At 33.8% G+C, this 72,089-nt stretch overlaps 6 protein-coding genes and 2 pseudogenes across 7 annotated transcripts; 4 read left to right on the top strand and 4 right to left on the bottom strand.

Annotated features, from left to right (window-relative positions):
- The first annotated feature begins 907 nt into the window (after nt 1-907).
- LOC133878952 (ACT domain-containing protein ACR11-like) lies at nt 908-10,535 on the top strand (annotated as a pseudogene).
- Nucleotides 10,536-28,170: 17,635 nt separating this feature from the next.
- LOC133878951 (rust resistance kinase Lr10-like) lies at nt 28,171-29,950 on the bottom strand. Its single transcript, XM_062317512.1, has 3 exons — nt 29,845-29,950; nt 29,341-29,367; nt 28,171-29,261 (listed from the first exon to the last, which is right to left on the bottom strand). Exons 1-3 carry the CDS (start codon nt 29,948-29,950, stop codon nt 28,171-28,173), a joined length of 1,224 nt encoding a protein of 407 aa, XP_062173496.1.
- A 672-nt stretch (nt 29,951-30,622) lies between these two features.
- LOC133880709 (rust resistance kinase Lr10-like) lies at nt 30,623-33,732 on the top strand. Of its 2 annotated transcripts, none has more exons than XM_062319705.1 (6): nt 30,623-30,915; nt 31,484-31,516; nt 31,619-31,657; nt 31,902-31,991; nt 32,217-32,261; nt 32,522-33,732. In XM_062319705.1, exons 1-6 carry the CDS (start codon nt 30,642-30,644, stop codon nt 33,637-33,639), a joined length of 1,599 nt encoding a protein of 532 aa, XP_062175689.1. In that variant the 5' UTR covers nt 30,623-30,641; the 3' UTR covers nt 33,640-33,732. The 2 variants fall into 2 exon arrangements, with proteins under 2 accessions (XP_062175689.1, XP_062175688.1); XM_062319704.1 differs by having other exon boundaries at nt 30,623-31,311.
- Nucleotides 33,733-35,734: 2,002 nt separating this feature from the next.
- LOC133878950 (uncharacterized) lies at nt 35,735-38,935 on the bottom strand. The gene is made up of 7 exons (XM_062317511.1): nt 38,381-38,935; nt 37,750-38,293; nt 37,536-37,651; nt 37,049-37,345; nt 36,768-36,923; nt 36,353-36,567; nt 35,735-36,113 (listed from the first exon to the last, which is right to left on the bottom strand). The coding sequence occupies exons 1-7, from the start codon at nt 38,933-38,935 to the stop codon at nt 35,735-35,737; spliced, it is 2,262 nt and encodes a 753-aa protein (XP_062173495.1).
- Nucleotides 38,936-45,119: 6,184 nt separating this feature from the next.
- LOC133880712 (protein JINGUBANG-like) lies at nt 45,120-48,823 on the bottom strand. The gene is made up of 2 exons (XM_062319707.1): nt 48,166-48,823; nt 45,120-46,024 (listed from the first exon to the last, which is right to left on the bottom strand). The coding sequence occupies exons 1-2, from the start codon at nt 48,733-48,735 to the stop codon at nt 45,311-45,313; spliced, it is 1,284 nt and encodes a 427-aa protein (XP_062175691.1). The 5' UTR covers nt 48,736-48,823; the 3' UTR covers nt 45,120-45,310.
- An 8,498-nt stretch (nt 48,824-57,321) lies between these two features.
- LOC133878949 (rust resistance kinase Lr10-like) lies at nt 57,322-60,251 on the bottom strand (annotated as a pseudogene).
- Nucleotides 60,252-60,774: 523 nt separating this feature from the next.
- Nucleotides 60,775-61,497, top strand: LOC133878948 (uncharacterized). The gene has a single exon (XM_062317510.1). It carries the CDS (start codon nt 60,775-60,777, stop codon nt 61,495-61,497), a length of 723 nt encoding a protein of 240 aa, XP_062173494.1.
- Nucleotides 61,498-63,601: 2,104 nt separating this feature from the next.
- Nucleotides 63,602-70,716, top strand: LOC133880713 (rust resistance kinase Lr10-like). The gene is made up of 2 exons (XM_062319708.1): nt 63,602-63,640; nt 69,490-70,716. Exons 1-2 carry the CDS (start codon nt 63,625-63,627, stop codon nt 70,599-70,601), a joined length of 1,128 nt encoding a protein of 375 aa, XP_062175692.1. The 5' UTR covers nt 63,602-63,624; the 3' UTR covers nt 70,602-70,716.
- Nucleotides 70,717-72,089: the final 1,373 nt, after the last annotated feature.

The raw sequence follows: 72,089 nt of genomic DNA, 5'->3' as shown, positions 1-72,089 counted from the left end.
AAAAACGGGTCGTCACAGCTAATGGTATCAGAGCAGTTAGTCCTAGGGTTGGTTAGAAAAGCGGAAAGCGGAAAGCGGAAACTTAAGGTTACGTCAGAGTCAAATAATAACAAAAGAGCCATAGGAAATCTTAAAAGCTTTAACAAAGATAGAAAATTAAAATGTAGTACTCCATATGCATTACATAGATTTTGTAATGCATATTATTTGATTTACGTATAGTTAGTTTACCTCTCACTTTCACATTGTAGGTTAACTTTAATGTGATCGTGTAGAGTATATCGCTTAGATAAGAAACGGTTTAGAATAAGCTTCTTAGGTGCATTGCATGGGTATGGTGATGCATGAAATCTTTTTACGTAGTATTGTCTTTGGGGCATTTCATTGTACAGACAAGTAATGCCGCCAAGACAAGTAGTGTCGATACGCAATGAGGAAGAGGATTCCTCAATGATTGATTGAGGTAAGAGTGATTTTAGGCGCCTCTACCTCCTCCTCTCCTCTATCAAGGAAATTGTTCGTTAGTAGTGGTTTTAGGTATTCCTCATTGATGGACCTTTGACCACAAATCATCTGAGTAAAAAATTGATCGAAGCCATTGGGAGCTCATGCTTCCTCACTGCCGAAGAAGCAACTTATTGGTTGTGGCTCTAAGTTCTTTGGATAAGAAGATGCCTCTGCGAGCCGCTTCGGTGTCACGCTGTGCACCAATTGTGGGAAGCCACGCTTTGGTGTATGTGTCATGTTGAATCACGGGTATGCTTTCGATGTAGTAGATTTGGCCACCTTATAAAGCTATGTCCCTCGTTAGCTGCTTTGACTCAAGCAACTCTTGCGTTGCCCAGTGTAGTGTGTGGGGTGCTATACTTGGATGTATATCGAGAAAGATCTAAGGCATATTGTAAATATGGTTGAGAAGACCATTCCACGAGTAGTCGCCAACTTGTCGCCGCCAAAGTCGAATACCTTTAGCGGGCAATTATCAACCAAGACAGTTTTCTCAAGTAAGGTGTGCCCACTCACACCGAGCAATGCTGAAGTCCGTCCAACCATCGCAAATGTTGTTAATGCTACCATAGGTATTATACCTATATGTTGTAGCATTGTGTACATTTGACTTATTGGAGTTTTATCCATTCATATGTCTCACTATGCATTGTTACATGCATAATGGGCACCAAACCTTTAAAATTAATGTGCGTGACCATTTCTATTGGTGACGTATTTGTCAACAGTAAATATGGAAGTCATTGCCTTAGCACTATATGGATGATGACATTGTTAACTCTAGTGTTTGATATGATGAGTTACAGTGTCTAACTCATTTAGTTTGATATGTTAAGTAGTTCACCCTTGTCTTATTTGTATTGTAACCTATGCAAATTGAGCATTCAACCCTTAGATTAGAACTTATGTGTGGCCACTCATATAGATGACGCCTTCGCTTATAAGGAGCATGTGAACAAGTGTGCCATAGGTATTAGAGAAAAGACTCTGCCAGCAAAGCTAGCAGTGTTATGTGTGTAGAGTTCTAATGTTAGCATACTTAGCTTTAACATGTAATGTGTTGAGTTTTAATGCCATGCATATAGGATATCGGTGTTCGACATGCTAAACAATAAAGCTTATCATGTTGAACTACGATGTTAACTCGTTGGGGCTTTGGTGTTAATTTGGTACGGATTGACGATCAAGAAGTAGAAGTGAACGTAGATAATCACGAATGGGAGGTTGTATTCCTACCCCATTGTATAGAGAGTCCGAACTTTGTGGGTCTCTTTTGTGAGTTACTCCGCTATCTCTCTTCGACAATGATGAATGCCTGAGAGTATACACTTGTGTGTTAGGCTTATGCCTAAGCCAAGCTCATGTCGAGTCCAAGTTGAGAACATTAGGATAGTGTAGATGTTTCCACTTTAGTCGCAAGTCTATGCGAGGATGCATAAATTATCGTGTACTAAACCGAGTGACAATTAATCGGGAGTATTCCTTATTGAGAACTGACAACTTGTTCAGTCAACTCTAAGGAGCCTCGGTATTCTTGGGGATTGACTTTCTTCCGAGATGCCATTGACTTTTGGTACGAAAGGTAATGTGCCAAAGTCAGCGATCCATATATGGTATGACCATTATGAATTTTTGGTGATGCCATTTGGATTGGCAAATACACCGTTGGAATTTATGGACTTGATGAATAAAGCGTTCCATGGATACCTTGACGTCTGAGTAGCTGAGTGTACCAACGACACTTTATTTTATTCGACTAGTCGTGTCGAGTATGGAAGACATTTGGTATCAGTGTTAGAAGTGTTTAGTAAAAGAGATTCTTCTCCAAGCTCATGAGGAGTGAGCTGTGATTAAAGAAGTGTCATTCTTGGTTTATGTAATGAATGAAAATAGACACGTAGTCAACACAAGAGGACAAGAATACACTGTCGCACATGCGCTTAAACTACCCGTTGAGATTGTTGGGTATGTGGCTTGCACAGATACATCACAATAGTTGGGGATACACCCTTGTGTAATAACAAGTATATAACGTATGCTACTTGTCAACTGTATATCATGAGTAACGTCGTTCTCCTCATGGTTCGGAGTTGGTAACCGTTGTTGATGTCCTACTATTTTGTGGACAATGCCTTGATGGTGTTGTACATGTGGAACACACACACTTAACACCTTAGTCTTGATGCACTCCGGTGTTGAGAGACGGAGACATGAGGTAACGTTGATGGCTTGTTGTGTTAGGAGATCTTGATGGCAAGATGTCCTGACGTGCAACTTAAGTCACTGTCACAGCTAAAGCACTATGTGCAAAATCTCGTGATGGCGAGATTGACCTAAAGTGTATTCAAAATGCTAGCTCAATGTACCCTCCACAAGCAGACGACTTATCCGAGAAATTTATTTAGACACTTGAAGATACACCTAAGTTGTGCGTATGGAAATTTATAAAGTTGGTTATGATACTTGCCATTGGTTGTGACTTAGTTTACGACTACTGATGTAGTACCACACGTAACATAATATGGACACGAACATGGAACGCCATTTCATTTGGCATGAAGTTGGTGTGAAATGATCAGTGAGCTTTGAAGTGGTGCATGATTCTAGGGAAGATTGTGCTCGTTCAAAGTGGATAAACATCGCCGCAAATCTTGTGAAATGCAATGTGTCACCAATGCGAAACATCTAACGCTTTGAGCAATATGAGTGTGCTCAATTCCGGATATATTGAGTCGTCCTTAGTGCAAAACGTATGTCCATCACATAATTGGTCATGATATCTCCTAATTTTAGCACATTTATGACATTTTCTCGTATTTCTCCGTTGCGAATGTTTTTGTGACCCTTTACTTGTGGTGCGCTTCTCCATGTTCAATAGAAATTGACATGTGAAAGGTTGCAAAGCGAGCGATGGTTTGTTGGAAAACACAAAACTCGTTTCGTTAGCTCGAACTCTGTGGTGAAATTACGATGTGAGGAGGCCGCAGGTGGGTCTAATCGTTAAATGTGGGAGTGATCCCTCATTTTACCGAAAGAAAATGCGAGCATAATTGTTATGTCATACAATTTTCGCGTAAGTACCCAAAGTAAAACGTATACTTGCATGAGTGTTTCAAATATAGAATGCATGCTCGTATGTGTGTAAAACGGTTTAATGTTCAAATTTCGAGGACGAAATTTTTATAAGGAGGGAGGGATGTAATGTCCGAAAAATTATTTAATAATTAAAGTATGAATTTGAGTAAATAATTGATTAAACTTAATTAAGTGTATTTAAAATGCAAGATAATATTTAAAAAAAAAAAGACCAAAGTTTATAAAATAGGGTTATCATGATTAAATAAAAATAGGTTTATTTAGTGTGGTAAAATAAAACAAAGTGTTTTATTTTTATCCTATGAACTTGTAAATATTATTCAAGAAAATAAAATACAGAAGAATGTTGTTAGTCCAAATAATGAAAAATAGAAACCAAGTAAAAGAAAAGATTAAAGGGAAAAGAAATTAGAAAAGAAATGTAAAACAAAATTAATTATAAAAGAAATTAATTAATTAATTAGAAAATAAGATAAAAATAGAAATTAGAAAATAAAATAAAAAAGGGAAAAGAAGATTAAGAAAAGAAAAGTTAAAAGAATATAAAAAAAAAAAAAAGAAAAAAAAAAGAGAGAGAGACATAATGGTTTAGATTTTGAGTTAAATCTTATCTTGCATTTTAATTTTGAGTTACTAAAAATGCAAGATAAAGTGTGTACTTACGCGATAATTAAGTGTATTTAAAATGCAAGATAAATTTGAGTAAACTTAATTTTAATTTAAAATGCAAGATAATTAAGTGTATTTTCTTTTAGATTTTGAGTTAAATCTTGAAATGTGAAGTTTAATTTTGTTAATTCATTAGGATTTGCACGGTTTAGAGCCTCCCTTACACTTTTCTAGTATTGGATTTCGTTTGGGCAAGTTTTGGTAAGTTTCCTAAAATCCTAACTTTTGGGTATTTAATTTTAATTGAGTTTTTATGTAGAGTTAATGTTATTGGGTTAATAATATTATGATTGTGGTAGCGTTTTGGTGATTTTGGTATAAGATTGGAAACTCTAATTTGAAGGGTTAAATTAATTTAGGGTTTTTAAGTGTTTAAAACCTATATTGTTAATTTGTGAATTAATTACGATTATAATGATAATTAATCCCCAAATTAGTTTTGGGTTTTATAAAAAAAATAGGTATTTATGAGAATAGGTTCTAATGTTAGTAAAAAATAAATAGTTATGAGTATTTAGTTTAAATAGTATTTGTGAGGTTAACCCTAAGATTTTCTTATGGGTTAATGTTATTTTAAATACACTAGTATTTTATGTAAAAGTTTAATAAATATAATTCAAGGATTAATATTATTGAGAAAATGTTAGTGAGAAATAATTTAGAGATTAGTGAATATAATTTTAGGGCTAATATTAGTATAAGTATTAGTGAAAATAATTTACGGGTTTGTAAAATTAATTACGGGTTAGTAATTAATATTATGAGTAGATAATTAAATGGTAATTTTAATATTTAACCCTTAGTAAATACTTTGGGTTAGTATTGTTTGAGTTATAGTTAGTGTATAGGATTTATGGGTAGATGTTTGGAACCCTTAAAATATTATTGGGTTTTCCATGGGTTAGCTCTTGAGCAATTTAAGAGCTAAATGTGAGTCCAATATTAGAAGTTGTCAATAATGTGCAATGTATTGTTTTTACAGTAATGCATTGCATGGTGGTGTCTAGGAGACCTAGTGCGTAATATTCGCGCAGCCAAGGTGAGTATTCTACTCACTGAGAAGTATTATTTTCATATATGATGAATTGAAAAATATATATATTGTTTTACAAACCTGGACCAACTGTATTTTGATTATGATCTGTTTTGGATGATTTAAATACTTTTGAGTATATTGAAATTATGATGATGTTTTGAAGTATAAATATGATATGTGATTTTAGAGTGAGTATAAGTTGGAAATTTAAGTTGTGCAAATTATTTACAAAATGATATGTTGGACTGTTTATATTTTATAAAGAAAGCATGTGTTTGATTATGTAATTAACTGTATATTATTTTAAGGCATGACGCATAAGTATATGAACGCTAAACGTGCATCAAAGTGAGGTTCATAGCCCACGGGAAATAATCCATGGGTTAGATTCCCATGAGGTGCCTTCTTGGGTTAGATTCCCTTGAGGTACTAGTACTTTCTTGGGTTAGATTCCCTTGAAGTATTCACGAGGTACTTGCTTGGGTTAGATTCCCATGAGGTGCCTGCTTGGGTTAGATTCCCTTGAGGTACTAGTGCTTGCTTGGGTTAGATTCCCTTGAAGCATTATGATTGGGTTAGATTCCCAAGACATAGAACAATTAGCATGAGCATGCATAGCATTGTTTTTATGAGTGATGTTTTTATATTATTTGTAGTTTTACTAGACGTATTAGTATGCATAAGAGTCTCAATAGAAAAGAGCTTATGTATATTATTATCGAATAGTTGCATGATTTAAATGCTATTGGTTTCTAAGTGTCACTGCATCAAAAGTATTATAGTAGGTGAGGAGGTATGTAGTTATTCCAGCAATGGAACTTCTGCGTATATGCTCAGCTGCGTAGTACGTTTTAAATGTTTTCTATTAGCCGGTGTTTGCTATATCAGCTATGGGGGTTTTCAAACAAAAGCTTATAAAATTGGTAGCTGTTATAGTGTACGCATGACTAGAAATGAAAAGTTGGTTCTTTGCGAAAACTCAGTGAATAGTATACCTCTGAGGTCTTAGTGTATTTATTTATGCTAAGGCGGTAGGCTCATAATTCCACCTGTACGGATGCGGCAACCCCCGCAACTGTGCAGACATTGATGCTTTGGTTGCAGGTTCTGTGGATATAGATATTGACTCGTCCACCTAGCGTATGGGATATTATGATTGGAGCACATCGCGACAGTCATAAGTCACGGACTCATAGGTAGTCCGCATTTTGGGTATTTTATCTATGGCTCGTGTCCTACGTGGCACATGTATTTGTTGAGCCTATATTTTAGAATGTAATTAGTGTAATGTGTTATATAAGCCTTAAATAGATAGACTTGTAAATGGCTCTTGTTTTAATTAACTGTTGTATAATAGATGTATTTCCGCTTATGATATGTGTTTCGCTGCACATTGATTATTATATTCCGCTGTTAAATGTAACTCTGATTATCATGTGCATGTTATAGGACATGTACCATATGTTGGCTGAGCGACATGTTGTCGTGCCACTGTGAAGATCCGTTTGTACGATTTCAAAAAAAAAAAAAAAAAAAAAAAAAAAGAAACGGGTTGTCACAGTGCATGACACTTTCTTTGACAAAAAAATGGGGGTGTGCGCACGGGACACGGAATTTAAGCCGTTTTAGTGCCATCTTAGCATTAAAACGACTCAAAATAAATTTTTTTAAAAAAAATTATTATTTTTTTGAGTTGTTTTAAGGACCTTAAAATGATTCTAAGTAAAAAAAAAAATTAAAAAAATACCTGATATAGCAAAAATAAAATAAAAGCACAGCAAAATAAAACAAATCTTGTAATGTCGGTAAGTGTAACAGCACAGCAAAATAAAACAGAGTAAATCAAAACTTGGTGAAATCATTTCATTAGAATAAATGATGGCATAATGAAATCATCATACTTAGCATCTGGGTTGTCCAACATCTACTTACACTTGGGCATGGCATTGTTGCGATTATTTTTGTTAAGTTTCTGTGAGTTTTTGTTAGATGGTTATCTTCAGTCACTACAATCACTCCACAAGCATCATCAATTACTGCTCTGGAGGTAAACAATTTTTGATCTATGTGATAGGGGGTTTTGCATATTAAGTAGCTTACTTCTCTAATTTCTTTTGGTTTTTGAATTTGGGGAATTGGGTGGCAAACAGGATGCAAGTCCTAGTGATAGTGATACCATCCCAACTCCTGTAGTTGTTATTAACCAAGACTCTGATCCAAGTGCAACTATTGTGGAGATAACTTTTGGGGATCGGCTTGGAGCTCTTCTCGATACTGTATGAAGCCAGTTACTTCTTCCTTTAGTTTATTGAGCATGAGAAATTTTCTGATTCTTTATGATTTATTAGAATATGTTGGCTAGTGGACATTAAGCATCAGCAAATGGGTTGCAGATGAATGCACTTAAAAATCTTGGACTCAATGTTGTTAAGGCCAATGTTTTTTTGGATTCTTCTGGGAAGCACAAGTTTGCCATCACTAGAGCGTAAGTTATATTATGCCTTACATGTACATATGAACTTCAGTCCTTGTATACATTACTATTTACTCTGCTTTTATACTGTCTTGACAGCTGCCAAATTTGCAATTGATGCTAGTGATTTTTTTCTCTTCTTTTTTATTTTCTGGTCACTCGATTGAAAGTTCAGATTTCTGTTGTCCTTGAAAAAGACACTTATATGTTTTCTGGAGTGATCTTTCTTACAATTGCTGGTATTTGAGTCACAAATTTGACAATCCCTTGAACTAATGCAAACACCTAAAAACAAAAAGAGAACCGGTGACATTTGTTCCTGGATAAGAAAACAGCTAGTCGTTTCTGATATGGTTGGAAATCGTTTCCTAGATAACTCTGAAAACCTTAAAAATTTGACATGTGACTCATTCCTTGTTGTAATTAGTTCTTTTTGTCACTGTTTTATATGGATTTTGATTTATTTGTTGGTGGAGTTTGTTTGCAGTAACACTGGTCGAAAAGTAGAAGATCCAGAGTTGCTTGAGGCAATTCGCTTAACAATTATAAATAACCTGATTGAGTATCACCCGGTATTTCATCTTTAAATCTTCTTTTGTTTTTTGTAATGTTCGTATTTAGATAACACCTGGTAGAGCCACTTCTAGGAGTTACGCACTTTCTTTATAACCTTCATCAACACGTTCCAGGAATCAAGCGGCCAATTAGCAATGGGAGTAGCCTTTGGAGTAATGCCACCAAAACAACAGGTTCAAATCTTTCTATTGTTATATTTTCATTTTTGAAGTTTAAATCTGGTTGGAGTTTGTGTGGTGGAGCACTTTTTGTTGCAAAGTTAACTATCTGGGATAAATCTGTCACATTTAGAATATTATTCATAAAAAAATATGTTTGTGTTATCTTATTCATAAAAAAATAATAATAATAATAATAATAATAAATAAATGTTTGTGTTACCTTCCATTTCATGAATGTGGGACAAACCAGTGGCTTGAGGTCTCTTCTTGTGTGTGCATGTGCACTCTGCGTGTGCTTGTCTTTGTGCACACTGTTAATATGCATGCACAATTGAGCGTGAAAATGTGCACTTGCAACTGATTTTGATGATGCCGTAGTTTTCAGTTTGCCATAGTGACCATTGCCTTCGCCCATCATACTCATGGTAGAAATGTTCTTTTTCAAGAAGTGATTGATAGAACTGCTGCGACTGGAAGTGGAAGCACCCTATCGCCCCCCCCCCCCCCCCCCCCCCGGCAACTGGTCCCTTGCTAGAAAAATAAATATAGCTAAAATAAAGAAGAAACTGCATGAGTAAAATACTTTTCTGCACTTCTTTTTATGCTCCGTTTGTATAACATAATGCAGTGGCTTGAGACTTCTTAAGGAGTATTATGTCAAATTCCCAAAATGCTGATTTACTATCATATTGAGTTGCTTGGTGTCATGTAATGATATTTTTTCACTAATTAAGGTGTGGAACATGGTGGAAGTAAGATAGTATTGTCCAATTGGCTTTGTTTTCATATCTTATGAGGGATATATATTGTGTCAATGCATCCTGATAGATTTATGGGTGCACAAAATATATGTCGATTAATTGTTGAAGGCCCCCACTTTTGTCCCAATTCAGATATGCCGTGTTGTTATTTCTCAGGTTGATGGGGATATAACAACTCATGTAAAGGTCTATAGTGATGGCCCTGACCAGAGGTAATGCATGTATCAGTTTTGTTTACTCATGTGATTAACTCCTGCAACCCAACAACAGTTGCTCCAATGACAATTGTTGAGGCTGCAGCTCCACACCCACATTAGCAATTATCTGCTAAGCATGAATCATGACATCTTGACATGAGAATTCAGCTGGCAAAAAATAAAATTCCCTGTTGCATTTGCCTCCCCTGGCCTCGCCACAATGTTATTTGTGCAGTTTACTACTTGTGGAGACAGCTGATCGCCCTGGATTATTGGTGGATCTCGTGAAGAACATCACCGACATCAACGATTGAGTTAAATCAAGAGAATTTGACACAAAGGTAATAATTTTTCACTCACTGTCTACCGGTTTTTGTTTTTATTTTTTCTTTTCTTTTCCTCTTTTGTTTTTGGGACCTAGGGTTTGTTAGCTAAGGCAAAGTTTCATGTTAGTTAGAGGGATAAAGCCATAAGCAAGCCTCTCCAGCAGGTAATCCAGCATTCTGGCAATGCTAAAATATTAGAATTGTTTTCAAAATTATCAGGTGAATTTTAAAAAACTAATTAAGGACATAGCCTGTATACTACTATACTTGCCTCTCCAAACCTCAAGGATAAATCTAATCCTCTCGTTTCCTTTCCCTACTAAATTCATAATGATAATATCAGATTGAGTTGTGCCGAGCTTGCACCCTGTAGCTCTTTTGTTGCAATACTGATGTAGAATTTACTCCACCCAATTTGGCAGGTTCTTGCTAATAGCTTGCGATATTTTTTGAGGCGCCCGACAACGGAGGAGGCGAGTTTTTGATTCGTTTAGAAGACCAAATCCCCAGACAATATATTCAAGGGATTTTGGCATTGTCAGTTAACAACCTTAGGGGAACTGTAGGATGTTGTCATTTCCACATTTTAAGGGATATACATACAGAATAGTAAAAAAAAAAAAAACAACAATTCAAAATTTGGTAAATTTGCAGCTAAAATAGAGATGTAAAACGATAACACTTTGTTATAGTGATAGCATTATAATAACCCTTTGTGCTTTTATGCATTTGCTGATTATGTCTCCCAGAAAAAAAAGGAAGATTAGTATTTGTAAATCTCAAATGCTATGGCTTTCTGAACTTTTAAATTGGGTAAGAGTAACTTGATTTCAATTCTTGTTGACCTTGCAAAACTGCCCGAGCAATGAAAGTCAATGAATGTGCATGGCCAACTTTGGCTTTTCTTCTCAAACAAAAATGGAATAGATCCACTTTATGGACCGTCTTTTGCCAAATCTATCGAATTAGGCATGCTTATAATCTGTGCCCAATTGTTGCATCCCTTTTTTCAATAACTTCCAATTTTCAAACTATACTATAAAATACCCTATTTTACTTCAATGAAATCAAGGGTACGCTATAATTTTCACTTCAATTTGGTTTATTTTCGTGTAATTTTCAGGAAAATAAAATGCATGTTTTGTTTATTAAAGAAATTACGAAGTGCATGAAATACCTACTAAAGTCAAAATAAGGTAGGGTATCAGAGCAAATGATATGTTTGGGGAAGGGGGAAGCGATATATTTTTAGCTTGAAAAAATGTGCTCACCGAGCGTAGCTAGTGACCGCTGCGCGCGCATTGAAAAGAGATTTCCAAATTGGGGTCATATGTGTGATTTCGACACTTGTAGCAAAAGTTATGACTGACTTATGGTCATGAGGGGGATTCTTTTGAGCGAAAATGGTTTGATTAAACGTATTAAGTCTGCCACATGTCAAATGGGGAAGAAACATTCAACATAATCGAATAAACACAAATTTCGATCGAATGAAAATAGTTCAATCGAACGAATTTAGAATCTCCGTGTGTCCGATGGGAAGAAATGTACGATGTAATCGAATAAACACGTAACGAATTGAACAAACATTTGTGTTTATTCGAACCAAAATGAGTTTGCCCAACCAAAAATCAAATCTCCATGTGTCAATCATCGTGTGGGGTTTGGTGGGGATGAGACATTGCATGACATCATTAAATGCAAATTAGATCAAACGAAAGTTGCATCTCCACATGTCACTTGACCTGTGAGGTAAGGTGAGACTCGACGTTGTCTAACTACATTAATGCCAAATTTGATCGAAAGAAAATAAATTTGGTCGAATGAAATGAACATTAATTGGACAAAAAGAGTCTATTTAAAGAACGTAAAAGAATGAAAAATAATATTTGTTCATAGTGAACCAGAGAGGGTTTTAAACTTTTTCCTTGAGTGTTAAACCAAAAGATTGAGTGTTTGTGTGAGGGTTTGTTATACGGAGGACTTTCAGGCAGGATTTTTGAAGAGTTGCTTCGAGGATGGGCATTTTTAAGACATAACTCCTTATATAATATAGTTGTAGTAGTGATCAAATAAATGATATAGACAATGATGTTAATATGTTAGGATTGTTAACATGCTAGAATGAACTACTGGCTTAGAAAATGAATATTGACACTTAGCACCTGGCCCCGGCCCCGGCCCCTTTCAAACTAACAGTACTTCATTGTAAGTTGCATCCTCTATTAGTTTTTGGCATTAAAATGGACAAAGAATCGCACGCATGAAGCACATGTGCTAATTTTTTACATGAAATACTCAAATTAGCCAAAAAAATTTTTTAAAAAAAAAAAAAAAAAAAACCACTCTATTAGCCTTCCTTTTGTCTTTTGTCTTTTTCTTCTTCTCTTCTTCTTTCTTTTTCTATATGCGTAATTTGGGCATTTCATGTAAACAAAATTAGCATGTGTGCGTTACGCATGCCATTTCCCATCAATTTTAAGTGTATTTTCTCAAAAGGGTATCAGTTTAAGGGAATATTACTTTTTTTAAAGTTTGAAGGTGTCTTTACAAAAGGGTATCAATTTAAGGGAATTAAGTGTATTTTCTCAATTTTCTTTGTTTCCAAGGATATTTTTGGAATAAATGTATTTGCTTAACAAGTTGTTTCATCATGATTTATTAATGAAAGTCATAAAGTCCTACTTAAAGAAAAAAAAAATGATTTAGGCCAAAATTGATTTGGGCCTCATGTAAGAAGGCTCATGTCGGATTGAGAATTTTTTTTAGCTTTTAAGACCAAAAAACTAGTCCCTAGAGGATTAAGCCTTAGTTTCTATTTTTATCTTTGGATAATGCTAAAAAAATATCAGTTAAACATGGGTTACTCACCCCCCTCTCATATGGAGGGGAACTCACCAGTGTTTAACTAGTGTGTTTCTAACGCGCCCTTTATCTTTTAGCTCATTGAGTTTACTGTGGTTACCAAATCACTTGTTCAATCTGCTTTCAAATAAATTGCTTTAATCTTTTTATGGAGTTCTAATAAAATTAGAAATCTTTCCCTTTACACAAAAAAATAAAAAATAAAAAAAAAGGCAAAAAAGAGAAAAACAAAATTATAAAGAGGGCACTACCACTACCACTTCCACATACTAAATATAATTAGCTGCCACCTTATTAACAGAAAGGGTGGCTGTGCAAGCCACCCCACAACTAATATGACTCGCATGGCCACCCCTAAATATTGGGCATGGCTCGCGCAACCACCCCATAACAGGGGTAGCTTGCACAGCCACACCTTTAACTACCCAAGTCACCTTCTAAATTTTGGATTTTTTCTACTTTTTTTTTTTTCTTCTTTTAGAAAAGGGTAGAGCTGAAATTTTATATAAACTCAGTAGAAAAAGATTGACAAAATCAGTACAAAATTGGACAAAATGATCGATTTCATAATGAGAACAAAACTTAAGGAATTAAAAAAATAGAAACTTAACAAGTGATTTGATCAATGGCGGAGCCATGATTTTGATTTAGGAAGGTCAATTTTTTATTTTAAATATTAAAAAAAGAATATATATATATAAATATTAAAAAATGATTAACAATATGAAAAAATATTACTAAAAAATCAAATAAACAATTTAACAAAATCATTTTTGTTCTCTAGCTATAATTTGAAGTAATTACAATTATATATTTCAAACAATTAAAACACGCAACAAAAACTATATATATATTCATCAATAATTAATTTAAAAAATGTGTCTAAATATAAAAGTTTAATCGATGTAAAAATTTAATTACATACACTTTTCAATTTTTTCTTTTTAAAAGTTGGTTTCCAAAGTGATGACTCAATTTGACAAAAGAGAGTTAGAAAAAACAAAAGAAAAAGTTGGCCTTTGACCATTTTAAACAAATACCCAAAGTCCAGCGAACGCAAAACACAAAAACAGCAAACAAACGCCAAGCTCCAAACGGTGTCGTGTGCGTTAAGTTTAAACGAAAGCAAGGACATAAGTTAAACGATGCGTTTCGCAACCTTAATAGTTAAACATTAAAAAAAAAAAAAAAAAAAAAAAAAAAAAAAAAAAAAAAAAAGAAAAGAAAAGAAAGAAAGAGAAAAAGAACAAAGCTAAACGGTGCGTTTCTTTAAAAATTAAAAGATGGTCTTCAACCTTCAGCCTGCTGACCTAATTACAGTGATAAAAAAAAAAAAAAAAAAAAAACAAAACAAAACAAAAACAAAAAATGGCAAAAGTTGTGAATCACAATCCTCTTCAAAAATATTTGCCCTTTGATAGATGTATGAAGATGGGCAATTAAGACATCTGAAAATTTTTTGTAGGAGTGTAAGGATAGTTTTTGGGAGGTGAGGGGGCATTTGACCCCTCTTGACCCACTCTCCCTCTGCCCCTGGATTTGATAAACATTCAAAACTAAGTCATTTAATAAGTTTTTCACAATGCTTAATGTGATATGAAGTTACCAATAAATAAAGAGTTATGTTTGAAATTACATTTTTATTTTATAATGTTAATGTGAAAGTTTCAATAAACTCTTAAATTAATTTTGATTTTTTTTTTCTTTTTTGTAAAAAACAGCTTGATCACGAGTCATTTGGGACAGCCATGTTAAAATTATATAACAATTAAGAGATTAAAAAAAAAAAAATGTAATTTATAGCATTTCTTGATAAATGTAGTACTGGTGAGTGCGACCGTATTTGCTAGATAACATAATATTGACCATGTCAGAAGGGTCTATGCCCTTTTTCTTTTAAACGTAATTTTTTTTTTGTTCCACTTTAGCCAATATTTTTCTTTTTCCTTCATTTTCTTTCTTTATTTATTTAATATATATATATATATATAACAACGAGGGAAAAGGAGAAGGGAAGCTCTTTATTTCCCTTAATTGCTCACTATGTATTTGTAATTTTTTTTATTATTATTTTTTTATTTTTTAGAGAAAAATACATATACTTCCTAAAACTGCCACTCAATTGTCAATATTTTCCAAATTACCAATTGTGTCAATATTCCAAAAAACTACTAAAAAAATGTCAATGTTCCCTAAGACCAACAAAAAGACAAAAATAACCTTAATTTTTTTTTCAATAAGACAAAAATGTCCTTATAAATTAAAAAAAAAATACTAAAACTAAAAAGAAAATACGACAATTAAAAAGATTGAAAATTTAAAAAAAATTAACAAAAATTTAAAAAACAGAATTTTATTTCTTTATTTTTTTTAAACAAAGCAACTCAGATTGGGCTTCGGCTTCACATCAGGTTGGCGATTGTAGACGTTGAAATTCAAGTACTATAAGAGAACTTACTAACTTACTAGATTTCGTATTTGGGTTGGCTTTGAACTAGAGGAGATAGGAATCCACTCTTCTAGGTAGAATGCATTTGCATTATGATTTTGCAAAAAAAAAAAAAAAAAAGGTTCAATTTTAAACTAAATCACAAAAGATGTATTAATTGTTTGAGAATGTGTTTTTAAAAAATTGCGATTTGAAAAATATAGAAAAATCCACGTTTTCAAATCGAAGGTAAGGAGGTGCGTTTTTAAAAACGTACTATTTTAAAGGCTAAACTGTAATTTTAGAGGCGAAACTACATTTCTATCAAACTCTTAACTGCAGTTTTACAAATTACGTTTTCAAATCGAACTTTTTAAAAACGTAAATCCAAATAAACCCTTACACTTTTTTTTTCTTTTCTTTTAATTGTAGATATTAAGATGAGGATAAGTATTCAATGCTCATTTAAATACAAGAAGAATAGTAATGATTTAGAAAAAGTGTTAATTACATCTGTGCTATTTGTTCAAAACTATTATTCATGTACCAATTAAAGTTTCTTAGAATTGCTTATAAAACACAATTTTACCTAGAAAGAAATCAATAAAAAAACTTGGTAGCCTTATAATTGATAAACTCTATGCAGACTTTACTCATCTTTTTAATATGAAACTAAGATTTTGCAAGCACTTTATTTGCCAAGTAGACACATGTATTTTGTAGGAGCTGAAAATTTGTATTAATATGACGTATATGATATTCTTTTTATTATTAACATTCTATTGTATAATTTGTATTGACTTATTGGTTTTATAATTTTTGTTTTTCTTCCATTAAGTAAATTCATTACCTTTCGTTTTGTTTATTTAATTTGAGTACATTTTATAGAACTCATTATTGTAAATAATAATAATAATAATAATAATAAACAAACTGAATAAAAATAAAATAAAATAGTCGTGTTTTACCAAAAATAAGTGGCATTTTTTAAAATGTTGTTATTTAAAAAAAAAAAATATATCAGCATTTTATAAAAATAATATATGGTCTTTAGATTTTTTTAGATTTTTTTTTTTTTAGTGCCTATATTTCCTATATCCAAACTACATTTTTATTTCACAGATATCTCATAATGCGGACGTAACGGTCCTAATTAACCATTGAATTTTTTGTTTTTAAAATAATGATTAGTTTAAGAGTTGGTTGATACTACTGTGTCAATAATGTTGGGTAAAAATGTAGTAAATATCATTTCTTAGTTTAATATTATGAAGCTTTTGGAATTGAGATAAAGGTAAAAGTAATCATTTTTAATTTCCGAGTAGAGTACGTAACTCAGGTTAGTGTCTGTCTTGATTTCATAAGGGTAGTCAAGTTTAAGAATAAAATATTAATACTATAAATTAATTTTTAAATCATGTCTTGCAGAGGAAAAAAAACAATAATACATCATTGAGAAATTTCAAATCAATTAATTAATTTATGTATTCTTGTCCTTTTGTTTCTTTTTATGGAGAAATAATTGGGTCTTTCTTTTTTAGAAAATTCTCCACCTTATCAAAGTCGTTGCTCAGGTCATCGATCGTCGAAGTCTTTGCTAGTTTATGAATAGTAAATCACCGGCAGGTCATCAATCATCGAAGTCTTGATTTCATTAAATCAACATCAATGGAGACTTTGAGCATTCACGAGTCATTTATATATATATATATATATAGAATATCTGGGCCAAATCCTTTGTTAAGTGCTTGCTTTTACGAAGGTGCATGCAACAATACTCGGGTGACTTTCTGCTATGATTGATCTCATTGGTGTTGCTTTTTCATATATATAAGAGGCCAAATCCCTACTTAATTAATATTATCTTGAATCAACAAAGCACTAGTAGGTGGGACTTCGTATGTTTCATGCCATTTGATGTACCTTTAGACTAAGACTATTTGGTTTTCTCTAAGTTATAAAATTATGCTGGGCCAAATCCCTACTTAATTAATATTATCTTGAATCAACAAATTAAAGCACTAGTAGGTGGGACTTCGTATGTTTCATGCCATTTGATGTACCTTTAGACTAAGACTATTTGGTTTTCTCTAAGTTATAAAATTATGCTGGGCCAAATCCCTACTTAATTAATATTATCTTGAATCAACAAAGCACTAGTAGGTGGGACTTCGTATGTTTCATGCCATTTGATGTACCTTTAGACTAAGACTGTTTGGTTTTCTCTAAGATTATAAAATTATGCTGGGCCAAATCCCTACTTAATTAATATTATCTTGAATCAACAAAGCACTAGTAGGTGGGACTTTGTATGTTTCATGCCATTTGATGTACCTTTAGACTAAGACTATTTGGTTTTCTCCAAGATTATAAAATTATGCTGTTTGAATTTCTATAAATTTGAGGGAAAATTTCACTTACAACTCCTGATCTTTCATTACTTTTGAAATAAGGTACTATCCAAACTTAAAAAAAATGTCAATTTAGGGTATCAATCTTTCAATTTTTTTATTTTATTTTTTATTTATTTATTTTATTTTAAATTTCAACCATCCATTAGAATTTTTTGTTAAATCCTATCAAAATTTCTAAAATACCACTGTGTTTTGTTTTTAAAAAAATTATAATTTTTTTTTAAAGATTAAAGCATGAGTATTTTTGCAAATTTAATTAAATTCGGACTAACACTTAAATCCTTGCAATTTTTTTTTTCTTAAAAGAAAAAGAATGGATATTTTGAGAATTTTGATAGGATTTAATGAAAAACTTTAACGGAGTGTTGAAATTGAAAAAAAAAATTGAAAGATGAATACCCTATATTAACACTTTTTAAAGTTTGTGTACCTTATTTCAAAAGTGATGAAAGATCAGGGTTATAAGTGAAGTTCTTTCTAAATTTGAATAGTGTAAAAGAGAAGGGTTTGAGATCTATTTGTCCGGACAACCTAATTGAATAATGAATTTGAAAAATTATTTTATTCTTTAATCTTTTTCTTTTCTAAATATTGTTGATGACTATAAGAATTGAAACGAATGTGCACTTACCAGTGCTTTGCTTTAGTGTTTTCTTTTCTACTTTTATTAGTCCCACTTACTAGTGTTTTCTTTCCTTTTTTCGTCTGCTCCCACTCGCTAGTTGATTGAAGCAAAATGAAGTATAAATGTATGTTATGGCCGTCTAATTCTAGTGCATCAGTTTTTTTTTTTTTTTTTTTTTTTTTTTTTTTTTTTTTTTTTTCTATATATTTCGATTGGAGATCAAAAAAAGACACTCAGACAAGTGATTTTCTATACTTTTTGCCTCAATTTCTTAATATGGGGAGAAGCAGAAAGCTGTTGAAATATTTGGTGCAAGACAGAGCAAGATAAAGAATTATGTGGGCTCTTGGTAGGTGTCACCTTATGTTCAAGATTTGGTTTGAATTTAATAACACAGCCGAAAGGAGTTTGTAATAATCTCTTAAGTCCACTGAGCTTAAAATATAAATTGAAATGAGTTTATAATGTTTGTTCAAGACACGTCTAATTTTCATTAACCACTTCTCTTTTACGAAGATTTGGATTGCCAATTTGGACAAAGTTATGAAAGTTGAAACCATCACGAAACATTGTGTCGCTAGGACTTTTTCCTGTAAACATCTACGACACAAATATTCCATAGCTATCAACATCTCCTTTTGTGTTGATGCCACACCACCTATTCCATACCATGCAATTCTTATATTTCATATGCGCAATTAACATGATAGTGATTTTTAATAACCGTTCAATACACAATTAAAAATATTTGAGATTTAATATTTTGAAGTTACATATTTTATTTAATCTTAAAAAATAATTGGAAAATATTTACTTATAACTGGTGAACTTTTGCAATTAAATACTCAAACTTTAAAAAGTGTCAATTTAGGATATTCATCTTTCAATTTTTTCCAATTTCAACTCTCTTTTAGAATTTTCCGTTAAATCCTGTCAGAATTTTCAAAATACCCATATTCTTTTTTAGTTAAAAAAAAATAAAATTGTAAGGATTTAGGTGCTAGATAGAATTCAACAGAATTTACGAAAATGTCCATACCTGAACCTTTGAAAATTTTGAATTTTTTTTTTTTAATTTAGATAGTAACAAAAAATTATTAATGTGACATAAAAGTGAAAAAAGTTGGAATATTTTGATGTTGATTGTTATGGAAAAATGTGAAAAATTAGAAAAATAAATAAATAAATAAATCAAAGGCTCCACTCTATTCTGGTAATGCACTTGCCAAACAATTAACGTCTTATTTTCTTAATAGCCCACAATTGAGATTGGGCTTCAGCCTGATGTCAGGTTGGCGATTGTGGACGTTGAAATTCAAGTAGTATAAGAGAACTCACTAACTTACTAGATTTCGCATTTGGGTTAGCTTTGAACTAGAGGAGATAGGAATGCACCAGATTGGAGGAGATAGGATTCTACTCTTCTATGTAGAGTGTGTTTGCATTGCGATTTTGCAGAAAAAGTTCAATTTTAAACTAAATTGTAGATGTATCGTTTGAGAATATGTTTTTGAAAAATTGCGATTTGACAAATATAGAAAAATCTGCGTTTTCAAATCGGAGGTAAGGGGGTGCCTTTTTAAAAATGTACGATTTTAAAAGTTAAACTGCAATTTTAGAGGCCAAATTGCATTTTTATCAAACGCTTAATTGCGGTTTTACAAATCATGTTTCAAATCGGACTTTTTGAAATCGTAAACTCAAATAGACCCTTACACTTTCTTCTTTTTCTTTTAATTGCAGATATTATGATGAGGATAATTATTCGATGCTAATTTAGATACTAGAAGGACAGTAGTGATCTAGAAAAAGTGTTAATTACATCTGTGCTATCTCTTCAAAACAATTATTCATGTTGCAATTAAAGTTCCCTAGAATTGCTTATAAAGCACATTCTTACCTAAAAAGGAATCAATAAAAAACTTATCACTCGTGAGTAGCTTTATAATTGATCAACTCTATGCTGACTTTACTCATCTTTTTAATATGAGACTGAGATTTTGCAGCACTTTATTTGCCAGGTAGACAGTACTTGTATTTTGTAGAAGCTGAACATTTGTATTAATATGACGTATATGATATTCTTTTTATTATTAACATTCTATTGTATAATTTGTATTGACTAATTGGTTTTATAATTTTTGTTTTTTATACCATTAAGTAAATTCATTAACTTTCGTTTTGTTTATTTAATTTGAGTACATTTTATAGAACTCATTTTTGTTTTAAAAAAAAAGAATAATAATAAACAAACTGGATAAAAATAAAATAAAATAGTAGTGTTTTACCAAAAATAAGTGGCATTTTTTAAGATGTTTTAAAAAAAAAAATAGCAGCATTTTAAAAAACATTGTGATGATGCAGGATGAGAAAATAATATATGGCCTTTAGATTTATTTAGATTTTGTTGATTCTTTTTTTTTTTTTGAGTGTGCATATTTTCTAGCTATATCCAATTAAACTACATTTTTATTTTACAATGCTAACGAAACGGTCCTAATTAACCATTGAATTTTTTATTTTTAAAGTAATGATTAGTCTAAGAGTTGATTGATATTGTTATGTCAGTAATATAAGTTAAAAATGTAGTAGATATCATCTCTCAGTTTAATATATATTATGAAGGATTTGGAATTGAGATAAAGGTAAGATTAACTCAATTTTTTTTTATAGCATTTCTCAGTTTATTATTATGAAAGTTTTGGAATTGAGATAGAGGTAAGAGTAACACAATTTTTATTTTTATTTTTAATTTGTTTTACAAGTAGAGTAACTCAAACTATTGTCTGTCTTGATTTCATAAGGATAGTCAAGTTTAAGAAGAAAATATTAAACTATAAATTAATTTTTAAATCATGTCTTGCAGACGAAGAAAAACAATAATACATCATTGAGAAATTTCAAATCGATTAATTAATTTATGTATTCCTGTACTTTTGTTTTCTTTTATGGATAAATAATTGGGTCTTTCTTTTTTAGTAAATTCTCCACTTTATCGAAGTCGTTGCTCAGGTCATCGATCGTCGAAGTCTTTGCTAGTTTATGAATAGTAAGTCACCGGCAGGATATCGCCATCAAGATTATGTGGAAAGACTAAATCAACGCCAATGGAGACTTTGAGCACTCACGAGTCATTTCCCCACCTTTTTTAGACCAAAGAACACGGCATGGAAGAACAATGAGTCCTCAAAATATATATATAAATGCTTTGTTAAGTGCTTGCTTTTATGAAGGTGCATGCAACCATATTCCGGTTACTTTCTGCTATGGTCTCATTGGTGTTGCTTTTTCGGGGCTTCACGTTTTGGCCAACCACAATGTTTTTTTCTTCTCAATATATATATATAAAATATAAAAAGAGAGTGGGGTGAAGAAATTTCATTGCTTTCCCTTTCCTTACTGGCCCTGCTTGTCCCCCCAGTGGATCGGAGGGCCATTGAATCTATTAATAGCACGTACAGTTTGGATGTTCAAGATTTGATTTGAATTTAATAACACAGCCGAAAGGAGTTTGTAATAATTTCTCGAGTCCACTGAGCTTAAATTATAAATTGAAATGAGTTTATATTAATGTTTGTTCAAGACATAAAGCTCTCTACTTTCAAAATACCCGGCCATGTCTTCTTCATCTCTTTCATCGAAGCAGAGTGCCCACTATCATTCCACTAAATTTGATTCCTATTTCTAACTAAAGGAGAAATGATGACTTATTTTTCAAAGTCTTCCACAGATGTGGAATCATTTGGTTTGTCGTCCAATTGATCCCACAGTTGATCCTGTTGTAGGTTTTTTTAATTTTTTAATTTTTTTAAAAGCAACTCATTCATTGAAATTCATCTTTGTCTTCCACTGCCTTAATATTATTCTGATAATTGTAGTTGTAGCCATCTTCTTCTTCTGTTTCCACGACTAATTTTCATTAATTATACGTCTCTTTTAAGAAGATTTGGATTGCCAATTTGGACAAAGTTTTCTTGCAATGCCATATTAACAAAGTTATGAAAGTTGAAACCATCACAAAACATTGTGTCACTAGGTCTTTTTCCTGTGAACATTTACGACACAAATATTCCATAGCTATAGACATCTCCTTTTGTGTTGAAGCAACACCACCTATTCCATACCATGCAATTTTTATATTTCATATGCGCAATTAACATGATAATGATTTTTAATAACTGTTCAATACACAATTAAAAATATTTGAAATTTCATATTTTGAAGATACATATTTTATTTAATCTTAAAAAATAATCGGAAAATATTTACTTATAACCCGTGATCTTTTGCAATTAAGTACTCAAACTTTAAAAAATGTTAATTTAGGATATCCATCTTTCATTTTGTTTTTTTCAATTTCAACTCTCTTTTAGAATTTTCTATTATATTCTGTCAAAATTTTCAAAATACCCATCTTCTCTTTTAGGAAAAAAAAAAAAGAAAAAAAAAAATTGTAAGGATCTAGGTGTTGGATAGAATTCAACAGAATTTATAAAAATGTCCATACTTGAACGTTTGAAAATTTTAACAATTTTTTTTCTTTTATTTAGATATTAACAAAAAATTATTGATCTGACATAAAAAGTGAAAAAAGTTGAAATGCTTTGATGTTGATTTTTATTGAAAAATGTGAAAAAGTAGAAAAAAAAAAAAAAAAACTCCTTATTTTCTTAATAGCCCACAACTGAGATTGGGCTTCGCCCTGACGTCACGTTGGCGATTGTGGACGTTGAAATTCAAGTAGTACAAGAAAACTCATTAACTTATTAGATTTCGCATTTGGGTTGGCTTTGGACTAGAGGAGATAGGAATGCACTGGATTGGAGGAGATAGGAATCCACTCTTCTACGTAGAGTGTGTTTGCATTGTGATTTTCCAGAAAAAAAATTCAATTTTAAACTAAATCGTAGAAGATGTATTGTTTAAAAATGTATTTTTGAAAAATTGCGATTTGACAAATGTAGAAAAATCTGCGCTTTTCAAATCGGAGGTAAAGGGGTGCGTTTTTAAAAATGTACGATTTTAAAGGTTAAACTGCAATTTTAGAGGCCAAATTGCATTTTTTATCAAACGCTTACTTGCGGTTTTACAAATCACGTTTCAAATCGGACTTTTTAAAATCGTAAACTCAAACAGACCCTTACACTTTTTTCTTCTTCTTTTAATTGCAGATATTTTGATGAGGATAATTATTCGATGCTAATTTAGATAGTGGAAGGATAGTAATGATCTGAAAAAAATGTTAATTACATCTGTGCTATTTCTTCAAAACAATTATTCATGTTGCAATTAAAGTTCCTTAGAATTGCTTATAATGCACAATCTTATCTAAAAAGGAATTAATAAAAAACATAGCACTCGTGACTAGATTTATAATTATATTGATCAACTCTATGCTGACTTTACTCATCTTTTTAATATGAGACTAAGATTTTGTAAGCACTTTATTTGCTAGGTAGACAGTACTTGTATTTTGTAGAACCTGAACATTTGTATTAATATGACGTATATGATATTCTTTTTATTATTAACATTCTATTGTATAATTTGTATTGACTAATTGGTTTTATAATTTTTTTTTCTACCATTAAGTAAATTCATTACCTTTCTTTTTGTTTATTTAATTTGAGTACATTTTATAGAACTCATTTTTGTTTTAAAAAAAAAAGAATAACAATAAACAAACAGGATAACAATAAAATAAAATAGTAGTGTTTTACCAAAAATAAGTGCCATTTTTTAAGATATTATTTAAAAAAAAAAAAAAAAAAATAGCTGCATTTTATAAAAAATTGTGATGCAGGATGAGAAAATAATATATGGTCTTTAGATTTATTTAGATTTTATTGATTCTATTTTTTTTTTTTTTTTAGTGTGCTTATTTTCTAGCTATATCCAATTAAATTACATTTTTATTTCACTGATATTTCACAATGCTAACGAAACGGTCCTGATTAACCATTGAATATTTTATTTTTAAAAAAATGATTAGTCTAAGAGTTAATTGATACTGTTATGTCAATAATATAAGGTAAAAATGTAGTAGATATCATTTCTCAGTTTAATATATATTATGAAGGTTTTGGAATTGAGATAAAGGTAAGATTAACTCAATTTTTTTTTTTTTTATAGCATTTCTCCGTTTATTATTATGAAAGTTTTGGAATTGAGATAGAGGTAAGAGTAACACATTTTTTGTTTTTTTTACAAGTAGAGGAACTCAAATTATTGTCTGTCTTGATTTCATAAGGATAGTTAAGTTTAAGAAGAAAATATTAAACTTTAAATTAATTTTTAAATCATGTCTTGCGGCAGAGGAAGAAAAACAATAATACATCATTGAGAAATTTCAAATGGATTAATTAATTTATGTATTCTTGTCCTTTTGTTTCTTTTTATGGATAAATAATTGGGTCTTTCTTAATTTCTTATAAAATTCTCCACCTTATCGAAGTCGTTGCTCAGGTCATCGATTGTCGAAGTCTTTGCTAGTTTATGAATGGCAAGTCACCGGTAGGATATCGCCGTCAAGATTATGTGGGAAGACTAAATCAGCGTCAATGGAGAGTTTTGAGCACTCATGAGTCATTTCCCCACCTTTTTTCAAACCAAAGAACACGGCATGATCTGTTCCCTATTTTATATATTACAATGAGTCCTCAAAAAAAAAATATATATATATATATATATATATATATATACAATACGCAGGCCAAATGTTTTGTTAAGTACTTGCTTTTACAATAGTGCATGCAACAATATTTAGGTGACTTTCTGCTATCATCTCATTGGTGTTGCTTTTTCAGGGCTTCACGTTTTGGCCAACCACAATGTTTTTTTTTTTTGAGAGGCGTTCGGAGAGACGGGGACGAATTTGTTGAGTTATAGGCGTGCATCGTTCCCAATGATAATGCTGGAAAGAAGTAGTATATCCTCCATTCGATCACAATATTTTTTTTAAAAATAAAAAATAAAATAAAATAAAATTTTAGTTTTTTTAGATTTAATATTTCCAATTTTTTCTTCTTTTTTTTTTTTGAATTTTTTCTATTTTTTTTTAATTGAAAAATGACACTTGGCAGGGGTATTTAAGGGATATTTCGTAAAAAATAGCATTTTTCAAAGGTTTTGATAGTTTGAAGGGTCAGAGTGCAACCCTTGGTAATTTAGAGGGCCATCCAGAGAAATGATAGTAATTTGAGAGGTTAAATTATATTTTTTCCAATAAAAATAATTGAAAATAATAGGAAACTCAGACAAGCCATTTGTTTATAAGTTTTTAAATTTCTACTATGTTGTAGATACTTGTTGACTAGCAGATGGCCTCTTGTTTCAACTAAAAATAATGTAAAGAAGACGTGACTACGAATACAATACGTAAAAGCCTTTTGTTTTTGTCTCTAGTTGACAAGTACTTGATTAGAAGATGACCTCTATTTCCAAATAAAGATAATGTAAAGAAGACTACTGCGAATACAACATGTAAAGACCTTTTTGTTTTTGTCTTTGTAGTTGACAAGTTGATTAGGAGATGGCCTCTAGTTCCAAATAAAGATAATGTAAAGAAGATTTAACTACGATACAACACGTAAAGAAAATATGATTACAGTGACCAAAAGACATTTAAGCTAAAGACTTTAATTTCTAAGTTTTAACTTTCCACAAAAGGCCTTTTGTTTTTGTCTCTAGTTGACAAGTACTGATTAGAAGATAGCCTCTATTTCCAACTAAAGATAATATAAAGAAGACTTGAGTACGAATACAACACGTAAAGAAAATACTATGGTAACCATAAAACATTTAAGCTAAAGACTTTAATTTCTAAGTTTTTTCTACAGCCCCGCCCCCAACTCAAAGACTATCAAAGTGCAAGCTTGGCAACAAGTCTTCTAGTTAGAGTTGGACCGTGTTGTGTACGCAAAGACTAATAGGCATCCAATCCAGTGGACAACATTCATCCAACAACAACGGCGATTGCGAAATGTCCAACTCATAAACTACAGTAAGATTGCCGTGAGTCACGTTTGCACTAATTCCCAAAAATAATTGGTCCAAATTGAAGGTTAACCTTCACGTCCAGTCCTTAATTATTTCTGGCTCATCAATCATTCACTTTGGATCCCAAAAGAAATTTCCAAGACGGTTCAGAGAATGCATGTGGAAGGAAAATTTGCAGTTTGATAGGATTGGAAAAGATAAGAGAATTACGTTGGTTCGGATTCATTGAACGTCAACCCAAAATGACCCTCAGTCCACAAGTTTGCCCCCTTCTGATCTTTCTTATTAAAGTGTCCCCACTCCCCAGTCATGTACATCACAATCTACCCTTTTGCCATTGCCCTCATCAATCACACACTACAAGCTACAAGCTACAGCGTAGCTTGCCTCTCTTCAAGAGCGTTTAAAGGCATTTACAAAAACAAAAAAATTAATTCCCACATTCCTCTTTGTCTTTGTAGGGCCATTAATATGATAAAGACCAGATTATGAATTTGTCATGATTTTTAATATTTCTATTATGCTTAAAGAAAGGGATCTTGAGCTGATATATATACAGAAATATACATTATTCTTTCTTTCTTTCTTTCTTTTTTTAACTATTATTTATTCATTTATTTACCATTATGATATGAGCCATTCTTATTATTATGGTAAATGAACGGCTCATATCATAATGGCAGATAAATGAATAAATAATAGTTAAAAAATATTTCAAAAATTATCAGTTTTTCCATAAATACATTATTTGGGAATTTCATCTCTCCCATAATTTAGTTGTTGAGAATCACAATTCTAGGTTTAGAAGTAGAGATAATTTCCGATGTGTCCAAAATAGCATTAACTATAACAATAATATACAAGGAAAGCATAACTTTAATTTCCAAATAAGTGGGTAGAAAAATGGCCAACAAAATAACAAGAATGAATATCGAGTCTCTATGCCAAAGGCTACGTGTAATCTCAATTATCATCAGCATTTAAGCTAAACGCCAATTTTTAAAAGCTTATCGATGCAATGATGAATATGGAGTCTTCATGTCAAAGGCTATGTGTTGTCTCAATCATTATCGGCGTTTAAGATAAACATCGATATTTAAATGTTAATAGGTGTTTTCACTTAATGCCGGTAAACACCGTATTTTTTAGTTGTGCAATAATGAGCTAGCGTGTAGTCTCCATGCCAAAGTCTATGTGTTGTATCAAATATTATCGGCCGATATTGAAAAAAATTTATCAGTGTTTCCATTTAACGCTAGCAAACACTGAGTTTTTAGTAGTGCAATAATGAGCGTGGAGTCTGCGTGCCAATGACTATTTGTAATCTCAATCATGGACTCAAAATACATAGAGACATTAGCTAGGGAGATAGTGGTGTGGTCCAAATCCAATCACTAGTAGGATCTTGAAAATTTCTTTTGGAATCCAGAGTGTATGACTGACGAGGGCAATGACGAAGGGTTGATTGTTAATTATGGCCATGCATGACTCGGACACCTTAATGAAAAAGATATAGACACAGAAAGTGTGAGTGATAACCCATAAATAAGGAGTGGAAGTGAAGGTTAATTTGGACCAATTATTTTTGGGGATTAGTACAAACCTGAATTTGTAGGGCCATTAATGTGATAAAGAGCAGATCATGAATTTGTCATGATTTTTAATATTTCTATTATGCATAAAGTAAGGGATCTTGAGCCGATATATATTCAGAAATATACATTAGTCTTTTATAGATACCGTGCAGCAGCAAGATAAATTGTGTGGTGCTTCATAAATAAATGGTGTGACTAAAACAAATTCATTCTTAGATTATATGACAACCTAAGAAATTGACAATTGAAAAGGAAAATATGGCAGATAAAAGAAAAAGAAAAAAAAAATTAGTAGCCACCTTTTTATAATCATCGAATTGAAGTCCCAACATTGATTACAAAATTAATAAGTTCTAGGATTACAAGATCATTACAACATATATAGTAATTATTACATATGCCAAGTTTACATATAATTATTCTGATTCTGGAATCACTTCCAACTAATTGTTTAGACGTTTTGTAGCCATATTTTCTCTAGTTTTTATGAGGCCTGCAGAGGCAAAGGAATTAGGAGGCATCGTTAATTTATCTTCTTCTTCTTCTAACATTTGAACCACATTTTTAATTAAATGACGGTCCATTGGGTGCCATTGGATGCACCAAAGTCCTACAATTGGAAGTTTCTTTGCAATTTTAGCATCTCCATCATCCTCAACAAAGATTCGTATGTCTTCTTTTTGTTCCAAGAGATTGTAGATCCATTCTGGAAAGTAGACTTGGTTAGTGTTCTCAATTGCAACATCAACATTTTTCTTCCCTCCAACAATTTCAAGTAACAATATTCCAAAGCTATAAACATCTGCTTTTGCAGATACATTTCCAAAATTTCTAGAGAACACTTCAGGTGCAATGTAGCCCATAGTCCCCCTAGCTGTGGTCATGGAAACTGCACTTTGATCCTTAGAACACAACTTGGCAAGACCAAAATCAGAAATTTTTGGATTGAAGTTCTGGTTTAACAAAACATTGTGAGGTTTGATGTCAAAATGGAGGATTTGTTGGTCGCATCCTTGGTGAAGATATTCGATTCCTTTTGCTACGCCGAAAGCAATAATATCTTGCAGCTTATCCCAATTATGAATAAGGTTCTTGGCGGTCGTTGAAGATATAAACTTGTCTAGTGAATCATTTGGTAAGAACTCATAAACTACAGCTCTTCTAAATCCATCAACACAAAAGCCAACCAAGCGAACCACGTTAACATGATGGATCTTAGCCATTGTTCCTACTTCATTTATGAATTCTTCCCCATTTCCCGTTGATGTCTTCAGGATCTTCACTGCAACATAAATTTCATTGGAAAGCTTTCCTTTGAATACTGTTCCATATGCTCCTTCACCTAACTTTTCAGCAAATTGATTTGTAATCCTTTTAACATCAGCATACGAGTATCTCGTGGGTCTGAAATTTCTGTAATCCTCCAAAAACTTTTCGATCTTTGCTTGATGTTCTTTTTCAACTTTATCATAAGTATAGAAATGGTAGAGAGTAAAGATAGAGAACAGTATCAAAAATGAACCTAAGATGACACCTGCATGATAAAGATTCATGAATCAATAACTTTCATCTCCACAATAAGAACAATTTCAAACATCCAATATACAACTCACCAGCAATCGCTAACTTTGGTAATGCTCCTATCAAAGATTTAACACAATCAGCTTCTCATTAATGTATATTTTAAGAAATAAATAATTAATATTCGCCTAAAAAATAAACTGATAGCTAAGTTATATTGAATTTAAATCTTGAGTCCAATTGGAGGCTTCTAAAAGGACTTAGAGCATTCAGAATAAGCTCTTTACATTTAGCTTTTCTTAAAAAATCTAACAGAACTCATAAAAAGACCCATTTAACAAGAGCTCTGTCTTCTTTAATTCAGTTTTAACTAAAACAAATAAAACTTGCGACTTGAAATACTGCAGTTAAACTGGTTGGTTTAAAACACAAAAAACAATATTTAACTAAAGTAGAGAAAGATGTAAATAGAGTTTGATGTTGGGTCCTTTTAAAGGTGGCTCTCCAAATGAATTGAATAGATAGAATACCTTTAGTATGTGTAGGGATGCACTGAGTTCCTGATGGACTGCTATTACTCTTCTCACATTACTTGCCTTTCACTTCACAGCGTTTGCAGTCTGGTGTGGACCAACTCAATTGAACAAATTTATCATAATCCACTGCTATTAAAGCAACTGGAATTTGATAAAGCTTATACATCTTTGTACAAGATATGAGGGACGCATTGATCTCAGTCGCAGGGTAAACTTGGTAGGTAGAACCACTAAGACAATAGATGAGATATTGATGTTTGTTTTCTGATCTTGGGGAACAATTAAATAAGGCATAGTCGGAAAGGTAATCAGAAATTTACTTTGAATCGGAAAGGAGAGGAATTAGACAAATTGAGCCGCTGAAGCTGCGGCCTTGGGAAGCAATGTTGTGGATCATATAATTGAATTACTTGAGATTTGTAGTTAATCTCTTTGACAAGGAGCTTCACTGAAACGGGTAGCTCGAGCACTGTATCATTTGTGTTAGTGCAGGAGAGATTAAACCCAGAATACCCACAGTGATCTGCCTGGGTGTTAAGTCGGAAGGGAAATCGGATGGGTGGGCCATGACCTCCACAACGTGTTTCAGCACACATATTTTGGGCATCTCCAAGGTCTATGATGAAAGCCACAAACAAGACCAAGTATGAGATTATACCATTTCTATGCAAATATCCATCAGCAATTAATGGTTCTCGACCAGCCTCTTAAATACTTCATAAAAGGCCTATTTTTCAATATATGACGTAGGTGCTTACGCCTTACATTATTTACTTTGTCTATATATAGGCTTTGCTGTGGAATATGTGGAATATCTCTCTCTCTCTCTCTCTCTCTAGTTCTCATTGGCAAAAGGAATGGGACTGACTACCCTTATTGTTGTTGTTGTCCTCCTCCTTCATCAAACTTGCAATATTAGTACCGCTGAGGATTACTGTACTTCTTCCTGCGGCTCTATCCTTAACATAAGCAAGCCGTTTCGATTAACGAGCGATTCAGAAAACTGCGGCGATCAAAGGTATAATCTTTCATGTGAGAACAACCAAACACTAGTGTTACACTTACATGATGGAAGATACTACGTACGACAAATCAATTACACCGAATACACAATCAAAGTTGTAGACCCAGGTATTGGACTCAACGCTAATGAGTACTACTCATTCATCCCTCGTTATTCTCTAGAATATAATAATTTCAGTTCCAGGAATCCATATCAATTAGGAAATAGTATGGCAGTGTATTTCGTGAAATGTGAAAAGCGAGTGAATTCTCGGTATCATCTAAACATTTCTGCTTGCTTTGAGGGTGGAGTGTATTCTTCCAAGAGGTATACATACGCTCTATTCCAGTATAATTATCATTCTGCTGCAGTGGAGTTGGGGGACTTGTGCCAAGTAGAGCAAATATCTCTCATATCCTGGCGAGATCGTTATTATTATCTTGACTTGAGAAATATTTCCTGTACAGACTTCCACAATGATTTGCTACAGGGTTTTGAGCTTTATTGGGGTACCACGCGATTTGGTGCGTATATAAAAGAATTAATGCATGCGAAAAAAAAAAAATACACAACACTTGCAGTTTCTAATTAAATTTCTTGCATATTTAAATTTTAATTACCATTAAATTTCTGTTTCTTTCTTTTCTCATCGCTAACCATTCATGCTTCTAAACGCTGACGTTGTTCTTTAATTAGGCAAACAAGGAATCCTTCAAAAGATATACCTATGTAAGTTTTCGATCTCACAAACTTGTTTGAAGGATCTTATACTCAAATCACCTTTTTTTATTAATTGATAAATTTATTTATTTATTTATTTTCATGTTGTAGTTATAGCTAGACGAATACTACTTCAAGTGTTATACTTCGGTAAGAACCGTTATCTTTTTTATTTTGATTATCTTCTTCTTCTTTTTTTCTTATTCCTTTGTTTTTATAAACAGATCATTCCTTGCAATGTGATGCTTACATAAAATAAAATAAAATAAAATAAAATAAAATAAAATAAAACCGGACAAATACTATATTTTCAACTTTAAAAGAAATGCTGAGTTTTAATTCTATGTTTCCAAACAGTACTGATGCACGTTATTCTCTTGTTTGTCAAAAACAGTATCAAATCGACTACCAGTACCACTAGGACAACGACTAGAAGACAGAGTACTTCAACTAAAAGGACGATTATATGAGCTATTTGGCAGAGGTGGGGCTTCAATCTTAAAAATTTATTTTGCAGGATAAATTCCCTATGGGCAATTTGGTAAATTTAGTATATAATGAAACAACCACATAGATCGAAATGGAATATTGACTGTACGTCCTCGATGATACGATGAAGCAACAGGTTTATACTGTTGCTTTTATTTCTTCTTAAGCATGGCCCTATTAATTAATTCTTTTTTTTTTTTTTTTTTCATATTTCTTCCAGCTCGTCCAATTCCATTACTGACGTACTTGACAATTATTGACTATGGTAAGAATCTTCTCTCCTTTGATCTTCGTTAGTTTTTTTCTTTTTCCTTTTTAGCAGATCATTCTATAAACTATTAAGCATGAATTAATTTATAATATGTGGCCAAAATGAAAATTTGAATTATTACCTGGAAAAGATAACAAGTATTAATTGTACTTAATTACTAGGATCTATACATACTAAATTAAATAAATATATAATTACAGCAATGCAACAACATGTTGGCTTACAATCCATACTTTGGTGATGTTCTTCCATAGGACTAATATTCCCAGCAGCAAAAATGATATTGGGGACTCCATTTGTAATTGCATTCTTGATGTATAAATGGCGTAGGAGGCATTTATCCATGTATAATGTTGTTGAAGAATTTCTACAAAGTCACAATAACCTCATGCCAATAAGGTACTCTTATTCCGAAATTAAGAAGATTACCAAAAGTTTCAAGGAGAAATTGGGTGAAGGAGGTTATGGCACTGTATTTAAAGGAACACTTCGAAGTGGTCGTCTTGTGGCTATAAAGATGTTAGGTAAGTCTAAAGCTAACGGACAAGATTTTATAAGTGAAGTTGCAACCATTGGAAGGATTCACCATGTTAATATAGTGCAACTCATTGGTTTTTGCGTTGAAGGATCGAAACGGGCTCTTGTTTATGAGTTCATGCCTAATGGTTCCCTAAATAAATACATATTTTTGTCAGAAGTACACACGCTCCTAAGCTATGATCAAATGTTTGATATAGCTCTAGGAGTGGCTCGTGGGATTGAATATTTACATCAAGGATGTGACATGCAAATTTTACATTTTGATATCAAGCCTCACAACATTCTTCTTGATGAAAATTTTACTCCCAAGGTGTCTGACTTTGGACTAGCAAAATTATATCCAGTAAATGATAGCATTGTTTCTTTGACTGCTGCAAGAGGGACATTAGGATACATGGCTCCTGAGTTGTTCTACAAAAATATTGGAGGCGTCTCATTCAAAGCTGATGTTTATAGTTTTGGAATGTTATTGATGGAAATGGCCGGTAGAAGAAAGAACGTAAATGCATTTGCAGAACACTCAAGCCAAACATACTTCCCTACTTGGGTTTATAACCAATTGCAAAATGGAAACGACGTAGAAATATTGGAAGACGCCACCGAAGAGGAAAAGAAAATGGGCAAGAAGATGATCATTGTTGCATTATGGTGTATACAGATGAAGCCTAATGATCGCCCTTCAATGAGCAAAGTCATTCAAATGCTTGAAGGAAAAGTTGAATGCTTACAAATGCCTTCCAAGCCTTTCCTCTCATCACTAGACGAAACCGTAATAGGTGGTGGAGAGAATTCGAATCCATCAAATGAATCAAGTCAATCATCTCAATTTTAAATGCAAATTAATTTATGTATTGTCTTTTGATTTATTATATCCTTGTTCAAGAAAAAAATTAGTTTTCTCATATATGTTTGATAGCACAAAGATGCTTAATATTTATGTGTTCAATTCCATTTTCCCATACTTGACCAATGAATTTGAGTTTGAAATTTGAGAAGATATATTGCTATTGTTGACATTCATGAACTTCTATTTTTGAATGTGGATGCCAACAAACAATTTGAGGAACTATTTCTTTGCAAGGGTTGGAGGCATAGAATGTTAAAACAATGGTTAAATATGAAAGGTAGTGATTAGTGATAGAAGGTATCGAAAAAGCTTTTTCTTTGATAACATGCAGTACTTTTTTTCCCAGTGATCTCAATTTCTAAAGGGCCATCGATGCATATGTTCTTTAGATATTTTCTTCACCAAAAAGCACCAAGCGCTATAGCCTATAAGTTTCTATTACTATGAGAAATTTACTTACTAATGGAAATTACAATTTCAAGTTAATTAAGAAACTTTAATTCATGGAAAAAGTCTATAGACCCCATTCAAGCTACCATCCAATTGATAATATCCCCCATAAAATTTAGATTACAACAATATGCAATGCCAATCAATATATAATAAGTGTGATTTCAACAAAAATAGTATTTCTTTTTGCAGTGAGTGGTGTGCCCAGTGTATTCAATTCTTTTCCTAGGTATCCTTATATCTTCCAGTTGCTATGCTATCTAATTGTCAAATGTCAAATGGTTTCAACGGTTTTGTATGTAAGTTTAATCAGATATAATTCAGCTATTCTGCTTGTTTGAGAAGATCCTACAGTCTAAACTGTTACTATGTGCAGCTTTTCCCATCATTGTATTTTATTTAATTTATTCCCTCCCTTTTTGCTAAGCATGATTTGAGCCTAACGCCTACACAAATTTGACGGTGTTGTATCACTATTTAAGCCTAGCCTCAATAGTTCAAATTCAATTTATGGTTTCCAACTATACCCTGTATTGGTGGTGAGGGATGGGTTGGGATCATGCACTTTACAGAGTATGCACAGCCGAATACCGATCTCATGACAATTTTCTTCAAGATAAACAAGGTTAGATCAATTAAATAAACATGTTTAGGGTACTTACAATTGAATTCAGTCTCTCCTAGGCAATTAAGGCTATTTGATTTTGGTTGAATTGCTCATTGCATGTTGATTGAAGAATGCGTTCTTGGTGTTCTTGACTCAACCTCGACGGTGAGTGTGGACTTACAAACTTGAAGCAGTAAATTGATAAATAATATTTCACTATATCCCTCTATTTATAGATTTCGATTTACAACTCATAATAGGGTTAAGAGATACATTAGAGCTGTAGTAGAGATAGGACTGGAGTCATAAGAGAACTAGATGGTATGTACGTATGAGATGTTCAAAAGAGTTCCAAATTTTTTATGCAGAAGCAAAGATTTTGTCATAGTTTGATTACAGGAAAATCTTTTGTAACATGGAATTTGTAGCATATCAGGTTATTGTGAAATTATTAACATTCAAATTTCCAAATTTCCAAACAGAACTTGCTTAAATAGTCTCAAACCTTCTTATCCTCACCCAATTGAGCATGCGCATATTATTATTCCAGTGTCCACTACATGAAGCTACATTTCTCTCAAGCATTCCATCAAACATTTTTCAAGCATTTATGATTTTCATACATTTTGCAAATATGTCAATGGAGTTCCAACAAATGCATATATGAAATGAAGCCAAGACAATGACATTGATATGAGTGTGTATCTTCTTTCAGCCTACTATTACAGTAAGACATAAATTTTATGCTTAATAATACATCAAAAAAGAATCTTATAAGTATAAAAGAGACTAGACTTTTTTTTTCTTTTTTTTTTTCTTTTTTTTTTTTTATGAAAGAAATCTTTTATAGAACCAAACACCAACAACATACACATCAATACAATCTACAAAAAGGGCAAGAGAGTAACATGCTACACTCATAGCCATACAACTTGAACAAAACAGGATGCAACCTGTAAGCTAAAACTCAAAACTTCCACATTAGAACAAGAACCAACAACAAAGAAAAAACAACTAAACCAGCTAATGAACAATCTTTTGAAGATTCCACAAACTAGCAAGCTGCATATTCTCTACTGACTTTTTGTAAGGACCTTTACTCACGATACAGGCCCTAACATCCCATTTAATCTTTGCTACAATCTGCTCCTCAAAACTAAGACTATTCCCATGTAAAATGCCGTTCCTATGCTTCCATAAGTGATAGACAGCAGCCCCCAAGCACAATCTACAAAGTCTAGATGTCAGGCAATCTGATCTTAATTCTTTTCTGCTCCAATTTTCGACATCTTCCCAAGAATTCCTCAGCTGCCTTACCAAACAAAGAGCCATCACTTCCTTCCATATTCGTTTGCTGAAGCCACATAGAAAGAATAGATGTTCTCTATTCTCCATACTTCCTCTGCAAAATAAACATAAACAATCCCCTTGAAAACCCCATCCACACATCCTTTCCTTAGTAATCACTGCATTCCTAAAAACCAGCCACAAAAGGAAGGAGTGACAAGGTATAGCCCCTGAATTCCAAACCAATTTCCACAACTTCACTGGAAACCCTTTCATCCGAATGGCTTCCCAAGTTTCTGAGCATACATACTCCCCTTTTTTATAATTCCAAACTGGCTGATCTTGAGTACCAACCTCCACCTCCGGAGCTTGCTTTGCAAATCCACAATTCTATCCGATCTTGCATGAGGCCAATACCATTCTCCATTGCAAATTATAGTTGATAGTTTAGCATCCAACAAATTACCTACTTCGTAGACAGTTCTAGGCCCATATTTATCAAGTAGACACCCATCCAGATGCCATACATCAAGCCACATAAAAATTCTGCTTCCATTACCTACTTTGAACTTCAAGATTGAGGAATTGGGATTTGCCAAAAGCTCATCTCCCTCAACCAATTCTCATTCACCCATGCTACCCAAATTGAACCGGCTTAAGCAAAAAGATTCCATATGTGCCTAAGCATAGCAGCTTGGTTCCAAGTATCTAATCTTTTAATCCCCAACCGTCCCTCCTTCTTTGGCGCACACACTTTTTCCCAAGAAACCTTAGCCTTAGCCTTAGCCTTAGCCTTCTCATCTTTTCCACCCCATAAGAACCCATTAAGCTCTTCCTCAAGAAGCCTTAAAATAGCCTTAGGGAGATTAAAAATGCTAGACCAAAATACTTGGAGACTGAAAAGCACCGAGGAGATAAGTTTAGCCTACCAGCAAAAGTTAAGTGTTTAGAACACCAAGAGTCAATCCGAGAAGTAAATTTATCCATAAGAGCTTCACAATCTGCAGCAGAAAGTCTCCTTGTGATGAAGGGTACACCCAAGTACCTAACCGGAAGCTTCCCCTCAACCATTTGCAAAATATCCAGCAACTCCTGCTTAGTATCATTAGACGCACCCGAGCAGAAAAAAGAACTCTTAGCAGGGTTTGCCTTCAACACGGAAAGCTCCTCAAAATCACTCAAAACTGCTAGAATACGTCGAATAGAACTTGAGTTGGCAGTTGAGAAAATGAACAAATCATCCACAAAGCACAAATGAGTAAGTCCTAAAGAATGGCATCTAGGATGAAAGCCGAACCTAGAAACAATACCAATAGAATCAACCAACAACAAAGACAACCTCCATAGCTAGAACAAAGAGGTAAGGGGAAATGGGGTCTCCTTGCCTGAAACCCTTCCTTCCCAGAAAATATCCTACCAATGATCCATTGAGAGCAATAGTGAATCGAGGGCTAGTTAAGCACTCCCTGATCCATTTGACAAACCTCATAGGAGCACCAAAACATTTCAAACAATGCAAGATGAAATCCTAACTTACCGAGTCATATGCCTTCATAAGGTCTACCTTAAGAGTACACTTTGGTTTACCATTGAGCTTATGATAGTCACAAACTATCTCTTGTGCAAAGAGAATATTTTCAGCTATACTTCTCCCTGGAATAAATGCACCTTGATTCTAACTTAAAACATCATTGAGGCCCACCCTTAACCGGTTTGATAGAATCTTGGTTATAAACTTGTAGACACATTACAGCAAGAAATAGGTCTGTAATCACCCACAGAGGAAGGATTTTTCCTCTTGGGAACAAGTGTAATGATGGTTGCATTAGTCTCTCGAAGCAACCGGCCATATTTTAAAAACTCCACCCCTGCATCCGTGACATCATCCCCTACCATAGCCCAAGCTCTATAGTAAAACCCTGCAAAAAAACCATCGGGACCCAGGGCTTTGTTTTGATTCATAGCAAAGATTGTTTTCCTAACTTCCTCTCTAGTAATCTCTGCCTCCGTTCCAGAAATCCAAGATGAAGGGAAGTTGTTCTGAATGAGTTTGGAAACCCGTTCAGCTTTACTTTGAGTAAAAGCATGAGAAGTCTCTCCCAACAACTTCATATAGAAATCAGTCACTAAATTTTTTATACCCTTCATATCATCCACTACATTCCCCTCCTCATCCTTAAGAGATTTAATCATGTTAAAGGAATTCCTCACCTTAACCTTTGTATGGAAGAACTTATTGTTTCCATCACCCAAATTCAGCCATTGGTTTCTGGATTTTTGCTTCAAAAAGTTCTCCTAAGCCAAAGATATAGAGAAGAATTCATGAAGGCATTCCTTCTCCTTCAAATAACAGTTAGGAGAACCATGAGAAGCAATGAAAACTTCTTGAGCCATAGCAAGAGCCTTCCGAGCTAGAACAACCCTCTCCCCCAAACCATTAAAAAATTCCTTGTTCTTGGCTTTCAATATCTGTTTAACACCTTTCAGTTTTGAATACAGTTTGAACATAGAGTAGCCATGAACTTCAGAATTCCAACCCTCCTTAATCCAATCCAAAAACTGCCCATGGTCAAACCAAAAGTTGAAAAACTTGAAGGATTTGGGACCATAGCTAATATAATCTTCTATCGAAACTAGAGTAGGGGAATGGTCTGATATTCCCCCTTCAAAAAAATCAACAAAAGTATCTACAAAAGCCTTAATCCAACCAAAATTAGCCATGACCCGGTCTAACTTTTTGGAGATAAAATTCTCACCCGCTCGCTTGTTCGACCATGTATGAAAGAAACCTGTAGAGGCCAGATCCTCAATCTCCAAACTTTGAATGCAATTTCCCCATTTCTCTTGTTGACACCGCACAACATTGAAGTCACCTGCAATGAGCCACGGAAAAGCCCCCACTTGAACTTTAACTAAAACCAGCTCCTGCCATAGCATCCTCCTCTCAATTCCTTTAGTGGAACCACGCACAATAGAGAGAGAGAGAGAGAGAGAGAGAGAGAGAGAGAGAGGGAGGGAGAGAAAAAAAAAAAAAAAAAACCAATTTCTTTTATTATGAGAAACTATCTTACAAGTAATAGCTTGCTCATGAGAGGAAATATGTTGAACAGAAATGATATGTGGATCCCAACAAACCCATCTCCTACCTTGCCAATGGTTTCCATAGTTATGTATCCAATCCCAATTTGGAGTGATAAAATCCTTGATTTTTTGAGCCTTCTAAACTACCATAAGACACTTTATCCCCTCAAATTACCATTTTCATTCAATTGGCGCCCTCCACCCTCTTTTAGTGGTTGACATTAAAATTGATGGAAATTTGTACAAGTTACTTAACATGCATTTTTTTTTTACTTAAAATATCCAAATTAGAAAATGAAAGCCATAAGAAGGATGCCAACACAGCACTGGACACTGGCCAATTTCATAAGCTGATGAAGTTACATCAGCTCGAAAATGGGGAATATGGGCTTAAAAGACTCTTGCGATTCAAGTATGACACAATAGAGCAACTTTTTCTCATGGGCATTACACTAATTCACAAAAAAAAAAAAAAAAAAAAAAAAAAAAAAAAAAAAAAAAAAAAAAAAAATTATGGACAAAGACATTTCTACACATACCCACACATTCAACGAAACCCGCAACTGTGAATTTCACAACTTTCGCAAAATAAGTCTCATATGTTGCTTTATTGAGTAGGGGAATCAAAGAACGAAATTAGAGGAATCAAAAAATGGGAGAGAAGAGAAAGTTACCAGTAAAATGTTATCCTCTAGAGTGACAAAGAGAGCGGCTGGAGGTGGATAGACGGTACACCCTTGCGCTATGAAAGAGACGATCCTTGTGAAGAGAGAGAGTGAGAGAGAGATTGTGAATAACCTAGATGGAGTTTTTTTGCCTTTCAAAACAATCAAAGGAGACTTATAGTGAATATTAACCAAATTAAGAGAGGGAGATTATTGAATTAATCAAAAAAAGAGATCGAGAGAGATTGTGCTTAAACATGGAAATTGGGGAAGCAACTCACGAGTTTTGAAATACTTCACTTGTTATGCAAGACCCCAAGTAAATATTTTTTTTTTTACTTTACTTATCAAAATATTTAAAAAGGATGTTAGTTATGTGAATAATTCTAGTCGTTTTGTTGTGCAAACGACATAAATAAAATTGGGGTCTTTACGCTCGTCGTTTCGGATGATAAAAACGACGTGAATTCACATCTCTTTTAAAAAAGACGTGAATTCACGTCGTTTTTGTAAAAGAGACGTGAATTTACATCATTTCTAATAAAAAACGTGAATTTGTTGTAACAAACGAAGTGAATTCACGTCTCTTTTAAAAGGGACATGAATTCACATCCCTTTTAAGAAAGGACATGAATAATTCACGTTGTTTCTTGTAAAAAAAAAACGTCGTCATTTATTCAGTTCATATCGTTTGTAAAAAAATGACATTAGATTTTTTAACTTTGCGTCCTTTATAAGTAAAGAACGTGAAAATTACGTCAGGTTATAAGTTCGATGAAAAACTCAGAGAATTTCAAAGGTTTCAATTAACAACCCAACAACCAATAACATGAACCCATGAGATTATCTAAGGGTTAGACACACAAATTGTTAATTTACAACACACTAAAAATTTAGGATTTTAAGTTTTACCTGAATTTCTCATCAAAATGATACCCAATGCTCAAAATTCGTATAGAACACCACGAAATACACAATACCTAAAGGATTCTAGAGTTGGATTCAAGTTTGGAGGCCTCAAACTTCAAGGATCAAGGGTTTATAGCAAACCCTAGGAGAGAGAGATGAGAGAAATAGTTTGGGAGAAGAGAAAATGCGTCCCAAAACATGTCAACGCGTTTTTATACCTCGTCCTGACACGCGTGTGAAGTCGAGCATCAACTCACGGGTTGGACACTCAAATGTCACGTCCGGACACTCGCATAAAACTGAAACTCTTGACCAATGTTGTCCGGACATGAAATTGATCCGTCCAGACACGGCAGCAGACATGGCCTTATTACCAAAGCTGTCCGGATATAGAATTGCCCGTCCGAATGCACAACTCCGAAATTCTAATTAGCCTAATTTATGTTTTTAATACCTAATTAATATCTTGGACGTTACAGCTATAACAACCCACTTTTTTTACAAAAAAAACCTAAGTGAAAATTTCGATTGTCACGTATCATTATAACATCAACAACGACGTTATCAGAGTATAAATTGACAGCGGAATACATTTTTCTTTTACAATAATACATCAAAGCTAACTGAATAAACTCAATATATAAAATAATAACCATTTGTTCTAATATAATAAAATACATCTAAATAACGACATACGTACCACATGCGGCACAAACATTACATAACCATTATATATAAAATCTACAAACTAAAGGTCTCGTCCTTAATCAATCTAACAGTTCCTGTCTTTGTTCCTGCAAAATTCACATGCGATTGTGGTTGACACCACAATCTCATGCTGTGGTCGAGTGAGTCAACGGTCCTCAACCACAATGACACACTGATTTATATAACCATTTACAATACATCCAAATGATAACAGATATTCACATACACACAATCATTTTCACCTACAATCATGCTTCTTCCTCTACTTTAATTATTCACATACTCAAAATCATATCTCTTGTTAACACATTATTAGCGCTATATTCTCCGCTAATTTAACATACCATCATCGCTATTTTCTCCACTAATTTAACATACCATTAGCACTATTTTATCCGCTATTACTGAGCCATACCTCTACTACTGTTTTTCTCTATTATTTCTTCAACCATTGGTTTATCCGTCGGTCTTATCAGTGTATTGATGCCTTGGTACTTAAATTTTCTTTTATCCGTTAGTCTCCTCAATTCACTGACACCTTGATACCTAAACCTTAAGTCTTTTTATTAACATACTCATATTACACCATAATATAATCATGCAAGCAACATCATATACATAATTCCAACCAAAACATGTTAAACATATCAAATGCCAAACCGTATGCATACAATTAAATAAAACAGCAATCACTAGTCATTAAAGACTAAACCACATGTATCATCCTAAGTGAGTAAGAAATACTCACAGTTACATCCGCAGTCTCACAACTCGTTATCTGCAATAAATATATACGTATACACATAAAGTGTTAACATCATCATTCACAAATCCTAATTCTATTTATATAATTAGGTACCATTATCTTGTAAAGATCATTATATTAATTATCATTGTAGAATTCATTATACATAATATCCAACCCTGTTTACTGAAAGAATACCACAATTACTCCAAGATAGCTTGCTTAATGCTTAGCACATGACGACAAAACTCCAAAAATAGAGGACCTACAACCAATCGGTTCAACAAAAACCTAAACTTACAACCAAACTCAATACCCTTTCGATTTAAACACCAAGCCCTCAAAACACAACTTAACCAAAACCCAAAGGCTCCAAAGGGAAATAACACTCAACTGGGTAAACAGGGGATACAATCCAAATCATCACCAATAAAACATAACACCTTCAACACAATCGGTCAAACCCATAAATGGCCAAGAATCCTCAAATCACCCAACTCTCAAAATAATTCCAGCAACTTTCTACTCCAAAAATCACAATAACCATCGATCCAATAGATCAATTTAACCAAAAGTGTGGAGCACGGCTAGGGGAAGATCAACCTAAATCACTCCAGCTCAATCGTAATATACTACAAATAATCTACAATCGAGGCAGGGAAAGTTTGGGTAGACACCACACACAAAACACCCACTGGCCGAAATACACAGGGAACCCCAAATAACACTCTAGTCTGCTATTACTAAAAAACCATAAGAGACAAAAAGAAATGAACCTAAATCAGACCTCAATCGGTTCATAACAGGGGAGAATAAACCAGTTTTCAATACCCATTAAAACCCATTCAAAACGACACCCAAATCCATTTACACAACATCCCATCCGGCCCTCACAACCAACCGGCCGAACAACCTTACACGGCCGAAACACCCATGGCCGACACACACAAGGAAACCCAGCCGAAAAACAATCAGCCAACAAAATCAGTAGAAATTCAATCCAAAGTATTTTAGGACTAAATTAGTAGTAATCACAATAAATTAATATACTAGAAATTTCTTCCTAAAATTACAAGGTTTACCGGAAATCGCCCCTCTAGACGGTCTCCGTTCGTCGGCCTTTTGCCCAGTCGCCGGAAATGGATTCTGGCCGACGACCCATGGACGTGGGTCACTGGGTTCGTCTCGGATCCTCCGGGTTCTCCACTGGTTCTCTCGGTTTCACGGGTTCTCGGCTCCACGGGTCACAGGTTCCACCGGAAATCAACTTCTGGCCACCGAACATCGCGCTCCAGACTACCCACCGGCGAGCCATGGAGGATCGGACCTCCGGCTCTCACGATCGGCCTCTGGTCTGTTCACGGGTCTTCGTGGATCGGGTCACCTCCGGTTCTCTTCCTCTCTCTCCGACAGCATCTCTCTCAATCTCTCAATCTCGGTCTCTCTGATCTCTCTTCTCATCTCTCTCGTCTCACTCTCTCTCTGTATCACGGGCGGAAGACAAAGAAAAGAAAGAAGAGCAAAAGAGATGCGAAAGTGGGAGGAATGGGTTACTTTTGGTACTGAAAATGGAGGTAGTGCTTTTCCTAAATTTGAAGAGCTTTGTATTAAGTACTGCGATAAGCTAAGAGGTGGGTTGCCCATCCTTCTTCCTTCTTTATCCAAACTTGAGATTTATGGATGTCTGCAGCTAATGGCTCCACTCTCAAGGACTCCTGCTATTCCTGAATTAAAGCTAAGCTATTGTAATGAGATGTCGCTAAAGGAATTGCGAATTGAAATGCATAAGCTTAGAATTGAAGGAATTAATGCACTGGAGTCCCTAACAGAGGGAATGATAGACTCCAATGGCGGTCTTCAAGAGTTTGTGATCGGTGAGTGTTCCTCACTTGTGTCCCTTCCTAAGGATAGTCTTCCCTCTACATTAGAAACCCTCGACATCAATTTTTGTTCCTCACTTGTGTCCATTCCTAAGGGAATGATAGACTCCAACAACTGTCTTCAAGAGTTGGTGATGAAAGATTGCTCGAGTCGAACACATATGGATTGATGAGGAATTGATTGAATAAGCTACAAGTCCAGCAAGGGTCCCCAATTTCGGTATGTGAACTTTTGAACCACCTAATTTATCAATATAATTTACCCTTTGTTTTCATTTGCTTAGTTGCTAACTTGCTATCTTTAATAAGATAGAATGCTCTGTCCACTTCACCATTCCGGATATAAGTAATTGACAACTCCATAGAGAATTGGGGATGCTTCAATTCGAACCAACAAGGTATATCTAGAATTAAATATTTACTAATATGAACTTATAGGATTATATATCCATTGGTATTAGAGACACGTTTACAGTTTCAAATTAATTAGACAAGATTATTGGACCTTAAACTATAAATCAAAATGAAAATAATTATCTGGAGATAGGTGCTCAAGCACCAAAACCGGGGCTCGATCTCATGGGCAATCGATCGCCATAGTTCTGCAGATTGCAGATAAACTGAACACTTGTCTTTGTTTTTGAAAAATATCTCTTATTTCCAATCCTTTACAACCGTTGAATGCGATCAAAATAAGCTAATCTCCACCGTCCAAATGTAACGACCTAGGGAAAAGCGCTAGCCACATCTGCGATATAACCCCAAAAAGACTAGTTAATTTGGAGCTTTCATAGAATCCCTTATAAAGCCCAGTTTCACCTAGTAACTAGGTAATGTGGGACTTAGCACCCATTAGTATCTTTATAAACCACTCACTTTATGTAAACTATTCATCTCTTTCCAATATAGGACCAAGGTGTTACACCAAATCTGTTTAAATTGAGAGATACCCTTTCGGTTTAACACGCATCATCCCCTCATTTAGGTATTATTGGTAAGAGTCATTGGGCACAATATTGAAAGCTTAAAGAAGGTACCATACTGCTTGTTAATCTAGTACGTACATAATATATATATATATATATATATATATATATATATATATATATATATATATATATAAGTAAAACTAATTAGTTGATCAACTCAATTGGTCAGTAATTAATACAGACGGAGACATGTTACATGCACATCACGTGTACATCTTTTGCACACCACCATTAGATCTGTAGGACTTACGTGTGAATCCTTGTGGGTCCTACAAATCCAATAATTAATTTTAAAAAAAATGATATACAAAAAATATACAAGTGATATGCAAAAATCATTTTTTGAGCTCAAAATACTCATTTTGTGGGGAAGAGTGGCTTGATTTGTTGTTGCACGTCACACGCCACACCTTAAGGACACCATCAAGACTTCCGGTACAAATTGTGCAGGCATCCTCAGTGTCGACTTCTTGAAATGCAGTGACACACCTAATCGGCCCTCTGTGACCCACCAAGATTGCAAGACACGTGTGGTGCCCATCTTGTGCTCTAACCCAAACCCTACTGGTTAAGTCAGCTGATCCACTAACAACATAGTCACCTACAGTGGCTAGGCACATTACCGCGTGGGTGTGACCCTGGAGCGCACCACCGTATTGGTATTGCCCTGAGAACCAGCCCTTGACCCAATAGTGTATGTAACCATCTGTGCACCCACCGTACAAGAACCCGCCGTCTTGGGTTAGGGCTAGGGTTTTTACTGGCGAGCACCTGGCCAGGAGGGTCACGGTGAGTGAATGCGGCTGCTGGTCCCCTCCGTGAAAGTTGTGGCGCCACACCTTCACAGTGGCGTCATCGGACGCAGTGAAGAGTACCCTGTCGTCGGCCACAATGATGGCATTGATTGGCTCCGGATGGGCGTTGATGGTTCCAATGCATTTGAGGTCTGAAATTCGCCATAGTTTCACTGTTTTATCCAGGGAAGCCGAATACATTACGTCGTCTGATACATTGACAGCTAGGGATGTTATGGGTCCTGTATGCTTCATCTGTTATATTTTTTGATAAAATAAATTATTTTCTTTTTCTAAATATTAATAACAAGGTATATATATATATATTTCAGATGATCTGGAAAATTAAAGGCAGATGAAGTAGGTCCAAGCTATTAATAGTGCACCATCTACTACTTTTAGCAACACCACAATTTCTGGAGCTAAAGTAAATTTGGAGCTTCAATCTTATCTTCCTAAAATAATGAGCACTTAAGGTACACCAATATGTATGTATGGATTGATTATAAAGTGGGTCGGGCGGGGGACATGCATTCAGGGCCAGCTCAATATATTTTTGGGCCTTAGGCAAAAAATTTAAATGAGGCATTTTTTAAAAAAAAAAATTAAATATTAATTAATTTAAAAAATAGAATAGTAAAACTTGATTTGTCAAAGGAAAGACAAATTAGTGTTAGAATATTTCCTAAACTGATAAAAAAAAAATTAATGCAATTGATTAATTGAGTTTTGGTAATTAATTTTTTTTTTAATCACTAATCAGATATGGAATGATTTTAAGAACTTGAATGATAAGCTATTGGGAAATAATGAAAATTGAGAAGAGAGAAATTCAAATTCAAATAAGACTTGAATAGGGAAATTGAGATAAATAAAAAATAAAAAAAAAAATTATAAAGAATAGGATTTAAAATGGAAACTTAGAGACTTTTCATTTTCTTAGCATTTATTTTTTATTTTTTCATTTTATTTTGATTTTAGAACATTGGACTTAAGACCTTCACTTTTTTGAACATTGAACATAAAGCCTTCAATTTTTAATGTGAGTAATTAAGGCCTTCAATTCTATTTTGAACGTCAACGTTCAAAGAAATTGAAGGCCTTTCATGCAGAGACTTTCCATATCTTATAAGTCACAAGTCGTTGGTAATTAGACGTACAAAAAATTAAAGGCCTTCAATTTAGACTTTTCATATCTCACAAATCGTTGGTAATTAATTAAGGCCTGAATTTTTTTTTTTTTAACCTACAGTTTTTTGACAGGAGAAGGCCCCTAGGCAGCATATTTTAAGGCATTGACTGGGGGCATTACCAGAAACAATGCTTTGATGATTCGTCTTTTTGTAAGCACTTTTTTTCTTAAAATAAATTTTCATTAATTGAGGCCTTATTAAATTGGGCCATGCATTATATTATTGCCTTTTTTAATTTTATTTTTACCAAGATTTGGAGCCTTATTTAAGTGTATTGATCATATTTAATGCCTTAATTTTATTTTTTTTTAGAAATAAATCTCTATTAATATTTTTAAATTAGAGGCCTTATTAAATTAGGGGCCTTAGGCGGTCACCTAATCCGCCTAAGGCTCCAGCCAGCCCTGCCATGCATTCTTATATATATACTATATATTACTAGTTAGCCATCAATAGTATAATGGAGGTAATTAACTTGAGCCGATCCATCGATCGATAGAGTTAATGTACTGTTGTCGGCTGGTACGGTACAGAATTTGTGGACTTATTAATAATTCTTTTACCAATATTTCTAAAGAAAAATGAATAAATAATAAATATAACTCCTAAAATCATATAATTAAGATTTTGGTCACAACTCAGTTGTGCTATTTAGATATATAACTTCCCACATAACCTATATGCATATATATATATATATATATACACACAAAAAAAGAGTTTGGGTAAATATTGATGATATATACCCACTAAAAATTAATTAGGCAATCCGGCCAATTAAACATTTCTTATCGTGACGTACAGGATACGTACTTGGGTGCCTGAATTTCCACGCATGGTTGGTAGATATATTAACCAGTGAGATTGACCTAGAGTTATATGATAGAAGAAGAAATTAAAAAGGCTTTTAGATTTCTCTCCCACTATATATGCATGCTTCCTACTTCTTCGTTGTACCAAAAGAAACTCTAAGTATTTAATGCTCTTTTTTCAGTATTACGTACACATTTTCTAAAGAAAAATTAACCCTTTTATACAATTGTCACTTTTACATGAGCAATTATAATTTTGAAAAAAAAAAAAAAAGGAGAGAAAAGACAATATATAGACTAGTTGACATGACGATCGATCCAACTAACACCGACAATAAAATAAATAAAGCCATAAATGTAAATTAATAAACTAAAACTGATGAACCATTACCATTTTATCTTTCCCAGCAATGTAGCTCCGGACAAAACTTCCGGTGGTGGGGATGGTGGCCAATCGAATGTGCTTCCAGGCGCCATCCCATGTTCTGCGCCACACACGAATCTTGGCATCACCATAGGCTGCATAAACTCTTTCATTGGAGACCTGTAGCGCAACCACCATGCAAGCCTTGGTCTTGAGCTGCCCACACTCGGTGAACTCCGGGAGTCTCCAAATCCTTACCATGTTGGTATCGGAGCCAGTGTAGGCGAAGCCGTTGGACACGGCAATGGACAAGATCTGGCCGTCCTTTTTGAGGACCGAAGAGACGCAACGGTAAGCGGAGGAGGGGACGTCGGTGAGCTTGGTGGGCATGTGAGAAGAGTGGAGAGGGGAGGAAAGTGGTGAAGTATGGAGGCTCTCGGAGAGTACTGCCGGGCCGCTTAGGCGAGGTGGGGTGTAGGGGAAGTTTGAGAAGGAGGCTTCTTTGGTGGAAATGCTTCTTGAGAACTTGTTTTGGGTGGTGGTTGTTCCTCTTATTGCAAAAGACAGGTTTGGAGGGGAGTCTCGTGATGATGCCATCTCTCTCTCTCTCTCTCAATGAAAATTAGAGAGGGCTGGTGGTGTAATGTTTCCTTTGTGGGGTAATTGTGTGTATAAATGCATCTCTCCTTGGGATGCATAATGTGTAATATATGGTTTTGGTAGGATGTATAAATGCAGTACTAGTTCCACTTTTTCCTACCCTACCCTACCCCCTTTTCTTTTTTTCTTTCTTTTAATTTTTTTTTTGGGGAGGGGAGGCGAGCAAGAAAAAGGATTTCCTAGCCTATAATTAGGGATTTCAATTCGACAATTCCTTTTGCTCCCTACCCAAGGTGCATGAGAGGCTTCCTGAAAATAAAGCTTTTGTAAGTGAAAATATCTAAATTTATTATGTCATGCTATTATTTGTAATAACCCGGATTTTAAGATATAAAATATAAATATCTTAAAATAAAATTTAAAGTCTAATGTCAAATAATATAAAGATTATATGAATAAAATAAAATGAGGTGGTTTATCTCCACTCCCTAGCTCATTGAGTTTATTGTCGTCACCAAACCACATGTTCTATCTGATTTCATATAAATTGCTTTAATCATTCTATGGAGTTAGTATAAAATTAGAAATCTTCCCTTTTCAAACAAAAAGACAAAAAAAAAAAAAAAAAAAAAAAAAAAAAAAAAAAAAAGAGAAAAGGGGAAAAACAAAATTATGAAGGTAGTACTAGCTGCATTTATTTCATTTCATCTACCAATTGTGAGTTTTGTAGTGGCAACTCATCCTGAAATTATTTCCTTCTCATGCATGTCAAGTACTACCTTAGTTACTACCTATGTGGTGGCCACCCCTATGTTATGGGGTGGTTGCGTGAGCCATGCCCAGTATTTAGGGGTGGCCATGCGAGCCATATATTAGTTGTGGGGTGGCCTATGCGTTAGTAAGGTGGAAATAATTTCAGGATGAGTTGCCACCTCAAAACTCACAATTGGTAGATGAAATGAAATAAATGCTAACGCTAAATTAATTGGTTCGTTTCCGGTTGTCTTTTCAACGTACATTTCGTTAGATAGATAAATTGATTATGCTAACCTGTTTTTTCATACACCGAATAATTGATTGTGCCTCCAATAGCTTTAATGGCATGGTCCTTGATAGAGAATATGCATAACCATCGTTAAAGTTCCAAGCTCATAATAGAGATCAACAGAAACTTATACGAATAAAAAAAGAAAAACCAATTGAAGAACACTATCCTTAACAGCAATTCAAGCAGGTCCTTTTCACATTTTGAAAAAATCTTTGAAAGGGAGGAAATAAGTGAGAAAGTTGTCAATAGAGCTAGTTGCAGCGGTCTGATCAGTAGGGTGTTGTGAGTGCATTCGAAGTCAAAGGCACTCTTAGAATTCTTAGTTTCATATCAATTTGGACACACAAAAATAAAAAAAAGACACAGCAAGCTGTAATAGAGAACCGACCTTATCAACTTACTAACAACTTATCAACTTATTAATAAGGGGTGGGTCTTTCCCGCTTACAATAAGGATTGAGGGCCGCCCTTTATCCCTTCAATCACTCCTATAAATACATGACAAAATGTGATGTTGGGAAAGAAGGTTAGGCAAAATGTGCTTTGTGTTGGCTATGCGTGTGAACGTTTAAAACTTGAATAGACAGCATATCAGTGCACAATGATTAATCACCGTACACCATATTAATTTGAAATAGAAATGTGAATTCACACGCATATCACTGTAAAGTGTACAAAGAAAAAACATTTGTCAATTTTGTCCAAGGTTTGAATTTGATTGTATTTGCTATTTATGTAAAGCACTAATTATTGTAAGTCTAAAGTCTTATTTATATTAAAATTTTGCAATTTGTAAATTAAGTTGAAAAATGTGTAATTTAAATTAGTAATAGTTTAATAAATTTTTTTATTATCATTTATTTGGATTTTATTTTCTTCAATTTTCTACTAAGTTAGCAAAAAAAAAAAAAAAAATTCAACTAAGCTCAAGCGAGCCGAGAACTCGATGGAGCACTCGATTTTTCATTATTTTGCACATTTCTTGTTCGTTTCTATACCAGAGATGTGTAAATTCACCATTAAATCTATGAGAACACCCGTAGATATTTCTTTGTTTAGGATGTTGGAAACATATCCTCACATAATGCATTTTTCCTTTTTTTTTTTTTCTTTTTTTTTTTTTTTTGCTAGAAATAGGCCAAAAATGATTTGAGCCTCATGTAACAAAGCTCATGTCCGATCTGAGCATTTTTTTTTTAAAGATTTTTTTATTATTATTATTTTTTTATTTTATTTAGCTTGATTCAGTCTTAATTAGACTCAAATTTTTCTTTAAAACAAAATTATCATAAAAATTTAAAAAAAAAAAAAAAAAAAAAAAAAAAACCCTACTCGCTAGAGTATTGAGGATGCAAACGCATTGCGATTTCATAAATAAAAAGTACGATTTTAAACCTAATCGCAGAAAATAAATCGTTTGGAAGTGTATTTCTTAAAAAATTGTAATTTGAAAACGCATAAAATCTGCATTTGTAAATCGCAGGAATGAGAGTGTTTTTTTTAAAACACACAATTTTAAAGACTAAACTGCGATTTTACCAAATGTTTAGCTGAATTTTTTAAAATCACGTTTTAAAATCATACATTTCAAAATCGCTACTTTTTGAAATCACAAACCCAAACGAACATTGAGACTCTTTGTCAAATCACTTTCTTTGTTTCTATTCCTTTTAGCTCGTTGAGTTTGTTCCCTTTATCAAATTACTTCTTAAGTCTAATATTATATAAATTCCGTTAAATTATAAATTCCTTTTAGCTCATTGAGTTTTTTTTTATGGAATTCATATAAAATTAGAAATCTACCCCATCTCCAAAAATAAATAAAAAAACAAAACAAAACAAGAAAAAAAAATCATAAAGATAGCACAAAGGGGTAATTGTGCAAGCAGGGGCAGAGGGAGAGGGAGTCGAGAAGCGTCAATGCCCCCCCCCCCTCAGCCCCCAATTTTTTTTCACCCCGGTAGAAGTTCCCCTCCGCCTCTGGTTGCCCACGCTCATAGGCAAAAATATTTTAGAGGACTAGGAAAAATTCAATACATGACATCTTTGTATTCTATATAGAATCTCATAGTAATCTAAAGCGATAAAGCATGAAAAAAATACACAGAGATTAAGGTGGTTTGGCCTATGGCCTACTTCCATACATTAAACTCTTTTCTACTACATCTTTCATTGATCATTTGACTTTATAGAAATTTACAAAGATTTGAATAATTTTACTTACAAACGAATTCCTTAAATTAAAGTAAGTAAATCTCTTAATTTATGGTAATCAAATAATTTAAATCCTTCAATTTAGGATAATCAAATCATAAAAGATTTATATCCTTTTCATTTTACTTTTTCGTTTCATCATTGTTTCCCAGTAACTGTGTTTGTGTATCAAATTTTCAAAGATTCAGGGCTAAAGAATGAATTAAGAAGATAACATAAGTCTTTTATCAAAGTGGTGCATCTAAATTAAGTAGAAACGTTGTGTTTTAACTCATGCCTAAATAAGAGACAAAAAACTCGCTGGTTAAACTTACTCTTAGAAGAGAGAACACACGAGTAATTCTAAAAGTTTCCCTAGTGTCATTCTAAAAGGAGAAATGATAGACATCCCATATATATATATATATATATATATTATTCCAAAAGTTAGTTTCTAAATGATGTGTCACAATCACATGTGATTTATCATGAGATTGTGATAGATCACACCTTTTTCTTTTTCTTCTTCAGAAATCAACTAAATTGACTAAAATTAAAAGCAAGGTGTTTTCATGAGTTCAACGCTGACATAATAAAAATACCTAAATATAAATACCCTGAGAAGTGAGTAAAAGTTGGGAACTTGATTTCAATAGTTTCATTAGTTTGAAAATTGAGCGGCGATCAAACTGTTGAATCCTTGTTCTCCTCACAGTTAACTATAATTATAGTTAAATGAGATTAATTCGAAGAGCATATCTACTAAAAGGACCATGTCAACCAATTAACCATGATTTTTCAAAAACACAATCTGAAAAAACTTGGCATCATTTTAAAATATGAAGAAATCATGCATGCAATGATTTCAAAATATGTAGACTCGTCAAGAGCAATTGAATAAATTAACTCTAGGCGTGACAAAATATATTGTAAATTACATTTGTATGTTTTAATCAATAATTAAATTTTGTTTAGTTGTTTATTTATTTCGTTACTTATATATATCTTTTACTATTTTTACTCAATACTTTTGAAATTTTATTTTTCAACCTTGACCCATTTGAACAAAAATCATGGCCCTACCACTACGAGCAAGTCGATCATCCTGCAACTAAGAGGTGGCTCGGGTGGCCACCACTAAACACTGAACAGTGGGCATGACCCATGCAATCAACTCATAATAGAGGGGCAGCTCGTGGGGCTACCCCTTAACTACACTAGCCACCCCTAATTTTTGGGTTTTTTTTTTTTTTTTTCTTTCAAAAAATGATAGAATTATAATTTTATTTAAACTCAGTAAAAAACGATTGATGGAATTTGTAAAAAATTAGATGAAATGATCGATTTGGTAATGGAAACAAACTTAAAGAACTAAATAAAAAAAGAAACTTAGAAGGTGGCTTGATAAAGGCTCAAAACTAAAGTCGTTTAATAATTTTTCCACATTGTTTAATGCGATATGAAGTTACCGATAAATAAAGAGTAATGCTAGAAATTACATTTTTATTTCACAATTATTTCATAATGTTGACTTGACAATTCCAAATCTGGTGTAGCTGACACAGGGATCCAGTGTGATGCAATTGCAACAAATCTAGTGTGACGCGCGTGGATCTCTCGCGCGGGAGAGAGTGACGGCGCATGGTAGCGAAAAATTAGATCTGTTGGTGGCGCGTGGAACGTCTTTTGAAGACTATGTTTTCCATAAACGCCAATATGAGGCTGCTCGGTCGATTTTGAGGATTAGTTTGGCAAAAAAAAGGTGGCATGTAGCCGCGACAACAGTGAACAGTGGGGGCGCGTGTAGCAGAGGATGGACTCCAAATTTCTTTTACGTGCAAAACAAGCTCAACAAAGTGTTTGGAATACTATTGTCGCAGTAAAAAAAACCCCAAAAAGAAACTCTCAAAGAGAAAATGCACAAACAAGAAATTGAGATTTTAAGAGAGGCACCAGAATAACAATTGCTCTGATACCATTAAGAAAAAATAACATAATATAATTGTGAAAGAAACTTGTATTTCTGATCTGATTTACTCGTATAATAAAGTGGCCTATTTATAATTGAATGAGGCTAGAGAATAAGGAAAATACTGTAATTATAGACTAAGGTAAAAACCGTAAATACAATTTTTTTTCTTTTAGAAAATGATAAAATTATAATTTTATTCAAACTCAGTAAAAAGCGATTGATGGAGTTTCTACAAAATTAGATGAAATAATCGATTTGATAATAGAAACAAACTTCAAGAACTAAATAAAAATAGAAACTTAGGAGGTGGCTTCATAAAGGCTCAAAACTAAAGTCATTTAATAATTTTTCCACACTATTTAATGCGATATGAAGTTACCGATAAATAAAGAGTAATGTTATAAATTACATTTTTATTTCACAATTATTCCATAATGCTAACTGACAATTCCAATTCTAATCAGAATCTCTCACCTTGAGTTTGATAGAGGATATTAGAGAATATATTCTTCATGTAATTGTGATTGAATATAGTAGGAAAATATATGACTTTAATTTGATGGTATTCAAATCACATTGATTTGATTGCATACTTATCTACCACAATTCTTCTATAAATAGGAGTCTCATATTTTGTAAATATATCATAAAAAATAAGTGTATAATGTAACCCTTTGAGTTTTATCTGTAGACGTAGGCTATAGACGGAGACGAAGCCATGCACGTAAAATCTCTTGTCTCTACTTCTTTTATTTAAGCTATTACTTTTATATTTTCATTAGCATTATGATTTTCTTCACTTTTGTAGACCACCTTTTTATCAGGGATTTGGCTTACGTGTTATTAATTAAAAAAAAAATACAGGAAATTTCTAACTTTCTACATAATGTTTTTTATTTTTGTCGTCTCTAGTGGACAGTTGATTAGAAGATAGCCTCTAATTTTATTTTTTTGAACGGAAATGATAATCTATCATTGATATGGTGAACAACCCAAAGCTTACAACTTGAAAATAAGGGACAAGCCTCCCATTCTCTAAGCCAAAAAAATCTGGCTTAATAAACAGCTGCCTAAGTAGAAATACAACTTTTACAAGAAACCATTTGAGCATCTTTACATTAACGCTCACTTTCTAAATAAAAGAGATCAGATCTAGCAATTAGCCAATAAATATTTCCGTAAAAATTGAACCCAAAACAAACAGACTGTGACCCAAGAAAAGAGAAAAAAACACATGACACTGAAGCAAAGACCACATTTTGATGTGATATAAAAAATGAAAAAAAAGTAAAAAAGAGTTACTTGGCTACAAATACAAAACGTGAAGAAAAGACTAAAGCAAGTAGAAGACATTTAAGCTAATGAAAAGGGACGTGTATTTTTGGAACGTCTTGATTGATTTTTCTTGAGATTGGTGTAAAATTGTGAGGCACGTAAATAATGAAGTGTTTTGGTTGAAAAAGAAACTGGCCAGTAGAGAAGCGTGACACGCAAGGACAGAATTCATCAATGGCCACCAAAATTTGATCAGCTAAATTAGCGCACTCAACGTAATTATCAGTGTTTTCTTCTTGTTGCCCCGTTTGAAAGCCACTTTTCCATCCCTTTCCCTTCCTTTCACTTCTCTCAAAAAAACATCTACTTCAAAACATTCTTAACTTTTTTCACATTTTATATCACATCAACACTTTCTTATTACTTTTTAAATAAAAAATTCACTACAATACAATTTTTTTTTTCTTTTGATTTTTAATCATTCAAAAAAAAAACTCAAGAGGAAGGGCGGGCAATAGGGTTTTCCAACGGGGCCAACCTCGAATGCGGTGGTGGCACATGATACACGACTAAACGTATAACAATATTTGAAATAATATTTATACTTTTTGTGCATAATAATTACAATCACACCAGATACATCGGAATGGAGCCCAGTGTGTGGGCTCCACCCCAATGATATGTATTCCTTGCGACTACTGCAAGTTTGTTTCAGCCAATGACAGCAATTTTTGGCACGTCCATTATTGTGATAAAGACTAAATCATGAATTTGTCATGATTTTTAATTTTTTTTTTAGTTATAAGCGAGGTATAATTTACGATATAAAATAAAACTTAAGAAAATAAAATTGTTAAACGATAGGGGCAAAAATGTATTTAATTCTTCCGATAATGATAAGGAAGCTAAGCCATAGGGAACCCTTCAAAAATGTATTTTTAGACTGCCTTTTCCTTTCTTTTTTTTTTTTTTCTTTTTTTTTTCTTTTTTTGAGTTCTGTGTTAAAAGTTGCCAAACATAATTTTTAAAAATAAATAAAAAATAGTTGAAAATAATAGGGGACCCAAACAAGCCCTTTGTTACTTCCAAGTTCCAACCAAAAATAATGTTTGACTTGACCATGTAAAGGAGATTGTGAAGCACTCACGTTACAACATATGATAGCCTTCCAAAATAAGAGCAAAAGATTTCTTTAGATGATGTTTTCTGACAATAATTTCCAAAAACTGTTTTAAGAGAGAGAGAAAAAAAAAAAAGAAAGAAAGAAAGAAAGAAAAATCACATACTGTCAGGGTTTTCCAATGAAAAACTATTGCTGAATAATGCATTTCGAAAATGATTTTATGCTTTAATCTTTGAAGACCATCATACATATTTTTTTATGTTTTTTCCCTAAAAGCGGGGTTGTTGGAGATATTCAATATAATAATTATATTTATATTGAATGCTTCAAGAGCATTTAAATATAAAGAGAGGCACTTAAAAAATGTATATATATATAGGAAAATGATGGATTTACAACACCACCACAACAATTACACAATACCCTCTTACATGGGGTGGGGCCCAGTGTGTGGAGCCCACCCCTATGTGAGGGGGTGTTGTGCAATTGTTGTACTGGTGAAGTGTAAGAATCAAACCCCATATATATATATATATATATATATATATACATTGTTGTCTTTGTTTGTAGGTCGGGCCATTAATGTGATAAAGACCAGACCATTAAAATTCAAAAGTTGACTATAAGATCACCTTTTAACGAATAGATCAAAGATAACGTGTAGGTGTGCTTTAGACAAAGTAGGTAGCTATAATTAATGTGACAGCAGTGATAGAAATATCTGAAATATGACAAAGTGTGACTAAAAACAATTTCTTTTTTAGATTATTTGACAATCTAAGAAATTGACAATTGAAAAGGCCAAAAAAAGCCGATAAAAAAAAAAAAAAAAAAGTTGGCGCTTTTTTATAATCTTCGAGTTTAAGTCCCAACATTGATCATTGCAACATATATAGTAATTATTACATAAGCCAAGTTTAAATATAATTATTCTGATTCAAGAATCACTCCCAACTCATTGTCAAAGATGTTTTAATTTATAGGCATATTTTCTTTAGTTTTTATGGGGCTCGTAGAGGCAAAGACATTAGGAAGCATAATTAATTTATCTCCTTCTCTTTCTAACATTTAACATTTGAACCACATTTTTAATAGAATGACGATCTATTGAGTGCCGTTGAACGCACTAGAGTCCTATAGTTGCAAGTTTCTTTGCAATTTTAGTATCTTTATTATCCTCAACAAAGATTCGTATGTCTTTTTTTTGTTCCAAGAGATTGTAGATCCATTTTGAAAAGTAGACTTGGCTAGTGTTCTCAACTGTAACGTCGACATTTTTCCTCCCTCCAACTATTTCAAGTAACAATATTCCAAAGCTTGCTATAAACATCTGCTTTTACAGACACATTTCCAAAATTTTTAGAAAACATTTTAGGTGCAATGTAACCTGATGAGTGCCAAATATTGTATATTTAGACCATTTAATTCACATTTGTTAAACCTTTAGCTTTGTTATTTTTTAATGTTTTTTGTTAGTTTTTGTATTTTGGTATTTTTCAGATCATTGAAAGAAAACGGCAATTTTAAAGTGAAAAATGCAAAGTTTGGAAGGAAGCACACAGTCAAAATCGGATTGGATTAAATTTCACATTCTGCACAAGTCATAATATTTTGATTATAACTTTTAGCTCAAGTATCGAATTAAAGTGAAATCAGCAGCGTTGGAAAGCTAATTCAAAATTTTACAAACCATTGTGAAATATAATTTTCCTAATTCGAATGTCTGCCATGTCATAAATGCCCCGCAATATAAGAGCGCGAATTTTCTTGTTCCTAGCGGCTGCAAACACTCTAAACCCTAGCATTCTTTTCTCTTATTAGGGTTTTTGAGGGGTAGAGGTCCCATTTTGAAAATATGGCCATAAACCCTAGCTTTCTTTTCTCCTATTTGGGTTTAGAGGGGTAGATGTGTCATTTTGTAAAAGTTAAGTTTAACCTAATTTTTCACTATAAATACCCCATGCTATACACCACTTAGAACATTGAATCCCAACATTGTACATAGCAGCAGCTGGGTTATTTGGCTTCTATTCTTTGTAAGTTTTTATTTTTATGTTTTTAATAAAATTTAGTATTTTCTTTTTAGTGATGAGTAGCTAATTTTTCAACTAAGGTTGAGGATGAAACCTCACCTTTGATAATACTTTCATTCTTATTATTTTATCTTATGCAATTCCGATATTTATCAAATTATTGTTCAAGTCCAATATTCAATTAATTGATTATGTCTTTTGATTGAATGATTATTTATGAAAAGTTGGATATTTAATGTGTTTCAACCGATGGATACATCGAATGATTTGGTTGAAAGAAGATATCCATTGTGATTTGTTTGTCAAAACGGATACATTGGATGATTGATTTCAATTGAGTATTCGTTGTGATTTGTTATTAAGTTGGATTCATTGAATGATTTAATATAGTTTTTACGGAACCTTGAACAATGAATATGTCTTAATTGTTTATTAGGTGTATAAATAAAATACAAGAATGTGTTATTTGATATGGTGAGGTGGATTCTAAAACCTTAGAGTTTTTTTTTATTGATTGTTTTTAATTTAGTTTTTATTTAGTTTATTATTTTACATTATAAAATTCCAAAATTCGGAACTAGGTTAAGATAAAATTAGTTTATATAAAAATTAATTTTTGCAACGCAATTCCCTATGGATTCGACCTCGCACTTGCACATACACTATATTGCAAACGATTCGTGCGCTTGCGAGTATTAAAATTTGCACATCATAACCCATAGTCCCCCTAGCTGTGGTCATGGAAACTGCACTTTGATCCTTTGAACATAACTTGGCAAGACCAAAATCAAAAATTTTTGAATTGAAGTTCTGGTATAGCAAAACATTGTGAGGTTTAATATCAAAATGGAGGATTCGTTGGTCGTATCCTTGGTGAAGATATTCGATTCCTTTTGCTACACCAAAAGCAATATCTTGCAGCTTAACCTAATTAAGGATACGATTTTTGGCGGGCGTTGAAGATATAAACTTGTCTAGTGAATCATTTGGTAAAAACTCATAAATCAAAGCTCGTCTAAATCCATCAGCGCAATAGCCAACCAAGCGAGCGACATTAACATGATGGATCCTAGCCATTGTTCCTACTTCATTTATGAATTCTTCCCCATTTCCCATGGAAGTGTTCAGACTCTTCATTGCAACATGAATTTCATTGGAAAACTTTCCTTTGAACATTGTTCCATATGCTCCTTCACCTAACTTCTTAGTAAATTGATTTGTAATCCTTTTAATATTGGCATACGAGTATCTTGTGGGTTTGAAATTTATGTAGTCCTCCAAAAACATTTCAATCTTTGCTCGATGTTCTTTTTCTACTTTATCATTAGTATAGAAAGAGTAGAGAGCAAAGATAAAGAGAAGTATCAGAAATGGACCTAAGATGACAGCTGCATTATAAACATTCATGAATCAATAACTTTCTTCTCCACAATTATAAGAATAATTTCAAATATCAAATAGACCACTCACCAGCAATCTTTAACTTTGATATTAATGCACCTGTAAAGATTTAACACAATCAACTTTTTTCATTAGTGTACATTTCAAAATATAAATAATTAAGTACAAAGGTTCATGAAATGAATTGAATAGAGATTGAATACCTTTAGTATGTGTAGGAATGCACTGAGTTCCTGATCCACTGCTATTACTCTTCCCACATCTCTTGCCTTTCACTTCACAGTATCTGCAGTCTGGAGTGGACCAATTCAATTGAACAAATTTATCAGGATGGAATATTATAGCACCAGCTGGAATTGATACAAGATTATACATCTTTGTACAAGATATAAGGGACGCCGTGATGTAAGTCGCAGGATAAACTTGGTAGGTTGGGCCACTAAGACAAGGGATCAGAGGGTAAACCATTTATTCTGATCTTGGGGAACAATTCAATAAGGCATAGTCGGAAAGGTCATCAGGGGAATTTACTTTGAATCGGAAAGGAGAGGAATCAGACAAATTGAGCCACTGAAGCTGCGGCCTTGGGAAGCAATGATGCGGATCATATAATTGAATTACTTGAGATTTGTAGTTAATCTCTCTAACAGAGAGCTTCACTGATCAGGCTGGGTGTTAAATCGAAAGGGAAATCGGATGGCTGGGCCATGGTCTCCACAACGTGATTCAGTACACCCATTTTGGGCATCTCCAATGTCTATGATGAAAGCCACTAACAAGAACTAGTATGAGAAAACCATTTCTATGCAAATATCAAGCAGCAATGGTTCTCAGCGTCTTAAATAGATACTTCATAAAAGGCCTATTTTTCAATATATGACGTAGGTGCTTACGCCTTATAAGTCTAAATTATTTATTTACTTTGTCTATGTATAGACTTTGCTATGGAATAATGTGGAAGCTCTCTCTCTCTCTCTCTCACTAGATCTCGATGGCAAGAGGAATGGGTAGACTGACGGCCCTTATTGTTGTTGTCGTCCTCCTTCATCAAACTTGCAATACTAGTACCGCTGAGGATCACTGTACTCCTTCATGCGGCTCTATCCTTAACATAAGCTATCCGTTTCGATTAACGAGCGATCCAGAAAACTGCGGCGATCAAATGTATAATCTTTCATGTGAGAATAACCAAACACTAGTGTTACACTTATATCATGAAAGATACTATGTACGACAAATCAATTACACTGACTACTCAATCCGAGTTGTAGACCCAAGTATTGGACTAAACGCTAATGATCAGTACTACTCCTTCATCCCTCGTTATTCTCTAGATAGAGCTAATTTCAGTCCAAGGGATCCATATCAAATGTATGCTCAGGGAGAGAATACACATCCTGGATCAGACCGTATGTATTTTGTGAAATGTGAAAAGCCAGTGAATTCTAGGTATCATTTAAACATTTCTGTTTGCTTTGAGGGTGGAGTGTATTCTTCCAAGACGTATACATATGCTCTATTCTGGGAATATCGTTCTGCACTGAAGTTGGGGGACTTGTGCCAAGTAGAGCAAATATCTCTGGCATCCTGGTCAAATCGTTATTATAATGATGACTTGAGAAATATTTCTTGTACAGACTTCCACAATAAATTGCTATGGGGTTTTGAGCTTTCCTGGTTCCGAGCTTATTGTGGCTGCAGAGGGGAACAATGAATTGTTATTGAGGCGAACAATGAATTGTTATTGCTTCGTCAATGAGGCGAACAATATTGTTTCTTGCTATTCAAATGGTGCGTAAAAGAAAGCATTCGAGAAAAAAGACAACACGTACACTTGCAATTTCTAATTAAATTTCTTACATGTTTATCACTAAATTTCTGTTTCGTTCTTTTCTCATCGCTTCTAAACGCTAACGTTATTCTTTTCTTTGGCAAACAAGGAATCCTTGACAATATATACAGAGGTAAGTTCTAAGATACCTCAAGTCTAGAGGTTTATAGAGTTATTTTGTTGAACAAATAGCATGTGCTATCATTAATTATGCAAACAGCCCAGAGGCTTACAATTTGAAAGTAAGGGGACAAGACCCCCCAACTCTCTAAGCCAGAAGGATTTGGCTTAGTAAAATAGCTACCTAAGCAAAAATACAAATTTTACAAGAATGACACTTGGGCCTCTCTTACAATAACGCTCACACTCTAAAGAAAGAGGGTTGATTTAGCAATTAGCCAACAAATATTTTCATAAAATTTGATCCAAACACAAGTAGGCTATGACCGGAGAAAAACAAGATAATAACACAAACACAAAAAAGCAAAAACACCCAAAAACAAGCTGCCGGCAGTGGAGAAGGAGGCCAAAGACGCCGGACGGCGGCGCGTGTAGGACACGCGTTGTCACCGGAACCACCCAGACGAAGATCCGACGCATTAGAACTGGTTGCCACCGTGCACGGCCTAAAAAAAGCAGAACGTGGCCCACACGTGCACCAAAGAATATAAAGCTCCTAGGCGCATGGGAACCACGCGCCGATCACCGACGACCGACAAGATCGGAGCTTGCGGCGACAGGGGCGGAAGACGGCGGGGAACGCTACTAGGGGGCGCGAGTCAATCAGAAGTCGGGGGAGAAGTGTAGATCTGGCTTCCAAAATCAAAGAAAAAACAGTGAAAAAACCGGCAAAAAATCATCCTATCGACGACACGTTGGCTAGGCTACTCCCCCATAGAAGACATCTTGAGATGAATAATCCTGCCAAAACGAAAAGAAATAACAAAGAAAACCAAAAAAATGCCACCATAACCCAAAAAAGCTAAGGGAAGGTCAACTATCACCGGATCTAGTCGGGGAGAACAAAATCTTCACAACCCTAGAAGTTGGGAGAAAACTAACCCCACTGGACCAACTCAGGGGAACAAAAAAACACATTGACTCACGAGGAGCCAAAGGGAAATCACCACCAGGAGGGGGAGGCGTGAGGCCACCCCCACGCCTCCCCCTCCCGGTGAAAACCATGCTCACAAGGGAGGGGCTCTAGAGGAGAGAAGATGAAATAACAAGGGAGTTATAGGAATTTTGGAAACAAAATATGATTTAGATTCTATTTTTTTCAAAAATAAATCATATTTTATTTAATTTTTTCAAAACAAATTATATTTTATTCAACTTTTTCTAAATAAATCATATTTTATTCATCATTTTTTAAAAAGTCAAATTTCGAAATTCGCAAACAAAATAAAAATTCAATTATGATTTCAAAAATTCAACACCCAAACGCACCATAACATACCTCAAGTCTAGAGGTTTATAGAGTTATTTATATTTATAGACTTTTAAAATTATTCAAATCACCTTTTTGATTAATTGACAATTAAATTTATTTATTTATTTATTTTCGTGTTGCAGTTATTGTGATAATACTAGCACAACTAGAGGACTTGGGTAAGAACCTTTATCTTCTTCTTTTTTTTTTTTTCTTTTTTTTTTTTTTTTTTTTTTTTTTTTTTTTTTTCTGATGCATGGTTATTCTTTTGTTTGTCAATACAGTATTATATCAACTACCAATATAAGCTATTTGACAAAGGTGAGGCTTCAATCTTAAAAATTTATTTGCAGGATAAATTCCCTATGGGCAATTTGGTAATTAAATTTAGTATAGAATAAAACAACGACATAGAAATGAAATATTGATTGTCCGCTATGATTATGCAAGAGGTTTTTACTGTTGCTTTTATTTCTTCTTAAGCATGGCCATTTGTTTACGCAATTTTATTAATTTATTTATTAATTTTTTTTTTTTTCATACTTCTTGCAGCTCCTCCAATCAGTTTACTAGCGTACATGACCGTGGACTACGGTAAGAATAATCTTCTCTCCTTTGATCTTTTTTTTTTTTTTTTTTTTTCCTCTTTAGCAGATCATTCTATACACTGTTAAGCATGGATTAATTTATGACATGTAGCCAAAATGAAAATATGAATTATTACCTGAAAAAGATAACCAGTATTGTGTTAGAAATTGAAAACTACACACACTAAAAGAGAGAATGAAAAGGAAGAGAGACAATAAATTGATAGAGGACTTTATATTCTTTTATTCAATTTAATTAAAAATAACTTGCTAACTTCTCCACATTAACTCCATTCATTTACATCTCAAATAACTCTCATGTAACTCCTATGTAAAATAACTCTTGAATACTCTAACGACACAACCTCTTCAAGTCACTTAATTAGTGACTTACAAGAATAAGAAAATACTCAAATAAATGTTACTAAAAATTAAGTTTATTATTCAACATCTCCTTTTAAACTTAATTTCTAGTGACTCCAAGTAATGCTCGTAACTTGCTAAAAATCTCATTCTTTAGAGGCTTTGTAAAAATATCCGCAACTTGATCATGAGTCTTCACAAACTTGAGTTGTACCTCCTTCTTGATGATACACTCTCTAATAAAATGATACCTGGTGTCGATGTGTTTGCTCCGATCATGGAATACTGGATTTTTCGCCAATGCAATTGCCGACTTGTTGTCAACAAAAATTTCCGTAGCATCCTCTTGTGGCATGTGTAGCTCTTTCAACAATTTCCTCAACTAAATTGCATGACAAACACTTGATGTAGCGGCAACATATTCAGCTTCACATGTTGAAAGTGTCACAATTGGTTGCTTTTTAGAACTCCAAGTAAATGCCGAACTCCCCAAATAAAAAACAAATCCAGTTGTGCTCTTTCTATCATCTACATCTCCACCCCAATCACTATCACTATAACCCACAAGCTTGAATTCATTAGAGGATGGATAAAATAAACCAAAATCAATTGTACCTTTGATATAACGAAGAATTATTTTAGCCGCCTTGAAATGAGTTGTGGTAGGTAATTCCATATAACGACTAACAAGCCCAACTCCATAGAGAATATCCGGCCTTGTGCATGTCAAATATCTCAAGCTTCCAACTAAACTCTTGAAGATTGTTGGATCCACCATTTTTCCTTCTTCATGCTTTGACAATTTAATCACACATTCTACCGGAGTACTAACATGTTTGCAATTGTTCATCTTGAACTCTTTTGAGCATTTCTCTTGCGAAACTTCCTTGAGAAATAAAAATTCATTTATCCATTTGCTTTACTTCAATTCAAAGATAATAGGACATGAGGCCAATATCTGTCATTTCGAATTCTTGAGTCATTGCTTTGTTGAAATCCTCGAACATACTTGGATTGTTGCCTGTAAAAATTAAGTCATTCACATATAAGCAAACAAGCAAAATATTTCCATTTTCACGCACCTTAGTATGAAGAGCATATTCATGAGGACATTTGGTGAAGCCATTCTTTTGAAAGTAGTTATCAATTATACTATTCCATGTCATTGGTGCTTGTTTTAAGCCATATAATGTCTTTTTCAACTCAAGACTTTCTCCTCATCCCCTTTGATGACATAGCCCATAGGTTGTTCAACATAAATTTTTTCTTCAAGAATTTCATTCAAGAAAGCGGATTTTACATCCATTTGATAAATCTTCCATTTATTTTGAGTCGCAAGAGAAATTACCATCCTAAAGGTTTCCAACCGTGCAACAGGAGCAAAAACTTCACCATAATCAATGTCGGGTCGTTGGCTATAACCCTTGGCAACCAACCTTGCTTTGTATCTCTCGATTTCTCCTTTAGCATTCTTCTTTGCCTTAAACACCCACTTCACTTCAATGGGTTTTTGTTCTTTTGGAATAGTCGTCAACTCCCATGTGTTGTTCTTTTCAATTGCTTTGATTTCCTGATCCATGGCATTTTTCCATTTTTCATCTTGCACCGCTTCTTCAAAAGCTATTGGTTCACAATTCACAAAATGACAATAAAGAGTTAGATCATCATTTAAATTCTCTGTTACCTCATATAGTTCTTGGAGACTTCTCATGTGTGGTGACCTTTCATGAGAACTTCCTCTCGAAGATGATGGCGACGGTGTACACTAGAATTTGTTGGTGATGGAGAACGTGTAGTGAACTCTTCGTTTCTTAGCTCTTCTTCTTCTTCACGAAAAGGAAAGAAATCATATTTTTCTTCCTTTTGAGTGCTCAAATCCCAAAAATCTTCTTCATCAAACTCCACATCTCTACTAATTACAATTTTACCGGAATTTGGATTGTAAAGCTTGTAGCCTTTAGAACTTGAGTCATAGCCAATGAAAATGTACCTCTTGCTTTTATCATCAAGCTTTGACCGTTCTTGATCCAGTACATGTGTATAGCCAATACTTCCAAATCCTCGCAAAGGAGAGACACTTGGCTTTCTTCCGCTCCATGCTTCTTGTGATGTTTTGTTCCATAAGCCTTTTGTAGGACAACAATTTGATAAATATACAGCACAATCAACAGCTTCCGCCCAAAATTCTTTAGGCATTCTCTTTGTCTTCAACATGCTTCGAGCCATATTGAGAATTGTCATATTCTTTCTTTCAACAACACCATTTTGTTGTGGTGATCTCGGAACCGTTAAAGGACGACGAATTCCATTTGTTTCACAAAATTCTTTAAATTCATTAGATGTGAATTCGCCTTCTCTATCGGATATCAAGGATTTAATACAATAACCACTTTGTTTTTCTACAAAGACTTTGAATTTTTTGAAAACTTCAAAGACTTGAGCTTTTTCCTTCAAAAAATAGACCCATGTTTTTCTACTAAAGTCATCAATGAAAAGGAGGAAGTAACGGTTTTTACCGAATGAAGATGGCTTAATTGGTCCACAAACATCCACATGAACAACTTGAAGCGGCTCATTTGCTCTTGTAGTAGATTCTTTTGGAAAGCTTTTCCGGAATTGTTTGCCAACAAGACATCCTTCGCAAAGTTGATCCGGTTGATTAATGGAAGGCAAGCCATTCACCATATTCTTTTGTCCCAACAATTTTAATCCGCCAAAATTTTCATGTCCAAACCTCAAATGCTAAAGCCAAGATGAATCTTTCAAACAAGTCTTGAGACATTTAGTCACATCTGTTTGAATATTTAATAAAAACATTCTATTGCTTGTCATGGGAACTTTGGCTATCAAATTCTTCTTGTTATTTCTTAGTAAAAGACTACGATTTTTCATATGAATTTCGTAGTCTTTTTCCAAGAGTTGTCCCAAGCTCAAAATATTACTTTTCATACTTGGAATAAAATAAACATTTGTAATAAATTGATGTTCTCCATTTTTCAAGCGAATTAAGATTGTACATTTTCCTTTTATTGGAACTTTAGACAAGTCTCCAAAGTAACATTCCCGCTCACCAATTCATCAAGCTCTACAAACTTGTTTTTGTCTCTACACATATGGTTGCTTGCCGCATTATCAAGATATCACGAGTTCTTTTCTCCCCTTTCTTCTCCTTTATAAGCTAGCAACAAAGTAGGCTCCGCTTCCTCATTTTCAGCATAATTAACTTTATCTTCAACATTGTTAGTATGGTTTCTACACTTCCAAGCATAATGACCATATTTTTGGCAATTATAACATTTAACTTGAGATTTATCATACCTTCTTCCATATTGCTTCAAATTATTTCCTCTTCCTCGTCCTCGTCCTCTTGATGCTTGACCTCTCTCTTCGTAATTGAAACTATTACGTTTGCCTCTTCCTCTTCCTCTTCCTCTACCACGGCCACGGCCTCGTCCACGTCCACGTCATTGTCCTTGTCCTTGTCCTTTTTGACTATTTTCTTGTTCTTCTTCCTTATCTTTGAAACAAATCTTTGTAGCAAGAACTTGTTCCAATGACTCTTCTTTCTTCTTGTTGAGCCTTTCTTCATGGGCTTGAAGAGATCCCATGAGTTGATCAACACTCATGATTTCTAAATCTTTTGACTCTTCAATAGCAACAACGATATGGTCAAATCTTTGTTGCAAGGAACGAAGGATCTTTTCAATGGCTCGAACATCCTCCAATCTTTTTCCATATCTCTTCATTTGATTTACCATGGTCAACACCCTTGAAAAATAATCTGCGATCGACTCGAATTCTTTCATTCGCAAAACTTCAAATTCGCCTCTTAACGTTTGAAGGCGAACTTTCTTCACTTTATCAACTCCTTGATGAGAGCTTGTGAGAATCTCTCATGCTTGCTTGGAGGTGGTTGCATTCGCCACCTTCTCGAACATAGCCTCATCCAAACATTGATAAATAAGGGTGAGAGCTTGTTGATCCTTCTTTCAAAGTTTCTGCAACGTCTCTCTTTGATTAGGACTCAAAGGAGTTTCGTCACTAGGCTCACTGTAGCCTTTCTCTACAATCTTCCAAGTATCTTGCGATCCAAGCAATGCCTTCTTACGAATGCACCAATTATCAAAATTGTCTTTGGAAATGTGAGGGAATTGAAATGGAAAGGTTGAATTGGCCATTTCTCTAGGATCAATAAGCTGAGCTCTAATACTAATTTGTTAGAAATTGAAAACCACACACACTTAGGGGTGGGCACGGGGCGGGGCGGGGTGGATTTCCGCCCTTTTTGCCCCCGCCCCGCAACCTTGTGGTTTCAGAAATTTACACCCGTGACCCGCTGAAATTCAGTCGTATCCGTGCAGGGCGGGGTGGTGCGGGGAGGGGTGGTGCGGGGCGGATTGTGCGGGTTGGGCGGGGCGGGACGGTGTTTCTCATCTTCTCTAAAAGCTCAATGAATCAAACCTTAAGATTCAAAGCAATCCCCCAAAATCCCAATCAGAACCCAGAACAAAACCAATAAAATTAAAGTCAGATAAGGAACCGCCAGAAAACCTGCAAAATCAAACCCTAGGATCCAACCAATAAAACCTGCAAACCCAAACAATGAACCACCATAAAATGACCCATGAGGATTGAAGAGTCGAAAAATTACAAAAATGAAAAAAAGAAAGGACTCAGAACGGAGGAATGATTCGCAGGGATGGGGTGACTGAGTTAGGGTTTCGGTGAAGGTTGAAGAAGATGAAGAGGCTAAGATCGGCTCAGTGTGAAGAGAGGAGAAAAATGAAGGGAAGGGGAGGCTGTGTGGCGCAATCTCTAGAACTAGAAGAAAAGAAACGAAAAGATAAGAGGGGGGGTACTGCTAGGGTTAAGTGGCAGGATTTTTTGATTTATTTTCTTTTATTCATGTAGTGCAGGGCGGTGCGGTGCGGGGTGGGGACCCGAGATTTTTCAAAATCCCTACCCGTAAACCGCACCGCACCGCATAGATTTACTGGATTGGGACCGAAAACCGCAAAAAATGAAAGAAATCCGGCTACTTGCGGGGAGGGGTGGGGCGGGGGCTTCGGATCGGGGCGGGTCCTGCACAGCCCTACACATACTAAGAGAGAGAATGAAAAGGAAGAGAGACAATAAATTGATAGAGGACTTTATATTCTTTTATTCAATTTAATTAAAAATAACTTGCTTACATGGGTATTTATAAGATACAAATGACCCTTCTAACTTCTTCACATTAACTCCATTCATTTACATCTCAAATAACTCCCATGTAACTCCTATGTAAAATAACTCTTGAACACTCAAAAGACACAACTTCTTCAAATCACTTAATTAGTAACTTACAAGAATAAGAAAAGACTTAAATAAATGTTACTAAAAATTAAGTTTATTATTCAACATATTGTACTTAATTACTACGATAAATATATATTTACAGCAATGCAGCAACATGTCGGCTTACAATCTATGCTCGGTGATGTTCTTCCGTAGGACTATTCCAAGCAGCAAAAATAATATTGGGGACTCCATTTGTGATTGCCCTCTTGATATATAAATGGAATAGGAGGCATGTATCCATGTATGATGTTGAAGAATTTCTACAAAGTCACAATAACCGTATGCCAATAAGGTACTCTTATTCCGAAATTAGGAAGATTACCAAAAGTTTCAAGGAGAAATTGGGCGAAGGAGGTTATGGCACTGTATTTAAAGGAACACTTCAAAGTGGTCGTCTTGTGGCTATAAAGATGTTAGGTAAATCCAAAGCTAACGAACAAGATTTTATAAGCGAAGTTGCAACCATTGGAAGAATTCACCATGTTAATGTAGTGCAACTCATTGGTTTTTGCGTTGAAGGATCGAAACGGGCTTTCGTATATGAGTTTATGCCTAATGGTTCCCTAAATAAACACATATTTTTGCCAGAAGTATGCACACTCCTAAGTTATGATCAAATGTATGATATAGCTCTAGGAGTGGCTCGTGGGATTGAATATTTACATCAAGGATGTGACATGCAAATTTTACATTTTGATATCAAACCTCACAACATTCTTCTTGATGAAAATTTTACTCCTAAGGTTTCCGACTTTGGAGTAGCAAAATTATATTCAGTAAATGACAGCATTGTTTCTTTGACTGCTGTTAGAGGGACATTAGGATACATGGCTCCTGAGTTGTTCTACAAAAATATTGGAGGCGTCTCATACAAAGTTGATGTTTATAGTTTTGGAATGTTATTGATGGAAATGGTTGGAAGAAGAAAGAATATAAATGCATTTGCAGAACACTCAAGCCAAATATACTTCCCTACTTGGGTTTATGACCAATGGCAAAATGGAAACGACAAAGAAATATTGGAAGACGCCACGGAGGAGGAAAAGAAAATAGGCAATAAGATGATCATTGTTGCATTATGGTGTATACAAATGAAGCCTAATGACCGCCCCTCAATGAAAAAAGTCGTTCAAATGCTTGAAGGAGATGTTGAATGCTTACAAATGCCTTCCAAGTCTTTCCTCTCATCACTAGACCAAATCGTAACAGGTGGTGGAGAAAATTTGAATCAATCAAATGAATCAAGTCAATCATCTCAATTTTAAATACAAATTAACTTATATATGAGTATTTTGATTTATTATATCCTTGTTCAAGGAGAAAATTAGTTTTCTCATATATATTTAATAGCACAAAGATGCTTAACATTTATGTGTAATAAATAAGAGTTTGTTTGATTTAAGATAACTCTTCCTGTTACATAATTTTTTTTATATTCAATTCCATTTTCTCATACTTGAACAATGAATTTGAGTTTGAAGTTTGAGAAGATATGTTGCTACTCTTCATTCTCTACTAATAATCCTTTGCTTTGTGAATTTGACATATTTAATTGGACCACCTTGTCATTTAGAGATAATATTGTTGACATTCATGAAATTTTATTTTTGAATGTGGAAGCCAACAAACAATTTGAGCAACTTTTTATTTGAAAGGTTTGAAGACATAGAATGTTAAAACAGTGGTTAAATATTTAAAGTTACCCTAAAAAGTTTTGGATAGTGAATAGTGATAGAAGACATCAAAAACCTTTTCCCAATAATATCAATATCTAAAGGGCCATCTAGATGTTCTTCAAATATTTTCTTCACCAAAAAGCATCGAGCACTATAGCCTATAAGTTTCTATTACCATGAGAAATTTACTTACTAATGGAAATTACATTTTCAAGTTAATTAAGAAACTTTAATTCAAGGAAAAATTCCACATACCCCCTTCAAATTACCACCCAATTGACAATATTCCCCATAAACTTTAGATTGTGACAAAATGCAACATCAATCAATATATAACAAGTATGAAGAGTAGCATTAGGCTTCGTTTTTGCTCTTTTTCCTTTTGTAGATAAGCAAATAGTTGATGAACTTAAAACTGAAAAGGGCAAAAACAAAACAATAAATAACAAAGACCCGCAGCTTGCGAGATATCATTTTTTTAATAGCCCATAACTGAGATTGGGCTTGGGCCTCGCGTTGGGTTGGCAATTGTGGACGATAAAATTTAAGCTGAATCAGAGAACCCATTAGCTTACTAGATTTGGCATTTGGGTTAGCTTTCGACTGTAGGAAATAGGAATCCACTCTTTACTTAGTACGTTTGGCATTGTAATTTTGTAGACAAAAAATGTGATTTTAAATTAAATCACAGAAGATGTATCATTTTGATCTTTTTGACAAAAATTGGAACCATAAAAAAAAAAAAAAAAAAAAAAAAAAACTTGACATATTAAATTACCTCACGTATTTATGATTAATGTTGCTAAACATTAAATTTGTGTAAGTCATATTATACCATGTAGATACATAGCATCCAGTGTAGATAGCCCCAGAGTTCAAGGGTTGTTTATATCCTTATTTATTAACCATTCATACTATTTTATTAATTAGAGTCTATTGTATTTGTATAAATATATGCTTTTGTTGGTAATTTTCTTTGGCTCAAACTTCTACTTTGAACTGTTCGGTTTGATGGAATTTTTTATGGGCATGTATAGTCTTGGGTTTAAGTTTTGGCATTTCTCTCATGCCCATTCA

Source organism: Alnus glutinosa, chromosome 10 (genome assembly GCF_958979055.1).
Source record: "Alnus glutinosa chromosome 10, dhAlnGlut1.1, whole genome shotgun sequence".
Lineage (NCBI taxonomy): Eukaryota > Viridiplantae > Streptophyta > Magnoliopsida > Fagales > Betulaceae > Alnus > Alnus glutinosa.
Note: the sequence above shows the minus strand (reverse complement) of the source record. Positions and strands in the feature narration are given on the sequence as shown.

Excerpts from the sequence above, each read along its gene's own strand:
- LOC133878951 (XM_062317512.1), bottom strand. The coding sequence starts at position 29,950 with ATGTATAAGCTTTATCAAATTCCAGTTGCTTTAATAGCAGTGGATTAT. Across the intron at positions 29,368-29,844 it reads CAAACGCTGTGAAGTGAAAG|GAGCATTACCAAAGTTAGCG; the intron begins GCAAGTAATGTG and ends AATCTTTGATAG. Across the intron at positions 29,262-29,340 it reads ACCAAAGTTAGCGATTGCTG|GTGTCATCTTAGGTTCATTT; the intron begins GTGAGTTGTATA and ends TTTATCATGCAG.
- LOC133880709 (XM_062319704.1), top strand. The coding sequence starts at position 30,642 with ATGGGACTGACTACCCTTATTGTTGTTGTTGTCCTCCTCCTTCATCAA. Across the intron at positions 31,517-31,618 it reads CCTTCAAAAGATATACCTAT|TTATAGCTAGACGAATACTA; the intron begins GTAAGTTTTCGA and ends TTCATGTTGTAG. Across the intron at positions 31,658-31,901 it reads ACTTCAAGTGTTATACTTCG|TATCAAATCGACTACCAGTA; the intron begins GTAAGAACCGTT and ends TGTCAAAAACAG.
- LOC133878950 (XM_062317511.1), bottom strand. The coding sequence starts at position 38,935 with ATGCTATGGCAGGAGCTGGTTTTAGTTAAAGTTCAAGTGGGGGCTTTT. Across the intron at positions 37,652-37,749 it reads TTACAGACCTATTTCTTGCT|GGAGAAGTATAGCTGAAAAT; the intron begins GTAATGTGTCTA and ends CATTTATTCCAG. Across the intron at positions 36,568-36,767 it reads AGGCTAAGGCTAAGGCTAAG|TTCAAAGTAGGTAATGGAAG; the intron begins GTTTCTTGGGAA and ends TCAATCTTGAAG.
- LOC133880712 (XM_062319707.1), bottom strand. The coding sequence starts at position 48,735 with ATGGCATCATCACGAGACTCCCCTCCAAACCTGTCTTTTGCAATAAGA. Across the intron at positions 46,025-48,165 it reads TTGCTGGGAAAGATAAAATG|ATGAAGCATACAGGACCCAT; the intron begins GTAATGGTTCAT and ends AAAATATAACAG.
- LOC133878948 (XM_062317510.1), top strand. The coding sequence starts at position 60,775 with ATGGCAAGAGGAATGGGTAGACTGACGGCCCTTATTGTTGTTGTCGTC.